The sequence below is a fragment of the Hemiscyllium ocellatum genome, chromosome 6, assembly GCF_020745735.1.
Source record: "Hemiscyllium ocellatum isolate sHemOce1 chromosome 6, sHemOce1.pat.X.cur, whole genome shotgun sequence".
In the NCBI taxonomy this organism is placed as follows: Eukaryota; Metazoa; Chordata; class Chondrichthyes; order Orectolobiformes; family Hemiscylliidae; genus Hemiscyllium; species Hemiscyllium ocellatum.
Window position 1 is genome coordinate 16,773,079 of NC_083406.1, and position 72,089 is coordinate 16,845,167.

Genomic DNA, 72,089 nt, shown 5'->3' on the forward strand with positions numbered 1-72,089 from the left:
CCCCTTAATTGATTTAAATAAACAGGTTTATCGGATATTTGTCAGACAGCTAAATCATTTTTTGAGATATGATTGCCATATGTTAACTGTGTTGAATCTTTTTCAGATGAAAGCTTCAGGGAACAAAATCATGTTGCTTCTGATTGATGAGACCTCAGACAAATACTTCAAAAGCAAAATGGTCAAAGTTGTGGCATCGATGGCAAGTGTGAAAGGTCTGCCTCTCAAACCACGGATAGCACAGCTAACCAAGGGATCTCAAGGCTATGGTTTCTCCTTGAGAGTCGAACAAGAACAAAAGGGTATTACAAACCAGAGCTTAATTTTCTGATTGTTTACTATGGATGCAAAGCCTCCCTCAGTGGCATCATGCATCAGGAAGTTTGCAAGTGGTGGCTCATAACCTTCATACATTGGCTCTCACAGGGAAAATTCTATTAACCAGGATCTCTGTTCTGACTATTTTTGTTCACAAGGCAATGTTGGCACTCAAGAGCAACTCCCATCTCCCACAACCCACCTGGGGAATATTTCAGAAAGATGATCACATGCCTTGCATTATAATCATGAAATAACAAATTGTAGTTCCTTCTAAACCTGACCATTCCCATGCTCTCGCGATGACATTTCATGTTTTATAATTTGTAAACTTCAGCTTATAAAAAAACTCTAGTGTGTGTGTCTGAACTTGGATCAGATCTCATTCATACATCATTCCCTTCACTCACTGACCAACGTTAGATCTTGGTTTAGCTGACTCAATTTTAGAGTCATCATGTTCAAAGCTGCACGCCCTGTCCCGATAATATTCTTCAACCCCCTCAATATTCAGAGATTTCGGCCTTCCTCTAAATCTTTCATCCCTGTTTCCTCTGTTCCACTCTCATGCGTTTAGCTGACTGAATGTGGAGTCCTGAAATTCTTTCCTAAAATCTCTTCACCTCTTTGCCATCCTTTAGAATGCTGCTTCAAATCCACCTATTTTACAATGATTTGGGTCACTTGCCCAGGGTTTTGATACCAAGAGTAATAAAGTTTTTTTATTCATTCGCAGGATATAGGTGTCACTGGTTAAGCTAGCATTTATAGTTCATCGCTAATTGCTCTGAAAAAGGTAGTGTTGAGCTGATTCAAATCTAACAGGAGTTTGAACAACACAAAGAATCAAAAGGGATACAGACACATGAAAGGGAAAGGCAATAAGATGGCATATCAATTACAATGTGTGAGATTATTCACATTGAAAGGAACAATATAAAATAAATATTGCTAAATGATGAGAAACAGAGATTTGTATGTTTTGTAAACGTAATATAGAAGCTTAGCTTACATATAAAACAAGTAATTATAAAATCATATAATATTTTGGCTTTTATTGTAAGGCTATTGAAGTCCAAGAGTAATTATGATACAATTGTACAAGGCTTTGGTGAGATCATAGCAGAATACTTTGCTTTGGTCAAGGAAGGAAATATTTGCATTGGAGGTAGTACAGCAAAGGTACATTAGATTGATTCCCCGGGATGAGAGGGTAGTCCTATGATAAGAGGTTGAGGACACTGGACCTTCAGCCTTTGAAATTCAGGATAATGATAGCTGATGTCATTGAAATAATGAAACATTGAAACACAACCTATTTCTATGTTCTTGCAATTGTGAATTTCTAACCAGCCGGGAGAGGGGTTGTTTTTCAAAATTAGTATACAGTTCAGCAACAATTATGACTGTTAAGCTTTGGATGAATCTTCAGTTAGTTCGTACGGAGACTGATGATGATTCTTTTAGCTTCAATGATCTGCAAACATAAAAGACTTGGTGCTTCATCTATGAGACATGAAGCAACATTTGAATCATCGCAATTCAGTCTCCAAAAGTACCGAAAGGGTGTAACGATTTAACAGAGAGCTGTTTGAACAGCAGTAAGATTGGCTATCGTGGAATGTGAAGAATATTCAGAGGTGCATTACAGAATCCACTAACTGGTGGATTCAAGTTCAGGAACATTTATCTCCATTAACATTGCCCCACTATTATTACTTGATGTAATCCCCAACTCTATCTTCAAGTCTAAAGACTACACAATGATATAAATGACCTTGAAGCTACTGGATTGTCTAAAAACCTGACTGGTTCCCTAATGTCATTTCTCTGCAAACATCTAGGTCATTTAATCAGGGAGATTGACCAAAACAGTCCAGCAGGAAAATCTGGACTACTTGATGGTGATCTTCTGATTGCTGTGAATGGGGATGTCGTTGAGCATCTGGATCATGAATCATTAGTTGATAAGATAAGGAAGTGTGGGAACCAGGTCACGTTCCTTGTTGTCGATAGTCCAACAAATGAGCTTTACAAACAGGTAAGAAAATGAGTAGAAAGTGAGGACTGCAGATGCTGGAGCTCAGAGCTGAAAAATGTGTTGCTGGAAAAGCGCAACAGGTCAGGCAGCATGCAAGGAGCAGGAGAATCGACATTTCGGACATAAGCCCTTCTTCAGGAAATCATGAAGAAGGGCTCATGCCCGAAACGTCGATTCTCCTGCTCCGTGGATGCTGCCTGACCTGCTGCTCTTTTCCAGCAACACATTTTTCAGGTAAGTAAATGAGTCATTTGAGGCCAAATGCAGATGGATAAATCTATTCACACTTACCTGAGATGCACTGAAACTGGCATCTGGAATTGTGTCCAGATGAAATCTTTCACTGTAATGGGAGAAACTGTAACTACTGAACTATGAGGATTTAAACTCATGTTTTGCTTTATTCTGACGACATAGTTTTCACAAAGAAATTAGTCTTTTCCTGAGAGACTGTAAACAGAGTTTATTCCGCAGGTCATGGGAATCACTTCCAGTTGAGACGATACAAATGCCTTCACAATTCCTTAGTCAGTGATGAATCACATCAGACAGGGTTCCAGCACCAGACTGCTAAGTTACTTGTGTCACAATGTAACTGCGTAGGTAACTCTTAGGAAGAAGACATTGGGTATGACCTTTATAAATGGGTACAGTCCATGCTTCAGATACACAAAACTCTGCTTAGACTACACCTGGGATAACTATGAGCAGTTCTGGGCATCATAATTTAAGGTGCTTTGAATGACTGAATGATTTTCTTGTCACGTGTATTTTACAGTGAGAAAAAAAACCCAGTAAATTACAGTGAAAAGCTTTTCCACTATTGTCACAATCTGGCGGCATTTTGAATAGTTTAAGAAAAAAAAGGAAGCTATAGCTTAAAGAGAGTCCATCGTCCTGAGCAAGCTCTTCGTCAATGATGCCTGCGTCATCATCACTCCTCTGCCGCATTGCCACCATCGACACTGGACCCAACCAACAGTGAAGTTGCTACTCTTCAGGCACCAGCTTTTTCCACTGGGCTGATTCTCCTCCGCCGGCGCCTGACCCACCAATATCGGTCACTCCGGGCCCCACCTTAATGTCATCATGATGCCCTTCTGCCATCACTTCACCACTACCAGCACCAGGCCTAACCAACAATGAAGTTGTCAATCCTCAGGTGACAGATTTTGCTGCTGCACCCATCTTGCTGATGCCACCTCCACCAATATAGCAGCCACCAATCCCAATGCCAGGTTCCATTCTTGCCCCGCAAAAGAATGGACTGCAGTGTAGATTGTTCATAATGCCACCTGGATTCTAAGGTTTAAATTATGAGGGATGGTTACATAAACTTGATTTGCATTCTCTGGAATAAAGCCAAAATACTATGGATGCAGAGAATGCCAGAGAAACTCAGTAGGTCTGGCAGCATCGGTGTTCAGATAAATAGAGTTAACTTATCCAAGAAGAATTATACCAGACCTAAAAGGTTATGTTTCTCTCTCCACTGATGCTACCAGATCTGCTGAGTTTCTCTAGCATTGTGTTGTATTCTCTAAACAGATTGCTCAACTATTTCACATGCAGGGGGCAGTGAGAGTTGCATATGAAATGTATTCTCACACAGGTGGCAATAAATCAATAACCGAAGAAAAATGAGCAATTAATAAAATAAACGACCACGAAAAAACAACGGAGCTAACTGATTGGAGGGGCAGCCCCTAGCACATTCATCCCCCCTATATTTATTTGCATATAGAACCCTGGTTGCAGACCAGATCGGACCCTTTCACCTGTTGATCAAGTCTACTCTACAATCTATAAAATTGGAGCATGATTTGAATAAAATTTTGGGATATTAAGAGCAGCAAAGGATAGCTAGAGAAAAATAATTTCTGCCAACAGGGGAATGTAGAATGAGGAGGTAGTGCCTAAAAATCAAAACTGCATCTTTTTGGAATGACTTTAGGAAACATTTCTAAACTCAATGTCAGTAAAAGTTTGGAACCTGGCTTCCATAAACAGCAATAGTTTGCAAATAAATTGTCAGCTGTAAATCTGAAATCTAAAGATATGAAGAGGTCTGGGACAAAGGCTGGGTATATGAAGTTAGATTGCCAGTCAGCCATGCATGTTGGAATAGTTCCAGAGGCTGAATGGTCTTGTCTTGTTCCTATGAGCCTGGTTTTGGTGTTGGCCAAAGCTGTATAATAGCCTGATGGAACAAATGTTCCAAGAAGGCAAAACAAGTAAGTAGGTATGATGTGCAAGAATAGGCCATTGACAGTGCATTCAGTAAGGTTAAAAGGGAAACAAAAGTGTGCAATTACCCCAGTTCAGTAACAATTAAGTAACAGCGTACTACTATCCTCAGAATCAGTAACCACCCATTGTGCAATATAATTACCCTGGTTCAATGACACACTGTAAGGTACATTCATCTCCCCCCTACAATGAGCCAGTAAAAGACTGTACAATACAATTACAAACCACTATTTGCCAGTTTTATCCTGACAGCTAGTAACACAATATGCAGCTTATTTATCCCTGGGTCAGTAACACAGTTCAATTACTCCTAGAGTCAGTTACATACAGTACAATACCCTCAGTCAGTAACACAACATATAATACAATTACCTCCCCCAGGATCAGTAACACACTGCACTGCAGATTTACCTAAAGGATTTACTTTCAACATAAGTAACTCTTGTGAATAATTATTATTACCAGTGAGTTTTAATTGTCCACAGTGGGGGGTCTGTAGGATAGGAACAGAGAGCAGGGGTTCCCAGATAATTGTCCTTCCTCCTGCAGTGTTTACACATGCAAAGACTACTTATGAAGGATAAACCTGTAACCTCTCCAATGTGCATCATAAAATAGTTTCACCATGCTTATACAAGATGAAGGTTAAAGTGATGTGGAGTTTTCCATTACCTTCTTACTGTCCAACCACAGGCTGGCATTTCTCCAATCTGCTTCTGGAAAGAGGTTCATGAATCAGATCCACCAGTGGAAGTTCAGGAGTCACAGGAGAACCAGAGATCAACAGAAAGTCCTCAACATGGTCCCAGATTGTGTCACCTAACCAAAGGTCCAGAAGGATATGGCTTCATTCTCAATGCAATCAAGGGCGTGCAAGGACAGTTTATTAAACAGGTAAGAACTATTTGTGTGGGATCAAAGTAAGAACTTGACAACATAGGAAGCCAACTGGCCCATTGTCTCTGTGCCAGCTCTTTGTTGGGGTTCTGCAATTAGCCCTATTCAAATATTTATAGAATTTTCTTCTGAAAGTTCCTGCTCAAGGGACAGGAGGGAAAAAGAACCCCTAACGTGTAATAGCAGTTTTGTGGTGATTATATTGCTGGACAAGTAATATGGAAACCTGAGGTAAATTCCACCATGATGGCTGGTACAATTAAATACCAGTATCAGGAATGGTGAAACCTGAAACAACCAGGCTGTCATAAAAATCTACATGCTTTACTTTGTGTTTAGGGAAGGAAATCTATTGCCATACCCAGTTTGGCCTGTGGTTGAGTCCTAACTCATAACAATGTTGTTAACTTTTAACTGCCCTCTGAAATGTTAAGCAAGGTACTCAGTTGCCTTCAAGGAAGTGGCTCAGCAACAGGTTTTCAAGGACAATTGGAAATGATTAGTAAATATTGGCCTTGCCAGTAATGCTCACATTGCATGAATACCCTGCCCTGGTAGCCAGCTTGACAATACGAATGGTTTACTTAAGCTTCTGGTTAGGAATTACCCACCATGATATCGACAGCGGGGGCACTGGCAATAGCTGAATGTCATTAAATATTGATCGTGCAACACTGCTTTCACATCAGGAATCCCACAGTTTTTGACTGACAATCAATGATTGTTGCACTGCAAAAGCAAGATGAGTAAAGTTATTCTGCAGATGGAACTTGAAGAATGAAAATATGACTGGATCAATTACAGTTTCCATAGTTAGTTGAAGGTCATTCCTGTAACCCTTCAGACAATAATTAATCACAGATTTCTCAACCTAAGGAAGTATGTGTATAATATTGAGCGGGCACATTAAAGTTACAATGACAGCAGTCAAAAAAAAGTTGATAAACACAAAAGATCCTAACTAATATTTCATTCATTCATGGGGTATGGGCAGCACTGGCAAGGCCAACATTTGCTGATGATTGCTATTTGCTGTTTACATAGTGGTATTGTGCTGCCTTTTTGAATCGCTGCAGTCCCTATGATGTATGGACACCGACAATGCTGAGAGGAAGGAAGTTCTGGGATTTTGTCCCAGCATGAGTGAATGAATGCTGATATAGTTCCAAGTCAGGATGCTGTATGCTTGAAGATATCATGCAAGTGATTCTGTGCGTCTGCTGTCCTTCTAGATTGTGACATGTCATGAGTTTAAGAGGCTAACATCCAGAGGCCTTGAGCAAGATGATGTAGTGCAAAGTATGTGGGGATGAGTCAGTCTATTTGCATTTAACACTTGACATACAATCTTAGATTGGCCTACCTCAGGCTGGCCTAACAGCCTGTTGTGGCTTCACCAACTCTTTGAAATAGTTACTCAATTATTCCCACTCACCGACCTTTTTGCTCCTTTTCGAGTAGATATCCAACTCATATATATTGTATTCTTATTTAAGACTTACCATGAAAACTGCAGCCACCACCTTTTCAGGAAGTATACTCTACATCACAACAATATGCTCTGTAAAGAAATGCTTTGTTATTTTCCTCCATCTTAGGTTATTAAAGACAGCATAGCTGAAGAGGCAGGTCTGCAAGTGAATGACATATTGATTGAAGTGAACGGCATCAATGTGGAGACAGATACACATGAAGAATTGATAGAAAAAATCAAGACCAGTGATGATAAGCTGAGTATGCTGGTGATTAGAAAGGAAGAATATGATCATTACAAAGAAACAAACACCCCAACTTCAGCAAATGCAATCCGAGTGCCAACACCTGAGCCAGTTACTCCTCCTGAGAATACCGAGGAGGAAAGCACGCCTGAGAAACCAGAAACTCAGGAACCAGCAGCTGACAGTCCTACTCTGGAAAGGAAAGAGCAGGTAAATGACTCAATCGTGGCCAAAACTTACAGTTAAATAGCAGCTTTAACATAGCAAATCATCACAAGACATTCCACAATAGCATAACCAAATACATTTAGATGGACCCACTTAAAGTACATATTAAGGCATCTTTGCTAAAGGTGGTGGATTTTAAGGAGCAGCTAAAAGACAACAGAGGTTCAGGCAGGTAATTTCAGAGGTTAGGGCCTCAACAACTGAAGGCACACCCAGCAATGTGAAGTATCTGCATCAGGCTAGATTGGAGGAACAGTGGTGTTTCTGCCAGTAACAGTGGTGGACTCTCCCTCTTTATGGGCATTTAAACGGGCATTGGATAGGCATATGGAGGAAAGTGGGCTAGTGTAGATTAGGTGGGCTTGGATCGGCACAACATCGAGGGCCGAAGGGCCTGGACTGTACTGTATTTTTCTATGTTCTAAAGTTACAAATTACTACATTGTATTAAACAGTACTTACAGCACAGAAATTGGCTATTCAACCCAGCAGTATTTTTCCTTCAAACGAACCTCGTCCCACATCTCTTTATCTCAGTCATAGAGATGTACAGCATTGAAACAGACCCTTCAGTCCAATTCATCTATTCTGACCAGATATCTTAGATAAATCTAGTCCCATTTGCCAGCACTTGGCCAATATCCCTCTAAACCCTTCCTGTTCATATACCTATCCAGATGCCTTTTAAATGTTGTAACTATACCAGCCTCGACCACATCCTCTGGCAGCTCATTCCATACAAGTACCACCCTCTACTTGAAAAAGTTGCCCCTTATGTTCCTTTTAAATCTTTGCCCTCTCATCTTAAACCTATGACCTCTAGTTTTGGACTTCTCCATCCCAGAGAAAAGACCTTGTCTATTTACCCTATCCATGCTCCTCATGATTTTATAAACCTCTATAAGGTCACCCCTCAGCCGTTGGATGCTCCAGAGAAAATAGTCTCAGCTTATTCACCTTCACCCTATAGCTCAAACCCTCCAACCCTCAGCGTACACTTCCATTATCCTTTATCATTCTTGGATGGTTGTAGAGCTAATGAGGTTAGAGATACGGATGGGCAAGGCCATTTGCTTAAACCCAAGGATAACAATTTGTGTTACTTGACTGTATATTGATGTAGGACAAAGTGAGGACTGCAGATGCTGGAGATCAGAAAAGCACAGCAGGTCAGGCAGCATCCAAGGAGCAGGAGAATCGACCTTTCGGACATAAGCCCTTCATCAGGAATGGTGCTTATGCCTGAAACATCGATTCTCCTGCTCCTCGGATATTGATGTAGCTAAGCGTGAAACCAGAGTTGTAAGTAAATGGGACTTGGCACAAGTTGGTAAATTTAAAACTTATATTATTATCTTTGCAGACCAAGTCATCACCCTCATTATCGGCTGAAGAGGACACAGATGATGATACACAAATGTAACAAAATCTCAGAGGAGCAACATAATCAACATCTTAGTAGCTTTTATGAATTGGAATGATTAGTTCCAGTTTATGGCAATGGTTTATGGCTTGACTCAGATTTACCAATCAAACTTTGTTTCTCATTATAGTAAGTTTCCCAGAGGTGTTTCAAAACCAGGATTCCTAAATATTATCTTTAAAATTCAGTCAAAGAATCCTATAGGACTTATGGTGACCACTCCGCCATTGTGCTTGTGCTGGGTCATTGAATGCTATCCAAATTAATTCCACTTCCCTGCCCTTTCCTCTTAACCTATATCATTTTGCCCTCTTCATTTATCTGTCCAATTCTCGTTAGAAAGTTATTATTGGACCTACTTCCACTACCCTTTCAGGTAGATCATTTAAAATCTTAACTCACTCTTACTTCAAGTCACCTCTGATCCTTTTGCCAATCACCTGAGATCTGTCTTCACCTGCTACAACTGCCCTGTCAGTGGATTAAATCACCACTTAACTTTTTCGACTTTAAGGAGAACAAATATTTAGAATAAAACATTTATTATGAATCAAAGTCTGTAGCCGAGATATTTTCATAAGAAATGTTACTTAATGTGGATATCACTTTGTGTGAATTTCAATTCATGGAAATAAGCTTTATTGTAGATGAGTGTGCAGTGCACATAATCGGTAATGACAGGTTGATGGGCCTTTTCTGTTGTAACTATTCAATTATTCTATAACATGATTTCATTTATTATTTGCATTAGCACCTATTTTGCAGAACTCATCATAAATGGACCATTACCTAAAATATTAGGTTTAAAAGCCACTTACCCGATTTCTGGCGAGCTGAACAAAAGAACAGGCATCTTGGGTTAGGGTGAGAAGGAAGAGTTGGTATTGAAGATACCTTATTGAATAATGGAACAAAATCAGAAGGCTGACTTGTTCACTCCTGATGCTATTTTCCAAAGGAGGACCCCTGGAATTCATATGCATCTCCTGCTTTCAACCACCACTAAAACAAGCTGCGCTTATGTAACACCTTTAACAAAACAAAACATTCCAAGGAGTTTCACAAGGGAGTTAAAATTATTAAATTTCAAACCTTAGTGTCATTGCTTCCCAGTAACCAAACATCTCGGAGGTCCTTCATTTCATTCACAATTCTCATCATTCGATTTGTCAAGAGGAACAACCGTCCGAAAACAAAACAGGGTGGGATGCTTCCTCATTCCCAGCCAGGTTCAGCTATTGATTGTCAATGAATCAATTAGATTAAATAATAGCCTAATCAAATCACATTTGACACCAACCACAGGACGACATATTCAGACAGTTGACCAACAACTCGTCAAATAGTGAAAGAGGTGAAGACATTTATGGAAGAAATACCTGCTTTTCCAGCCTAGGTAGCTGAAGATATCTATCATTTACCCTTTTTAAAATTTGTTGGTGGGATGTGGGCATTGTTGGCTGGGCTAGCATTTGTTTACCATGCCTAATTCCCTGAGGGGGCAGTTAGGAGTCAACAGTTGAGAACGCAGTCAGTCTGGAGTCATATGTTGGCTACACCGGGTAAGGATTTTTAAAATATTTTAATAGTCTTCCCCTAAAGGACGTTAGTGAATCAATTTTTTTTAATGACAATTGGCAGTGGCTACATAGAGTCATAGAGATGTACAGCACAGAAACAGACCCTTCGGTCCAACTCGTCCATGCAGACCAAATATCCTAAACTAATCTAGTCCCATTTGCCAGCACTTGGCCCATATCCCTCTAAACCCTTCCTATTCATATACCCATCCAGATGCCTTTTATATGCAAGCACAACAACAGTAATGAGGGGAAACCTTGAAAAATTCCTAATATTTATATATGAAATATTCATTAAAATTAAAAAAATGCAAAATGCACAGCAGATCCAATGAAATCTATAAATACAAAATTAATGTTTCAAAGATCATTTAATCAGATGTAAAGGATATCAGCAATGAGTTCTGTGTCAGAGACATTTGGACGTGATGAGTATTTCCAATTTATAGCTTTTCAATTCAAAATTTCAGTATTTACTCTTTTTAATTATTTTATTTTCCACCTACATTAAGCAAGGTTGGTAATGAGGAAGCTCCTATGATTATAGACTTACAGTTGTGTAGCCACACATGTTAACAGCTTGGGAATCCAGCTAAAGTTATGAAATGTTTTTAGATTTTTTTGAATCAGGGTAGTGAGTTCATTCAGTTCCAAATGTATTTACTCAATGTCAAGGTTTAAAGCAAATTTTGTAAACTCATGGTTAATGTAATTTGGTTTGTAGCTGTATTATCTGTAGGTTGGTGTATACATATTAAATTGAAACAATCAAAATGATCAACTAATATGGATCACTGATGATGCTGTATTATATAAAAGGAGAATATTCGAACCAAATGTTTTCCTTTGGATGTCACTGACCAATGTACTAATCCAACAATAAACACAGTTAGAAGGTACACCCTGAAATGGCTGCCCTGTACATTCATTTGATAAATTAATATGCAGAATGGAAAATAATGCAATATTGCTGGATATGCATACACAATTTGTTGACATACTGCCTGTAAAGTAATAAATAATCCCAAACATTTAAAAAACATTTCAAGTGAAAATCCTATATTAACTAAAACCTGATGAAACAGGTGGGGTTTTAGAGCACCTTACAGGAGTAGAGAAAGAGATGGTGAGATTTAGGGGAAAACAAATCACAGTCAATGGTCAGGTTACCAATACCGAGTAATTAAAAATAGTATAGATCAGAATTAGTGAAATACAGAAATCTCAAAGGGTTGTGGGGTTGGAAGAAACTAGAGTTTAGATTAGATTCCCTATTATGTGGAAACAAGCCCTTCGGCCTAACAAGTCCACACCAACCCTAGCTGAAAATGTGTTGCTGGTTGAAGCGCAGCAGGCCAGGCAGCATCCAAGGAACAGGAAATTCGACGTTTCGGGCACAAGCCCTTCATCAGTTCTTCCTAGCCATATCAGAAATTAAAGACAGTAAGTACCGAAAACTTTCATGTACTTACCCCCACACTCATGGTTCCTCAACTGTTCCAGAATCTTCCATGGGCCTCTGCAATCTGTCGGACGCCATTACACAACGGCCGACGACGACTGTGACGTCACTTCCGCCTTTTTACACACCAACCCTATGAAGGGTAACCCACCCAGACTCATTTCCCTACATTTCCTCCTGACTAATGCACCTAATGCTATGGCCAATCCACCTAATCGGCACATCTTTTGGAATGTGAGGAAACCCATGCAGACTTACAGATATGAGGAGAATGAGCAAATTCCACACAGAGGTGGGAACTGAACCGGGGGGGCGGGGGGGGGGGGTCAGGCCATGTAGGGGATTAAAATCAAAGATGAAATTTTTAAAAGTGAGCTATTGTTTACCTTAGAGTCAATTCCGTTCAATGAATTAGGACACAGGCAACAGAATTCTAATGACGTCAAATTTACAAACAGACTTAGGTACGAAGTAAGGCACAAGGCAGAGAGTTGAAACAAAATCTAGGAGATTGGGCAGTTATCATAACGTGCATGGAAACTATTCAAGCTCATCACATAGGCACAGTAACAAACATGGGAAGAGTAAAGAAAATTAACCTAAAGTCTATTAAGAATATTAATATTTGATTTCCACACGTTTTGCATAAAGAATACTTAATTTATTGGACCCTTTAAGATCGTTAAGAAAATACAGAAGTGTCATCACAAAAGAACACTCAAATCAGAATAATAAAGAAATTGGGGATATCAGGCAGCAAAAAAAGACGCTTTTCGATCTTGCAAAGAATTCAGACATGCATGAGGTAGATTCAGGTGACATACAATATCGGTGCTTATAATGTTTCTGTGAAAACCATCTGAATGTCATAAATTACAAAGGACTTCATTCACTGCAAGAATGTGAGGCGTATCCTGGATGAAATACACTATGTATCAGATGCCTGACAGGCTACTTACAGAAGTGACAAATGTTGCTCAGACCACCATTCTAACCACTATGTAACATTGCAAGATCAGGGGTCGTCTCATTAAAATTCTTTTTTTTAACACCCAGGAAAAAAATCTTTCTGAATTTTTAAAAAGTAGAAATCACCTAAACTTCCATACAATTTCCTAAGGCTTTGAGGTTATCAGCTAATGGGAAATAAGGGTCATCTTTTGCAAATGGACATTCTTACATTGCAGCCTTGCTTACTGGGGCAGTAAGGTGTTATTCCATTAGCATTTGCTCTTTACAAAGCAAGAAAATTTTATGCCTTCAAAGTTCTTATTTACAGTCTTTGAAAAATTGTTCTAAAATCAACTGGAAACCTTCAAGAACTGATTTACATTCCTTCAGTTCAAAATTAACTGCAAACTTTACTAATTATTTTGTTTTTGATATTTATCCAAATGAAGCTTTCTGTAAGTTAAATTTTTCATATTCTTTCCATCAAACCAGCAACCAGCCAGGCTTTATACATCTGCATGTGAGCTTCTCTGTAGGTTTTCCCTCCTCAAGACTTTTCAATGTCCAAGTTGTGGATGGTGTTATGGTCCAGTGGTTTATAAAGACAATGTGAACACAGAAGGTGAGTGCTCAGATTGGCAGTGGCTTGACTAAAAGCTCATGTGTTTTTCTGGGGCTTGTTTGTGTGCCAAGTACAGGAAGACGATACTAGACAGTGCACTGACCAGGAAGATGACATCAAACCAGCGATGGTAGAAATTAAATTGCAGCTCCCCTAGGACCTCAGTTACAATGGTGCGATATTCCAGGGGCATGCTCATTCTCATCAGCAACACCGATGACACAAAATACATCCCCTATGGAAGAAACAGAACAAGAAAGTGAAACTGCAAGTTTTCGGCACAACAGAATAAATGTTAGTTCACCCACGTTAACATTCTAATGCTACTTTTCATTCTCTGTGGTATTGTATGAAATTGGAGTCAAGACCAAAGTTCAAAACCACGGGATATTTGCTCATTTGTAAATCGATTCCCATTTTAAAATCATTGTCTACCTTTATCTTTCCACTTCATTGCAAATTACTTTATTGAACATTTACAATGGTAACTGCCTCAACTTATTATTCTGCATTTGGTATTGCCTCCACTAGGAAGTGGAGTTAATTACAGTTTGCTAAGTTTACGCAGGCAACTCATCTATTATAAGATACATGAATTTACAAAGGGAGCAGTTTTCAGAATGCAAACACATAATTTGCTAACATAGTTTGATTTCTGTAACTGAACATTAGAATAGAACATAAATTTACTGAAGTCATATGACACAAAGTGGGAGTGTCACCACAGCATACCATTTGGCTAATCTCAGGTTAGCCACAACAATTTCTATTCTTTGGGTCAACACAAGACTTGCCTGATATTTAATTGTACTAAACATTCTTAATTTTACACTGAGTTGAGAGCAATTCTGTTCTAGGAACTAGGTGATGACTGCCCAAACTCATTTCACACATGATTCTTACAAACAGCAGATGGAAAAAAATCTTTGTCTGCATAGCTTGGGCTGTGTATGCCCATTCGCCTTCTATTACTTTAAGTTCTTACCATAATCTGTGCGAGGACGAGTACTATAACATTAGATGATTTATTGCTGGAGATTGCGTAAAAAAACTAGGAGAGAAACAAACAAATATTAAATTAAACCAGATCAAAGATACAGAAAGGCAGCTCACCACAATAGTACCAAGAATGAGAATATGAGAGGATGGAGAAACTAGAAGAAACGTGATTTTTCTCCTGTTTTTTCTATATTGTAACAATGACCATGCCTTTTGGTTGTTGCATATGAAATATTTTGTTATTCAATCTTCCCTAGTTTCCACCATATGAATTGCCTTCTCCTTTATTCTTCCTGCCTAGATGTCTCTGTCTTCAACCCTTCAATTTATTTTTCTATTCAGTTCTGATGAAAGTTCATAGGCCTGAAATGTAAACTGTCTCTCTCTCCACAGATGCTGCATTCCCTGCATATTTCCAACATCTTCTATTTTTATTGTTCTCCTTAGAACGGAGAAACTTAAGTGAGATTTTAAAAAGTTGTTCAGAATTATTATGATGGGTTGTTCAACAGGTCCATCACCATTTCTCAAGACTAACTAGGGAAGAGTAACAATGGCCTTAACGACATCCACATTAATATCAGTTCTATTAACAACGAACTAACCTATGGTTAACCACAGTTTTATGAGACCATGCATGTGTTTGTGTGTGTTAATAAGCATAAGCATGTAGATGGACATTTGCATCTGAAATTATGTGACTTAGACACTGACTGATTGAGATCATGAGTGCACAGATATGAGTGCGTGTTTGTGTAGCAGAGACAGTCTTTAACTGCATGTAAGTGATAGCACATTTCCTTACAAAGATATATGTGAGTGCATGAGACAGCATTTGTGTAAGAGACGGTATCCTCCCACACAGATTTCTTCTGCTTCTTTCTCCTCCTTTGTTCTACTGTTTGTTGGGTTTCTGTCTCTGTGCTGTTCTGATTCTGTATCTTGCTTATAATGTTGCCTCTCTCCAGTGGGTGATCAGTGTCTGGAATTCACTGACTGGGTTGATTGTGGGGCAGAAACCCTCATTAAGAAGGTCCTTGGACCTGCACCTGAAGTGCTGTAATCTGCAAGGCTATGGATCAAATGCTGGAAAGTGTAACTAGAATGGGCATCAAGTCATCTTCCACTTGATTTGCACGATGGGCTGAATAGTCTCTTTCTGCGTACTAACTTTTCTGTGGTCCCTCCTGCTTCTACTTGAAGTTATGGTCAAGTTGCTCATGATTCTCTCAACTTCTTCCTGTCCTTCTCTTCACGTTGAGAGCAGTGGAAGTGGACTATTGAAGATATTCAAAGCTGAGTTGGGTAGATTTTCAATCAGGTCAGCCATAATTGTATCAAATGGCAAAGCAGGCTTTTGTTCTTGTTCTGCTATTCCTTTTCACCTCCACTGTTCAAATGAGTTGGTTGGTAATGAAATCCATAGTATAAAATGGATTTAGGGATGACCAGAAGAGGGATCTGGCCAGAGCCAATGGATAGGGGAAGGGATCAGGTCCCAAGTCTAGCCCATGGTACTATGGTGAAGAGTGCTACCATACCTGTGAGACATAAGTTGAGAGCTGGGAGGACTGTAAGTTAAGGATATGATGAATATTATTGTTAGTGGCATTGCATTTCAAACCTGACAACCAGCTATGACAGATAACCATGACAATAACAGTGTGAACTGTGCTCTAGAAGCAAAGGAATTAATAGATGAATAATAGAAATCCTATAGTAAGTGCAGTTACACTTTAAGCTGCACAAAACACAGAGTAAAAGCTTTACTTAGTTTTTCTACATACCTTGGTGAGTGTTATCAATAAGCCCCTTATAGAGGTGACGATAATAATTCCCACAAGTATAAAGGAGATATGCTGAGACCAAAACTTCACCTGCGTTCAAAGGAAACCAACATGAATGTTCCTACCTAAAAACAAAATGTTTCCCCATTCTGTTCAGAAATCAGGAATCATTAGTAATTAGACAAAATACCAAAGCTAATACAACCTCACATCAGTGAGAAAAATGTCTTCCATAATACCACGACAGCCTGAAGCGCGTTACTGTCCATAAAGTGATTTTTGAACTTTAATTATCATTATAACGCTGGATAGACGGCAGCTAATTTGCACACAGAAAATTCTCACAAACAGCAATGTGGCAATGACTGGGCCACCTATTTTGTGATTCTGATTTAGGGATAAATATTGGTCAGGACACCAGGAAAAAACATCTCTCCTCTCCCCCAAAAATGTAGCCAGAAGATATTTTATATCTACATGACAGGGCAGATGATGTCTCAGTTTAATATCCCATCCAAAAAGTGGCACCTCCAACAGTGTAGCACTCCCTCAGCACAACATCTTTGACTTCCATCTCCAAGTCTTGGAATGGGACTTAGAATATAGTGCTCTGACTCAGAGGCAAATGCATTAATCGCTGACAATTAGGGAGATACAAGGACAAATATTAGTGTAAAAAATAAACATGACTGAAAGGTCCAAATGAGAAGGTTCGACATTGAGGAACCCAAATTACCTTGGTTTCTAACTCCTGATTCAGTTATGAAAAGGAGAAGAGCAACATAAGCTATTAAAAGGGTGTAGAGGTATTCACAATCGATTGCTCACCCACACTCAACATTCAAGGCGAACTGACAATCTGCTGTTAACAATTCTTTTGCAGGAATGTGGATTTAAGATTACAATCAGATCTTATTAAATATTAGAACAGTTTTGTAGGGCTGAATAGTCTACTTATGCTCCTAAGTCGTATGTTTATGATTAATTTGCTAAATAATACAGAGCTGATACATTCTAAAATTGCCTTTGTTTTCTTGTCAAGCAGAATATTTCAAATGCATTAGTGTCAAATGAAGAACTTTCCCGAAACTGCAACATGTAATTAATAATGGGAAGAGGTTAAGTGCAAAAGGAACTGAAAATATTACACAAATATCTACCTCAAATCTGAACATTGTTCTATTAAAAAAAATGCAAGAGATAAGGAAGTGAAATGGTTGACTTCTTTTATAAAATGTTAAGAATTACAGCAATAACGAATTCTCCTTTAGGCAGCTCAGATTGTGCTGTGCCTAGAGAATTTCATTGGGTTGTTGCCTCACTGGTGGGTGCAATTCTGGCAAAAGAGCCAGAGGGAAGATGAGAAATTTAACACAGTGCATTGTGATGTGGAATGCACTGCCCACAAGGGTGATTGAAGCAAATCCATTAGTAACTTAGATAACTGAAAACTAAAACACAGAAGATTATGGGAAAGGGCAAGGGAGTAGTACTAACTGGATAGCTCTGTCAAAGACCTGGAACAGGCAAGATGGACTGAATAGTTCCTTCCTATACTGTAAGATTCTTCAGGATCTCAACATCTGCCAGCATGAGTTACTTAAGATATGTGTAAACGCATGAGAACTTGATTAAATCTTTGGATGTGACCTCTATGATATGCCAGTAGTGAAACCCTCACACAAAAAAGCTTTGTATGTCGTGCATTGGAGTGCTGAACTTCGATGACTGAATCGCTTTTCCCTCACTGCTAAATTCTAGTTATGTTCTGAACTCTATTCTGAAGAAGTTGATGAAAGGTGGCAGCTACAAGCTAAACAGTTTTAGGTAATAACTCTTCAGTTTAAGAATCAGACAGTAGGGGACTTAACGTGCATTACTTATTATCATCACAAGATGACCACTCTTACATGGATAATTTCAAGATCCAAAAATCAGGTGCCACATTGGGCAATACTTACATCAAACTGGATGCCTAAATAGTTCACTGTGATCTCTATACCACGAGTGACCGGGTCTGTTTTACCAACTCGATCGAAGACAATATTTATAGTAGCCTGAAAGTTAAGTGAAACAGAAAGGAAAATGAAACATCCAATAAGATCAGGCTTAATTACAATTGCATAAATTTCAGTTACAACAGAGTTGTCTGTGTTTAAATAGATTTTTATGTATATATTTATTGAAAAAAAGTTTTCACTCTTTTACAAAAAAACCCAAAAAGTTATAGAAGTACTAAAGTACAGAAAAGTAGAAATACTATCATACTATTATATGACAGCAACATTGACAATAAATTGCCTCGTATTCTTCAAGATGCAGTTGTCTCATATTTACATAACTTAAACCAAATTAGCACAAACTCAAATTAAATGAAATAGCATTCAACTAAATTACAATCCACAAAAATTAAATTACACTACATTGTACTATATTACATTACTCCACTTGCCGCACAGTGATTATACCCGTATTTACAAGGCCTCCCTACCTGGGGTCTCCGGACCATCATATTGCTTGTTGCTATATAAAGGCCCTAAACAGTACCACTGATTGGTCCATGTTTATGTCCTTTAGAAAGGGCCGCCATGTTTTATAAAATTGCTCCGCTCCATGGTGTACCATACTTGTCAGGTAACCTTGAGGGATCTGCTCCATCACAAATCTGTGACACCCTGTAAGATCTGGAGGCTTTTCTGATAGCCAATTCATTAGGATGTTCTTCCTCACACAGTGCGTAAGAATGTTGAATAACCTCTTCCCTGTACTCACCCAAAGAGGAAAGATTTGGTAGTGCAAAAAAGGAGGTCCTCCCTAACTTCCACTCCTAGGATCTCTCCAGCTCATTCACTATGGCCTCTCAGTATCCGCAGATCTTGTAACAGGACCAAAAGCAATGCGTAAGGGCGCTAATAGATTTAGGTCATTTCGGGGAAGATCTTGAACTTTGCTAATATGGGCTCTGTGGAGGCTCTTCATTTGCATAGCTTGTGCCTTATTGCATATTGAAATCTTCTTTACATTCCCCATATATCCTCCCACACTTCCGATGAGATTTCTTCCCTCAATTCTTGATTCAAAATCTTATTGAGTCTCTCCATATCCCCAAGGCATTCCCACTCTGCAAATGATACATGGTGTTAACTGAGAGAGCACCCCCACACCAGAGCACTCTTCGCTCTATATCTGACTTGTAGGGTTGGGTCAAGAGCATGGTCTCCTTCTGTATGCAATCCCTAACCTGGAGATATCAGAAAAGGTCCCTATTAGAGATTCTATATTTCTGACCTAATTGGCTAAAAGACATCAAGACCTTTCCCTCTAATAAATCTCCCAGACAAAGAATTCCTTTACTCCCCATGCTCTGAAGCTGGAGTTCATTGACCCCAGTCTAAATCCTGGGGCTCGCACTAATGGGGTGAACACCAAAGTCTTAAGCAAATTGCCCTCACCCTGCCGTTTAATCCTCCATGCTTTTACCGTATTTATGGTAATTGGATTTTCACAGTGCTCAACTACCGATCTCATCTTATCCATGAACAGTAAGTTTATGAGGGGACATCTCGCCTGTGAGGCCTCTACATCAAGCCATATCGACTTAGAGGCATTGTGCACCCATTCACCTACATATGACAACAGGGTACCTAGTTGGTATGTCTTCAGATCTGGGAGGTCCACCCCCGCCATATCCTGCGGAAGTTGCAACTTGGTAAATTTAATTAAGGGGCACCTACGGCATCAAATAAATGATCCAAGCCATCCCACAAACCTCCACAGCACCTGTTTGGGTTATAATAACGGGAGCATTCTTATAGGGTATAACAACCGAGGAAGAACTTTCATTTTAATCAAGGCTACACGACCTCGCCATGATGTGGGGTAGTCCCTCCCATTGCTGCAACTCCTGCTTTATCGTCTTAAACAGCTGCACAAAGTTAGCTCCATACAGTTGCCAGAAGTGAGGGGTAATAAAAGTCCTAAGGTAGAGAAAACCTTTCCGTGACCATCTGAAAGGAAACGCCATTCTATCCTCCAGCTTCAGTACCTTCACCAATTCCCCCACGGGCATGATTTTCGATTTTGTAATATTTATCCTGTATCCCAAAAAGCTGCCGGATAATTTAACGTTTTGTATTAGCCGGAGTATGGACATTTCGGGGTTACTTAAAAACAGAAAGACATAGTCCTCTTAGAGAGTGATTTTGTGTTCCCCAACTCCCACCTTCGGTGCCATTAATTCAGGGTCTTTTCGGATAACCTTTGCCAGTAATTCAAGTACCAAGCTATAGAGTAACAGTGACAGGGGGCATCCCTGTTGGCTGCCCTCCCCTCACCAGAATTGTTTGATTCGTAATAACTGCCAACTGGGGGTCTTTATATAATAGTGCCACCCACCTGGCAAAGGCCCCTCCCAGACCAAAACGATCTAGAACAGCAAAGAGATGCGACCATGCCACCCGATCAAAAGCTTTTTCTGCATCCAGGGAGACCACCAAACCCGGAATCCTTCTCTGCTGACAAATTTGGACTGTGGGGTACTTTTCTTCCTAGCCAGGTATCTGGCTTGTCCCCCTATTCAAACAGCCTTTGCTTTGCAAAGGAGACCCCTCTCTTCGCCACTTGTGTGAGCGTTCAGTCCAGAGCAGCTCAGACAGCCGTGACCCGTTGCAATTTGACCACAGATGGTCTGGTATAATATGCCAACTCGACGGCCTTCAGCCGGGCCTCAAGCACACGCTGCTACTCTCCTCTCTGTCTCCTCCTTGTTGCAGAGTATGAAATAATCATACCCCTTAAGAACGCTTTAGTGGCCTCCCAGAGCACTGATGGATTACTGACCGTACCCCAACTGATGTCCCAAAAAACCCTGAACTCCCTTGTGATATACTGTACAAAGTTGCCATCCTTCAACAGAAATGGATCCATGCGCCAGTACCGCGTGCCTAGTCTACTACCTTTGGTCATAACATCTAAATATACTGGCGCATGGTCCAAAATAGTTATGCATCCAATCCTGCAGGCTAACACCAAATCCAAACAAACAGATGGAACAAAGAACATATCAATTCTTGTGTGGCACTTGTGCGGATTGGAGTAAAAGGTAATGTCTCCACCATTTGGATGGAGGCACCTCCAGACATCTACTAGCTCCAGCTCCTCACATAAGTCCACTGTTTAGACCGTCGAGGTGTACCTGACAGCCCACTTGGCATCCTGTCCACCTAGTGTTTAAACAAAACTATTAAATCACTTAAAATAGCACATAAAATGTCAAATGTACAAAAGCAGAATTTGATTCGAAGACAAATGAGTACAAACTTTGTAACATCTGATGTAATTTGGGCATTAAGAGCATGTAGCATCTGCCCATTTACTTCCTCCCTCCTCACTATCCAAGATCCCAGGCACACCTTCAGGTGAAGCAGTGAATTACCTGGACTTTACTCAATCTAGGCGAAAGTGAGTACTGCAGATGCTGGACTTGTCAGGGTCAAGTGTGGTGCTGGAAAAGCACCGCAGATCAGGCAGCATCAGAGAAGCGGGAAAAATGTTGATTTTCCTGTTTCTCTGTGGCTTTTCCAGCACCACACTCTTCACTCAATCTAGCCTATTTGCTGCTCACAATATGGTCTCTTCTACACTGGGGAGATGAAATGCAGTTGGGCCATACAGAACAGTTACGTTCTATCCACAAAAATGGTCCCAAGTTTCTGGTTGCCTGCCACTTCAACACACCACAGTGTTCCTTGGCTGACATCTCTGTCTTGGGAATGCTGCAGCACTCTAATGAAATTCAGCGCAAGCTGGAAGAACAGTATCTTGTTTTCTGCTTGGGAATCCTACAGCTTTCAGGACTCAATATCAAATTCAATATTTTAGGGCCTGAGCACCTTCTCCCATGTCCTCACCCATCAGGCCTTGTCATCACAGGAACTGCTACCACAAGTAACCCACTGTCAGCTAACAATGGTTCCAAACATTAGCAACGCATTCTTCCATGTTGACCATTACTCATTACCTTTGTCTGTCCAAGTGCTGCTCCCTCTCTCTCTACCTACTGTTTACTCCTCTCCCCTCCCTCCATTTTCAGCATATATATTAATCTTTTCCAAGCTATAATCAGTTCTGAAGTAGGATCACTGGGCTCCAAACATTAACTCAGCTTTCTCTCCACAGATGCCACACCTGCTGGGTTTCAGCAATTTCTGTTTTTGTAACTCACTGAGCCCTTCAAAGTAACTCAGTTGTATTGAGCAATAATAAAGCATAATATCAGGTCAAAGTTGTAAGATCATAATAAGGCCATGACAAATAAGAAAGGGAGGAGGCCATTCAGCCCCACAAGCCCACTCAGTTATTCAATTGTATCATGGCTGATCCAACATTCCTCACATCCACTTTCCTCCATTTTCCTGCAAACCTTCAACTTCCCTACTAAACAATAATCTATCCATCTCAGCTTTAAATAAACATAGCCACTCAAATCTATTCTACCATTCAACTAGAGCACTGCTGATCTACAACTTGCATCAACCTGCCTGGGTTTTGCAGTCATTAATAACCTTAAGCAACAAACATGCACCGATCACAGTTTTGACATTTTCAGTTGCCACTCAAACTGAACAGCTTTTTGCAGGACAGAAGTAGTTCCAGATGCCCATAGCCCTTTGGTTGAAGGATAACATAAATTTATGTTGTTCAGAAATCAAATACTAATTGAAACATTAAGATTCCTAAACGCTAATTCAATAACAAATTAGCTACAGCACGAGGCTTTGAAAGGTTGCCTTTGTGGGCGGCACGGTGGCACAGTGGCACAGTGGCTAGCACTGCTGCCTCACAGCGCCAGAGACCCGGGTTCAATCCCTGACTCAGGCGACTGTGTGGAGTTTGCACATTCTCCCCGTGTCTGCGTGGGTTTCCTCTGGGTGCTCTAGTTTCCTACCACAGTCCAAAGATGTGCAGGTCAGGTGAATTGGCCATGCTAAATTGCCCGTAGTGTTAGGTAAAGGGGTAAATGTAGGGGTATGGGTGGGTTGCGCTTTGGTGGGTCGGTGTGGACTTGTTGGGCCGAAGGGCCTGTTTCCACACTGTAAGTAATCTAATCTAATCTTAAAACAGCAATGAAGCAACGACAGCAGATCTTTCCACTAATGGGAACTTAATGTAAACACAAAATACTAGGACAGTCAACAATCAGAGTGAATGCACCATCGAATCTTAAATCTAGGATAAGATCTAGGATAAGACAGGACCTGTAAATACTTCCAGATATTTGCATTTTCGCCATCGATATAAGGCTGGGAAAATATGGACAGCAGTATTCAGTAACAAGACATTGATCAAGAAAAAACCATGGCTTTCAGTTTTCTAAGAGTCTTGAAGGAAAGGAAATCACATCATATTTTAATTTTTTGAAACACACAAAGCTATTGAAATGATAATGACAGGGAGAGTTTGTGGGATATAATACAGATCATGAACATGTCAAACAATGCAGTTGAATTGGATGCATTCTTGGCTTGGGTATAGATCGTATCTTATAAATGGGAAACTGCTAATCCATTAATATACAAATAGACTGCGCAATATCCTTACTGCTACTGATTGCCTGAATTCTCTAGGATTATATTTCCTATTTGGACTTATATTTTTTCTCCTCATATAGGAGAATAATGGCTGTAAGAAAGCAGAGAGATTAAAAAGATATGTCTAATTGTGAAGCACTGGCTAACACACTATGGAAGGCTGGCTTGAGGGAACAGCTACTGTTTTGCTGGCTGCCAATTTTGCACTAAATAACAGATGGTGCTAGAGAAACTCAGCAGGTCTGGCACAATCTATGGAGAGAAAAACAAGTTGATGTCTCAAGTCTGATGCAACTCTTCTTCAGAACTGAACGAGACTGAGAAATTGAGCTTTTGATGGTGCCAACAGAGGAAGAACAGGATGAGTGGAACACTTAGTGACGGTGACCAGAGCAAACGGCAAAGGCAATACTAACATTGAAAAGGAGAAAAAGAGATGTAAAATGTGTGCAAACGAAGTTTGAAAAGGCTTTTTAGTTTGGGAAATCCAGAACCTTACAATTAGAGCCAGGTCATTCAACGGTTACGTAAGGAACACATGGAAATCTGTAAGTCTCAGCTAAAGCTGAGGAGCAATTAAAATTTTTAAAAGTGAGACTGATCGATTTTCATCTGATAAGAGCATTGAGATATAGACCCAAGGTAGGCTGGTAGAGCTAACACAGACTAGCAATTATCTGTCTGAATAACTTAAAAGGACTAAATCACCTACATTTATCTCAATGTAACATAAAGGTTCCAGTGAAGAGTGAGAGCTATAAAGTCAGCCAGTGAGGTGACAACTGCTGGAGAGCATGAGTGAAAGGCAAGTTTAAAGTAACTTAGTATCAAATTCTGAAAACATGTGGACTGGAAATTCTGGAAACACTCATCAGGCAGCAACATTTAAATAGGACAAGATATATATAAACAGAGGCAAGTGCCCATGTGGGGTGCGTGGTCTGGCTAACACTGTTATTGCTTCCAAAACCCCACTCTTTCCCTTTACTGCAATGGACATCACATTTAGCAGAGTTATACTCACCATGAAGATTTTCCAGACACAGTATATTGAGAAAAAGTAACCCAAGAAATTGAAATATTTTCCTTGAAATGTTTTTGAGTATTCAATTCTTTCCTGTAAAAGATGAAAGTAGTATTAGGCTTTTACCACTATGTTTCTGCAGCTCCAGGATGATTCTGAATTTGTGAGGAAGTGCAGATGCCAATCCCATAACACTTCAGGAATATTGGGAATTTACTCAATCCATTTATTTTCCATTCACATACATGATATTTTTGTTGAGCATGACTGCATCAGTGCAATTCCATTTTCTCAGATCAAGCAGATCAAAGGTAATAAGCAACATGGAGGTATTTAAAATATTAATGTGGTTTGAATTAGTGCCAAAAGATGTTATGTGAATCCTTTTTAGAACAGTGGTTAGGGCTTAGCAAAAGCAGGTGTCAAGGCATTGTAGAGATGATTGAATACTGACTTTTAAAGGGATAAACATTGGAAAATGGTAGAGTGGGGAAGAGCAGGAGAATGGGACTAATTGAATAGGTCTTTCAAAAGACCCAGCACAGGCATGTGGGCTGACAGGCCACCTTCCATGCTGTAAGCTTCTATCCCACATCTTCCAGCAACTTGAGAGATCTGTAAATTAATGAAAATTTACTTAAAACTTTCTATACAGCTCCCACAACTTGCAACCATACCACTCAGAAATACAACAGCTCTCATCTGAAGTGAATCTATGATTTAATATAGGAAATAATTTATCATCCAAATCATGCATTGTCCTGGAGGGATTATCCTGATTGCTTTTCAATCATGCCAACATCCTATTCCTATTACGCCTTTATTTTCACCATCCAGTAAGGAAAACATGTTGAAGTAACTTAAAAATGTTGCTTCCCACCACACTGAAGCTAGAAAGAGGCTAACTTTGATAAGTCTTTATTCTAAGCATGTACATCAAATGTCCAGCTAACAGTATGAAGTACAATAAACAAAAGAATTTGGGATAAAATGAACAAGATCCTAAGGCTTGTTTTCAATATTTTTCTTGCGTCAAAATATTACAGGATCAGGCTGTATTTACAACACCAGCGAATCTCCCTTGACATTGCTCGGCTGATTTTCTTTTAGAAGGACTACATAATGATCTATTATGCAATGGAGAATATATAAGCACAACAGCATCACTTTAATGCTGTTGAAATCAACTAGTCAACAAAGATTCATTTATTAGGAATTCAATTAGTGGTTTGACGAATAAACTTTCCAAGTTGAAATGTAACTGTCAAATTAAGCCTGCAGACTTAACACACAACAATCTAAACTGTTATTCTTTGTGCAGTACTGAACGTATGTTGCACTGTCAGAGGTACAGTCTTTCAATGAGATTTAAATCAAGTGCCCCATTTGTCTTTTCTGTGGAAGGAGGGTCGGTTGAGCTCCGTTGGCTGGAGGGTTGGTTTGCAAACCAGTGTGATGCCAACAATGTAGATTCAATCCTCACACTGGCTGAGGTTAACATAAGGACTCTCCTTCTCAACCTCTCTCCTCGTCTGAGGTATGGTGATCCTCAGGTTAAAACACCACCAGTCATCTCTCGCTTTTGGTCTGGTAAGACTATGGTGACTTGAATGTGAAATATACCACTATTTTGAAGGAGGGCTAAGGGCTTCTCTTCAGTGTTCTGGCTAAAATTGATTGGTCAATTAACATAGCTGAGAAATAGATCATCTGAAAGTTATCATAGGCTGTCTGTAGGAACTTGCTGGATGCTATTTTGCAAGCTACATTTCAAAAGACTGAAAGTACTTCACTGGCTGTACACCTCTTCTGCTTGCCCTGAGGTTCAGAAAGGCACTACAGAATTGCAAATTCATCATTTCATGCATTCTGCAGTTCTTCAATCCATGCACAATGTACTACTCCTCCCCTTAATATATTGGTCAATCACTGAAGTGTTGAAAATGTGTTGCTGGTTAAAGCACAGCAGGTCAGGCAGCATCCAAGGAATAGGAAATTTGACGTTTCGGGCATAAGCCCTTCGTCAGGAATGAGGGACAAAGCCAGAGCTTTCAACTGAAGAAAGGCTGCAGGATGAGAAATGATTCAGTATAATATATTTTAAATTTATAACTGAACAGTTAAACCGTGGCAGAGGGAGAGTTGTTTGGACAATAGCAGCTAAATTTAGTAGACCTAAATCTGAAGCTGCAGCACCATCATTGGCAAGAAGGCATTATTACAGCAATCAGTTTTATGTGGAGAATTCGCATTAGAAAAGCTCATACAGGAACAGATAGCGAAGAAAAGATGACAGAAAACTGTGACTGGAACTAATCCAAAAGGGAGACAGAAGTAGATTTTATTATAGCGTGCAAAGGGTAAATTGGGTATGTATTTGAAAGGAGAATAAAATGCAGGGCTATGGACAAAACGCAGAAGGAAATGGGACTAATTGGATAGCTCTTTCATATAGCTGGTGCAGGCACAATTAACTGAATCGTTTCCTTTAGTCTTGTAACATTATACAAATAGAAGTCATTTTGATAAGTGAAAGTGTGGAGGAATTTTAATATAGCACAGAAAAGTAACTTATAATCATTTTTAGCAGAACAAATTCTAGTAAACGTTAAGTGGGCAGTTACATATCTGTTTTGTTTCTAATGATGGACTAAGGGTCCATTTAATCAATACCTTAGTGGCATGAAGATCAACTGTTTCAAGAAACAACTGTCGGCTCAGTTCTTCCAGTGCATCTACTTCTTGCTGAATAAGTGAGAGATCTGAAGAGAAATATTAAAGAAAACTCACAAGAAACAGAAACAATTTCAGTATGGCCCTCATAAGATGGGATTTTAACTACAGTAAAGATAGAGAGTGGTATGCAGGTATAACAAATGACGGAAGGAAACGCCTGTGATTCTGAAGCATTGACAAGAAATGATGCGTGCACTCTTCTAACATACTTGGAGTTACAGTGCTTAATTATGGCTTTCATCTGGTGCAAGATTATAACAGCAATCAAGGAAGTGCAATGATGTACCGGAATTGAGATGTTATACCTATCAGAGAAGGTAAGCTGATAGAGATCTTTCAGATTATGACAGAGTTTGATAGTGGCAGCGTAGAGAAACTGTCTCTACTTGTGCCATAAATAAGGAGATACCCACACACAAATGTTACAGGGAATTCAGAAAAATGTCTTTATTCAGAGAGTGGTGAGAATGTGGAACTTTCTGCCCCATGGAATGGTTGTGACACTTCACAAATACATTTCTGGAAAATAGATAAACATGACGGAGGAAAGGAATAGAACTGTAAATATATACATATTCTTTAACAGATATGAGCATTGCTGGCAAAGCAAGAATTTGCCACCCATTCCTAGTCATCATTGAGAAAGTGGAGATGGTCATTATGATTAAATGAAAGTGTGGATGAATTTTAATATACCTTAGAAAAGTGACTTTTAACCATTTTCTGCAGAAGTTTCAGTAAAAACTGAATAAGCACCTTCTTAAACCAATGTAGTCAATGTGGTATAGGTATACCCACTGTGCTGTCAGGGACGGAGTCCCAGAATTTTGATCAAGTGACAGTGAAGGGTTAGTGATATTATTCCAAGTAAGAAAATTATATGGTTTGGAGGGTGGTGCTGTTCCTGTGCAACTGCTGTCCTTCTAGGTATTGGGATGATGGGTTTGGAAGGTGCTGTCTCTATCAAGAGAGACCTTGGTGAACTGCTGTGATGAATCACATCGATGGCATACACACTGTTGCCATTATGCATTGGTGGTGGAGGAAGTGAATGTTCAACAAGCTGGGATTTCAAATCAGGTGGGCCTCTTTGTATTAGGTTCTGCCAAGCTTCTTGAGTGTTGTTAGCACTGCACCCATCCAGGTAAGTGGAGAGTATTCCATCACGCTCCTGACTAGTGTCTTGTATAAGGTGGACGAGCACTTAGGATTCAGTGTGTGAGTTAAGTGCTATGAAATTTCCAACATGTAACTTGCTCTTGTAGCAATAGTATGTGTGTAGAATTACTGAATCCCTACAGAGTGGGAAAAGGTCATTCGGACCATCAAGTCTGCATTGACTGTCCAAAGAGGATCCCAGTCCCCCACCCTATCCCGTAACCCTGCGTTTTTCCCAGAGCTAATCCACCTAGCCTGCACTTCCCTGGACACTATTGGACAATTAAGCATGGGCAATCCACCTAATCTGTATATCTTTGGACTGTAGGAGGAAATCGGAGCACCAAATGGAAACCCACACTGACACAGGGAAAACGTGCAAATTCCACACAGTCATCCATGGATCGAATTGAATCCTTGGTGATGTGAGATAGCAGTACTAACCACTGAGCTGTCCAATTCAGTATGCCCAGTCCAATTAAATTTTTGGTCCATGGTAATCTGCATGACGTTGATAGTTGAGGATTCAGCAATAGTAATGCCACTGAATACCAAATGATGGCTAGATTCTCTCTTATTGGAAGATGGTCATTGTCGAGCAGTTCTGTGTCATAAATGTTTCTGCCATTTATCAACCCAAGCCTATATACTGTCCAGGTATTACCTCAAAAGGGCCCAAATAGCTTCAACATCTGAGGAATTGCAAATGGTACTAAATATTGTGCAATTATCAATGAGTTGGGAGAAGGTTCACGTAGAGTAAAACACTAGCATAAACAGCTGGGCCAAACAGTCTGTTTCTCCGCTGTAAATCTTTATGCTTTATGACAGAACAGCTCGAAATCTGTGCAAAATCACAAGGCATATCAACATTTCTAGTTCCAGAAGGCAGAATTACATTTAGTCACTGTAAAAGGATATTTTCACTGTTCGAAGATGATGATGTCACACTTTTAATCATTCCCCAAAATCCTGCAGGATTATTCATCACCTCTCCACGTTGATGCATCATTCTCCTGGTCATAGCGATTCTATCAGATAACCCAACAAGAATTAAATCAGAGTAGATCTCTTACAGGTGACAAGCACATTACCAAGCAAAGTACAAATGCACCAATCAGAGAAGTTGTCCAGATCTCAACAGACAGCAAGGGAAGCTACTGTTGACAAAAGCCCAGGCCATTACAAAATCTCATCAGAATTCTGAGTCAGGATATTCAATGACACTAAAATAAAAGTATTATGCCACAGGTCCTGGAAATCTAGAATAAAAACATGTTGGAGACACTCAGGAGATGCGGCAACATCTATGGAGACAGAAACAGAGATAACTTTTTGAGTTGAAAATGACTTCTTTCTTGCTTCAAGTTAACGACCAAGGGCACAATATAATGAGGAAAAGGCATTGAATGGGAAAAGTAGATATCTTCAGTGTTATACTATTATAAATATAGAAAACTTTTATTCTAACTACCGATGTTTCTCATTGACAGTTACAATACTGCTGCAACTGATGATCCCATTGCAATTCCGTCTTTACCAACCGACCAATGCTGCTCAACAATGCACAAGTCAATGATATCCTATACAGCTCTGCTAGATATCTTGAAAAGTTAAAGATTAATAGTTGAACTTCCTTGTAGTGTGAAATGACAGACTTTCCAGGATAAATGGCATTCTTTACCTTCTGCTGTTAGTGCTCAAGTATTGTATACAAGAAATCTTTACTATCATTTTATTTACTTGTGCAATATCATCACACTTTGGTGTTTGAAGTATAACATTGTGATTAGTGTAATAACGACAAGTACAGGAATCTATTAACTGTAATACAGAAAGATAATGGTTAATGCAGCCTATTCTTCTAAGGATTCAGAACAGTTAAGTCAGGAAGTAATGTTTCATGGGTGTTGCTTTGGAATAAGCAAGTACAACTGCTCACGCAAGTAGATTGCAGAAAAGTTAAGAATAGAAACGTTATGAGATTTTATCTATGACTGTTACAATCAGGTAAGCAAGGGTGAATCAGTTCCTCTCTTTTTAACCCTTTCAGCTGGCTGAATCAAAAATATTTAAATGCTTTAATACTGAAGCTAAATCACACTTAAACACAGTTCACCAGTACAAAAATTGAACATCGAGTTGAAAGTCTTTCTTTAGTAAAAGAAAGAAGAATATTATCACTTATTAACTCTGAGAAAAACTAACACAGCATAAGCACACAAAATTAAAGGTGTAAAATTTAAAATGGGGAGAATGTCTAACACAAATAGGAAGATCAAGAATATGCAGTTTAAAAAATCTTTACAGCTGCAATATTGGAAGGTTTAACCTGAAATGCCTATTGTTAATTGATATCCTCTATAGCAGCAACGTTTTTGGATGTTTCTATGCTTTGATTATTAGTAGGTTGAGAGAAAGAGGTAAAAAGAGAGAGAAAGAACTAAGCTTCTAATTCTGCTATTACAAATCCATCACTTTTGTATTCCTGTTTTTTTTACTTCTTTGGATGTGGTTGCCACTGAATGTGCCAGCATTTATTTCGCCCAGGGGGTATTTAGAGTCAACCACATTGCTATGGGTCTGGAATCACATGTAGGCCACATCAGTAAGGACAGCAATTTCCTTTCCTAAAGGACATTAATGAACCAGATGTATTTTTTCTGGTAATCGACAACAATTTCATGGTCATCATTAGACTCTTAATTCCAGATTTCTTCTATTGAATTCAAATTCCACCATCTGCCACGATGGGATTCCCAATGCAGATCCCCAGAACGTTTTCAGGATACTGGGTTTAAAAGCCTAGCAATAATACCACTAGGCCACTGCCTTCCATCATCTCATTTCATTGTTTATTTCATAAAATCGTAAAATCCTTACAGTGTGGTAACAGGCTATTTGGCCCAACAAGTCCACATCGACCATTCGAAGTGTATTTCACCCAGACCCATTTCCCTACCCTGCTATTCGACATTTCCCCTGTCTAATGCATCTAGCTTGCACATCCCTAAACACTACGGGCAATTTAGCACGGCCAATTCACCTCACCTGTACACCTTGGGACTGTGGAGGAAACCAAAGCACCCAGAGGAAACCCACGCAGACACGAGGAGAATGTGCAAACTCAGCACAGTCACCCACCCGCAGTTGTGATCAAACGTGGGTGCCTGCCACTGAGGCAGCAGTGCTAACTACACAGTCAACATGCTGCCTGGCATGGAAATCAGAAACAAAAACAGAAATTGCTGGAAAACCTCAGCAGGCCTGGCAGCATCGCTGCAGAGAAAGCAAAGCTAATCATTTAAATTCAAAACTGACGGTAGCTTGGAAAATGTTGGTATATGTGATGAAAATTGGGGGTGGGTGGGTGCAAAAATGATAGATGGAGATGGACCTCAGACAGACAGAACAATAGTTCAGCAGACAAAGGAATGGCTAAAGATCAGCCTGAGAGAATTAACAGTTGATAATGTGGATCACTGGCAGCTGACAAGGGGTTGGTTGTGGTTGCAGCCCATGTGACGACAAGGCCAGTTGTTTGGGGGATGGGATAAGTACATGGGACAAGATGTTTAGGTCCTAAAATTATTGACATCAATATGGAGTCCTGAAGATTGCAGGGTTCCCAAGTGGAAAATGAGGTGTTGCTACAGCACTGCAGCAAATCAGAAACAGAGATGTTGACAAGGGAACACAGCGGTGCTCAAGGTCAGTTTTGAGGACAGAATGTAGGTATTCCGCAAAGTGGTTGCCCCATTTGTGTTTCATCTCCCCAAAGTAGAGAGTGCATTGTGAGCAGCAAATACAGTAGACCTAATTGAATGATGTACAGGTAAATCACTGCTTCACCTGGAAACTGAATCTAAGGTCTTGGATAGTGAGGAAGAAAGAAGTTAATGGGCGGACGTTTCATCTTCTGCAATTACATGGGAAGCTGCCATGGGGATGTGGGAAGGAGTTAGAAGTGAAAGTGCAATGGACCAAGGTATCCAAGAAAGAATGGTCTCTGTGGAAGGCTGACAGGGAAGAGAATGGCGGATTACATTACACAGCATATTCTCTTTAATGTTTTATAACAAAGCAAGGACTCTCACACCATCCAGCCTGTGCTCACAAAACCCATAACATAGTGCTAAACATTAGATCTGATTCCACATTTGGTCAAGATTTGCTACATAATTCATGAATAGAGTGCATGGAGAATTACACTAACCAGCAATTTAAGATTGTCAGTCATACTTTCACTGTGGTGCGCCGGGGTGCCTGTAAACTATATCTATTAATACACAGAGCCTGGTCTCTGCACACAGAAAGAATACATACACATACTGCACCCCATGTTTCAATATAACAAATTAAGTGATGGCCAATCTCTGATTCATTGCTAACACCCTGATTAATCAGAGTCAATCCACCTTGTTTAAAATTTAAACAATTCTTGGAAGTTATCAATCACTCATTATTATCCTGGCTTTATAAGTGGAGGCACACTGTACACAAGCAAAGACATCCTATGAAGATTCATTAAACATGGTTCAGTCTCTGGTTATGTCCAACTCTAGGGACCCAAACTTCACCTCAGGGAGGATAGCAAGTTCTTGGAGAGGATTTGGTAGAATATAGGAAAGATGGTCTTCGGTAATGTGGAGAATCTCGAGAAACTGGGATTGTTGTCCTTAGAATAGAAAAGGGCAAAGGGAAATTTGATACACGTGTTCAAAAATTTGAAGGTTTTGATAGAATGAATTCCAGTAACTAGTTAACCAGGAACTAATCAATGCTCAGCTTTGGTGAGCTGAAAAACAACAAGACAACCTGTTTTTATTCCTCCGTTACTATCTGTAAAAGAGAACAGTTTAAAACTATCTGCTATAAAATTCTGTATTCTTGCAAACATTTAAGGATCCTTCTTCCATATCTATTAAATACTATGTAAGCTTATTGAAGATTATATTTTTCCACAACGTTTTCTTTTACAAATTAAAGAAATATTAGGAGAGACTGGAGAAGATGGCATTTGCAGAGGATCAGTAGCCCAGAGGCATGCATTTAAGAAGTCACCTTAAAAGAATCAAAGGTGAGATAAGAAATATTTCAATACAATGTGTTGCCTGAAAGGGCAGCAGAAACAGTTTCAGTAATAATGTGCACAAGGGAATCGGAGAAATACCTGAAAAGAAAAAAAAATGCTTGTAATTGGTAAAGAGCAGGGCAGTGGGATTAACTGGATAAATCTTCCAGAGTGCCAACACATACTTTAAATCAAAGGACTCACATTATGTTGCAACATTCTATGAAGCATGATAGAAGGGACTAAAATTGAAAAAATGCATCATGTCTACTTAAAACCTTCAATACCAATATATCACAGATTCTAATCCCATGAGTCTGCCCAGATATGCTGAATGCTTCCAGCATTTTCACTTGAAGAGCTAATACCGCCACACTCAATTCAGAAGCCAAACCTGTGTCACAATGGTATCATAAAGTTCATATTGAGATACACTTGAGATTGAGAGTTAGGGTATAAGGAATGTTGCACCAAGGCAAAAAACAAGTTACAGATTAGCTGTGATCTAAATGACTAATGTGAAACAGGCTTGAAACTGTACATTGTTGAAAATGTGTTGCTGGTTAAAGCACAGCAGGTCAGGCAGCATCCAAGGATTGGAAATTCGACGTTTCGGGCATAAGCCCTTCATCAGGAAGGCTTATGCCCGAAACGTCGAATTTCCTATTCCTTGGATGCTGCCTGACCTGCTGTGCTTTAACCAGCAACACATTTTCAACTGTGATCTCCAGCATCTGCAGACCTCATTTTTTACCCTTGAAACTGTACATTGGCTAGTTTTTGTTTTTAAAAGCAACCCACATGCTGAATTGCACCGTACAGATCACTCAGTGTGTACACATGTATAAAAGTATATTTGTTTCTATATCTGTGTGCGGTTGAGAGAACGAGTGAGTATGTAGGGAGGGAGATATGGGCAATTCTTGTGGCATATTATGAAAATATTTTTAAGGGATCCACATACTTTGGGATCTCCCGTGTCCATTACATTATCTGCTGGCCAACAATGCTTTGTGTAAGGCTTCGAGTTTAAAACTCCAACAGAATAGTCCTCTTAATTCAAATTATTCAGTTATCTTTTAAAACCATAAATTATATGTGATATTTAAAATAAATTGCATTTGTAGAACTTTTCACGATTTCAGGACATTCCAAATCATTCAACTATGTATAAAGTTTGAGAGAGTGTTCACTCTTATCACTGGAGAAACACAGACAGTCAACATGCATGCGATAATGACCAGGTCATCTGTTCTAATTTGAGAGATAAATATTGGTTGAGGGACAAATATTGCTCTGACACCAGCGATAATTCTTTTGCTCTTCTGAATTGTGGCTATGAGATTTTTTTTATGTCTGCCTGCAAGGGCAAATAGCACATACAGTTCACTATTTCTTCAGAAAAATAGCACCTCCAACAGAGCAGTATTCCCTCAGTACTGATTCTCCAAGTGCCTGGCTGGATTTTGTCCTCAATTCACTGCTATGCAAATCAGAAATATTCATGGAGGCATAGCTTAGTTGCTTAATTCAAATTATTGAGCAATTTTCATTTTAATTGAAATCATGGATTAGAAGACAGCAACTAATGTAGGAGCTTCTGGTGTCAGAACTTTCTGCTTTCAGATAAATTGGATTGTGATCAAAAGCCAGTATTCCAAACGGCTGCAAATCAGCAACCCCTTCAACATGCTCTTTTTTCTATTTTCTTTTTATCTGTGAAGTATTGGAACATTGACCTTTCTAATAACAACATCACTTATTCAAATCCATTATTCTCCTCCCTTTTGAAGCTGGAGAACTCCAGTAACTAGTTAGCCAGGAACTAGTTAATGTTCAGCTTTGGTGAGCTGGAAAAAAACAAACAACCTGCTTTTAATTCTCCATTACTACCTGTAAAACAGAACAGCATAAAGCTATCTCCTATCTTGGCAAAAATGTAAATATTCCTCTTCCAAATCTATTAAATATTATGTAAACTTATTGAAGATAATATTTTCCACAATCATTTCTTTTTTAGATTAAAGATTGAAGAAGATGGCATTGCTTTTCTTGTAATGATGGTTAAGGGAGTTTTAACGGAGTTGTTCAAAATCATGAAAAGCTATCAGGAAATAAATAAAGAAAAACTGTTTCCATTGCCAGCAGTATTGGTAACTAAAGGATACAGATTTAAAGTAACTTGCTAAGGAATTAGAGGGGAGCTGATTTTTTTAAATGCATCAAGTTAGGATAATATGGAGTGTGTTTACAAAAGCTTTTAAAAGGGAACGGAATAAATATCAAGAAAGAAAAAAAATATACTGTGGAGAAAGGGCATGGAAATTAGACTAATTGGATTGCCCTTTCAAATAAGCTAGTACAGGCATGATGGACTGACTGGTCTTCTGTGGTGCATCATTTTATGATCAATATTTTATTGATTTATTCTACCTAGTCAATTTGATTTATGTTACTCATGTGGTGAGAGGCATTATTTAAACAATCTATCTTTTTTGATATGAATATAAGTTTGTTCTCTTTTAATCAGTATGCAGTACCAAACTTTAAAATATATCTTAAAACTGAACATTTCCTCATGTTGCGAAAAACAAAATGTGAAATGTGTTGCAAATCACACCCTGGAAAAGATGTAACACTTCAGACAGTCCTCCCTTGAGGTATGAAACCGAAAATTTCAGCTGGTGACAACTATCACAAACTAAAACATTGCCATAGATTTTCTTCCCATTATTCGTTGTTCCTGTTCTCTATTTAAATTTGATCAGTGTTTTTCACTTTTTTTTATTTCAGGCATTGTTCAATTTTAATCTGATTGGAATAATGATTATGTTACAGTAATAAGTTCTTCATGCAACTAATCTATGTGAATCAGTAATGTAGGTCAACAGACTTACGTTGCAAGGTAAGCATCATAACCGCACTGATCCGAGAATGTGTACTTCCTGAGAACTTTAAATTGCACAGTAAAATAAAGAAAAATTTTCAGTTTTGTTGCAATGCAAATAAACCACATCCCGTCAAAATTTGTGTATTATCATATAACAATACTACAAACATTATTAAGAATATCAGAACAGAAATGAACGATCTAATATATGTTAAAGGAAATTGCTTCAACCAGTCTGAGACTCATGTGCTCAAGAAGTCCCAAGGAGAGAACAAACATTTATGAAACTTTCGAAAAAGGGCAAAACTGGCTAAGTGTCCTGGCTAATATTTGTCCTTCATTCAACGGATTACCTGATTATTATCACATTGCTGTGTGCAAATTGGCTGCCATGCTTCCTGCAGGACAACAGTAACTACAGCTATTTGGCTTCTTATTGAACTTGGAATGTCCTAAGGTTGCAAAAGACAGTGTAAATGCAAGTCATTCATTCTACTAATTAATTTTCTAAGCATGTCCCATACCACAGACTGGTATAAGCATCAGGTTGGGATTGAGTTTTGTTTTCTGGAACCTGTTACATATCAAGTCAGTAAAACTGGTTGTTGTTTACACTGTAAAAACTTGGTCCATCGGGGATGAGATTGGCTGAGAATAAAAGAAACACATCATTGGAAAACTTGAAGTTCAGCTTGTGCTCTCTCAAACTTTGAATGTTAAATGATGATCTAATTGAGGTATTTAAAATGATAAAAGAATGCATCAGGAGACAGAAATATTATTTCAACGGGTGTAAGAATTCATGAAAACCTTAAAATTCAGAATCTTAAAATCAGCAATCATATTTTTAACACAATGGTCTTGGAAATCTGAAACTCTCCTCCCCCAGGGTCCTTGGGATCAAATTAGATCAAGATAGAGATCAAGGTTTTTATTAGTAGAAGTATTAAAGGATGTTAAAGGTGTGTGAATGGGGTTAGTAATCATCTATGTTCTACTTTAATCAGTGAAGCAGCTCTTGTGAGCCAAATGGCAGACTCCTATGCCTATATCCACAGCTTCCCAAAATGTGGGGGTTTTTGAGTCAGGTGCCAAAATTCTGGCATCTCAAGCTCCTATGCAGCAAAGACTGCCAAGAAATCCTGACTAGTTGGTAAGGAATGTGTTGCGCCTTTAAATCATCAGAGCATTTTTCTCAAATAGGTGTGGAATAACTGGTTGAACCTTGAGATCTCAATGCTGCAAGGAAAAGCCCTGTGGAGAAGAACATGCTATTTTAACTTCAAAGCTGAAAAATGTGTTGCTGGAAAAGCGCAGCAGGTCAGGCAGCATCCAAGGAACAGGAGATTTGACGTTTCGGGCATAAGCCCTTCTTCAGGAATGGTCCTATTTTAACTTCAAACTCTATAAGTGAAGCAGCTTGCCTCTGCCATCCTGTTCCCACAGGTCTGGTTCTTGTCAATGACCATGACCCTAAAAGGTGGTGACAATGGGAAAAATTCTGGGAAACACTGCTATAAACTGAATCTTGATTCGATGTTTCTAACAGCTTGGTAGCGCCACCAACTGGAGATTAATAGTATGACAGTCATTTGTACAGTCACCATAATACAAAAATTCAGCTGCATTCAACCAATATCTACAAAGTGAGTCAGAGTCAGATGCAATGCTGGTGCTTTAAAGATCAATTACTCAAAGCACTTTGGTCAATACAGATACACAGCAAAATACCATTATATGCTTGCATATTTCTGCCAGGTGTGTTTATATCCAATCATAACAAGGGATTTATTGTATAATATCTCAGAAGTAAAATATTGCAAACTTATTTTAAATCAAATGGATTTGCTCATGGGAAATTTCAGGATACCAATTTCTCAAGGGATATTTGTCTGACAGAAATCACTGACAAGCCATACCCATAGCTATAACATCACAACTTAAACCACAAAATTAGTTTTACTTGAAAATGCTTGAAACACAACCTGGATGAATATGTTTCACACATCTACATTTGCTTAACAAATCTCTCTCACTGTTCAGTAACCAAGCATTCACAATAATCAGAAAATCATACACTCAGATTTTCGTCTTACTATCTTACCAACAATGTATAAAAAGATTAAAGTTTTCAAGCAGAAGCTGTGCAAACACAGACGCTGAGATTGTAGGCCCAGTTATGCACGATCCAGTTCGGTATTGGAAAACGAATTAGCAAAATTAGCAATAGAATTAGAGAGAATTCCAAATGGCAAGCTGTGCAAGTGATCAGTAACTTAGCATCACTACTTTAAGGAGATATTGTGGGTGAGCTGGGGGATAAAATATGTTATTTGCTATACACAATTATTAAATATTATTCCTTACGCAGTTTAAATTTTGCTACACAATGTTAAAATTAACAGATAATTGACAGCTTCAAAACAAAAGTGGACTATGTAGAAATATATTAGAAATTCCTCATACTTAACAAGAACTGGAATAACTATGTGATCACACTGCATACCAGCATTTCCAGTTTCATGATTTTCTTAGCACCTTTAACCCAGTATCAGGAATTCTGGAAGATTCATGGAATTCATACTAACTAATTTTTTAATTCATTCATATGATGTAAGTACTGCTGACAAGGCTAGCGTTTATTGCCTACCCCTAATTACCCTTAAGCAAGTGATTTTAAGTCCATTTTAAACTGCTGTGGTTAGAACATCTGGTGTACATGCATAAAAGAAGGGAGTTCCAGAATTTTGTCGAGAGTATGGTGCTGGAAAAGCACAGCAGGTCAGGCAGCATCCAAGCAGCAGGAAAATCAATGTTTTGGGGCAAAAGCCCTTCATCATTGTCATTCTTGATGAAGGGCTTTTGCCCAAAATGTCAATTTTCCTGCTTCTCGGATGCTGCCTGACCTGCAGTGCTTTTCCAGCACCACGCTCTCGACTCTAATCTCCAGCATCTGCAGTCCTCACTTTCCCCTAGTTCCAGAATTTTGACCATGGAGAACTACAGTATAATTTCAAGATACAATGGTGTGGAAATTGGATGGGAACTTGACCTGATTAACATGGAAATAGGATGGATTGTTAGTCCAATTTCCAATTTTACTAGCGACTTAAGAGCTATTTATAATACTGATTCGATATTGCCTACTCCTTTTGAGTTGAAGCTAATAGGTACTTGTAAATTTGGGTTCAACTCTATGGAGGTTGGACGACAGGAGGTTAAATCATCAGGAAAGCAAACAATACCTGAGCCCTGACTTTTAAAATCCCTCCCCAAAGCTCTCTGCTTTGCTCCCTCTCTCCCAATCTTTAAGAGACTTCTGAAAACATTTGCACATCTAATCCAATACCTTCTTCTGCTTCAGATAACACTTCTGAGAAGCACGTTGCGAATTGTTGTGCATGGTTAAAGGTGCTATAAAAATGCAAGTTGCTCTCCTGTTCAAATGCATGCATTTTTAAAAAATAATACATCCTTCCTTTGAGGGTTTGCTGTACAGAAAAGCTGCTGCCACCTCCTTATTGACAGTTCCTACCTCTTCTTCTTGCTGACAATCATGTCCATCGTCTGCAGCAATCGTCTCTCCAGTGCAAGAATATCACTATCGGTCACATTTCTTGGGATGGATTAAAAGTGAAAGGCATGTTACAAAATAAAGTAAATGTCAAAGTGGGATCTAACTAGCTATCAACATGTCTCAGCATTCACATTGGAACAACCCACTGTTGTAGGAGCCAACACAAGGTCATGGGTTAAAGCTGAATGTTTTCACGTTACACTGCTCTGTATGATCATCAGTCTGGTTCATAAAGCAGTCTTTTAAAATATACTTGCAAGCAGGAAATCTTGCAGCATAACATGAGGCATATCATGTATGCCTTTGAAAATTCTATTGAAGTAATTCCATTACTGCTCTTTTCTAAGAACTCTACAAAATGCAACTCCCATTTGAAAATTACTACTGAATCTGCCTCCACTACCCTCAGACAGTGATTCCAGACCACAAAAACTCAAGACCAACTCTAACACCCCTGCCTGCTTTTGGCTCTTAAAATATAAAGACGGCATTTCAAAAAAATGTTAATCTGTTGCACTGCTGAGGAAGTGATAACCTCTCTATGGTGTAAACCTCAATACTCAACTATGAACCATTTTTTCTTCAATTCCTTTCCACATAGACTTCTCTTGTTTTTGTTCATCTCAAACTCTTTCCCCGTCAGTCATTGTTTCTCCATGTTGTCTCTCTTCCATACATGCCTTGCATCCCATGCTTCAATGATTTACAAATGTGTCACTTTAACTTGCTCAAACTCAGAGCCAACTGGTCCATGCCGACCATAATTCCAAATGAAACTTGTCCCACCTACCTGCGCTTGGCCCATATCCCTCCAAATATTTCTTATTTGTGTACTTAACTAAATGTTTTTTAAACGTTTTAACTTCATTCATCACTTCCTCTGGAAGTTCATTCAACACAGGAACCACACTGTGTGTAAAAATATTGCCCACATGTCCTTCTTAAATCTTTCTCCTCTCACCTTAAAAATATGCCCCCTCGTCTTGAACTCCCCCACCTGGAGGGAAAATGCACCTGCAATTCACCTTATCTACATCCGTCATTATTTTATAAACTTTTATAAGTTCACCTTTCAACCTCCTAAGCTCCAGTGAAAAGAGTCCCAACCTATCCAGCTTCTCTTTATAACTCAAACCCTCCATTCTTGGCAATATCCTGGTAAATCTCTTTTGAACCCTCTCCAACCCTTCCTTTAATAGGGTGACCAGAACTGGACACAGTACTCCAGAAGTGGCTTCACCAACATCTACATGACATCCCTACTCCTATACTCAAAGGACCAAGCAATGAAGGCAAGGCTGCTAAATGCCTTATTAATCACCTCATCTATATGTGATGCAAATTTCAAAGATTTTTGTATATGAACCCCAGATCTCTCTATTCTATAAGACTGCCCAAGGCCCTACTTTTATTTATATAATTCTTGTCCTTGTTTGTTTTTCCAAAATGCATTTATCCAAATTAAACTCCATCTGCCACTCTTCAGTCCATTGATCCAATTGATCAAGGTCTCTTTGTAACCTTAGATAACCTGTCTCACTGTACACTATACCACCAATCTTAGTACTGACTAACCATACTTTCCATATTCTCATCTGAATCATTTATATAAATGCTAAACAAAAGTGGACCTAGCACTAATCCCTGTGGAACACTGTTGGTCACAAGCTTCCTGTTCACAAAACAACCCTCCACCATCACTCTCCATCTCCCGTTGTTAAGCCAATTTTGTATCCAATTGGCAAGCTCACCCTGAATCCCACGGGATCTAACTTAGTCTACCATGTGGAACCTTGTCAAAGGCTTTACTGAAGTCCAAGTAAACCGTTCGGTCCTCGTCAATCTTCTTGCTTACTTCCTCAAAAAACTTTGTGAGACATTATTTCCCTCACACAAAACTGTGCTGACTATTGCTAATGAATCCTTGCCTCCCCAAATGCATATATATCCTATCTTTCAGAATTAAAAACTTACCCACCATCGAAGTCAGACTCACAGGTCTATAGTTCCCAGGTTTCCCCTTACATCCCTTCTTAAACAAAGGCACAATAGCCACTCTCCAGTCATTCAGTACCTCATCCATAATTATAGATGATATATATATTCCTCCCTAACCTCCCACAAAGTCCTGGGTCACATTGGATTAAGTCCCGGAAATTCACCCACCATTATATTTTCTAAGATTCAAGCATTTCCTGTCTGTAATTTGAGATGTTTTCAAAACATTAATATTTATTTTCCTGAGTTCTTTAGTTTCCATTTCTTCCCCCACAATAAAAACTGATGCAAAATATTCATTTAATACCTCTTTCATCTCTTGAGGTTCAACACAATGAGGATCTTTCTTTTAAGTAAATACTTTTATTGAAAACCTTTTTAAATATTTTACAAATCACCTATATACAAAAAAAATCAAAACAGAAAAAAAAGCACTTCAACAAAGCCATAACACAGTACTATTGCTAATGAACGACCTACTATTCTACAAAACAAACATATCTACTTAAACTAAACTACGAACATATTAAATAAATACTAATTTAAACTAAATTCAAATAACTTAAATAATATCTCACTATTTTATTCTATCTCACTCATCACACCTCCACTGAGGCCCCCATCCCTGAGAGAACATCTCCAGTAATGATGACCTCTTTTATCTTTAAGGGGCTCTCTTGATGTGCATCCCCAACTACCTTTGAATAGTGAGGTTTGCTAGGCCATTTTAGACAACAGTTGAGAGTTAAATTTAGCACACCCAACAAATTATATCATATGTGACTTCGCAGATGCTGAAGCAGTTTGTATCCCTGTGTAGCAACATCTGGACAACATCCAGCTTGTGCTGATAAGTGGAAAGTAACATTTATGCCAAACAAGTGCCACGCAATGATCATCTATAACAAGAACAAATCTAACCATCACACCCTGATGTTCAATCAAACTATCAATGCTGAATTCCGATCAATATCCTTGGGGTTACTACTGACCAGAAACTGAATGGCCCAGCCATATAAATACTGTTTCTACAACAGCAAGTCAGTGACTAGGACTTCTGTAATGAATGACTGACTTTCCAAAGCCTGTCCACTAATTACATGACACAGGTCAACAGTGTGGTGGCATAATCTCCACTTCTTTAGATGAGTGCAGCTCCAGCAATACTCAAGAAGCTTAACACCAACCAGAACATAGCAGCCTGCAATACTGGTGCCCCAACCACCTTCAGTATTCAGTCTCTTCACCACTAGATGTATAGTGTCAGCAGTATGTGCCATCTACAAGATACACTACAGTAACTTACCAATACTCCCCAACAGCACCTTCCAAATCCATGACCTCTATCACCAGGAAGGATAAGGGCAGCAAATATGTGGGAACAGCACTACCTGCAAATTCCCATCCAAGCAACACACTGTGAAGACCTGGAACTCTAACACTGTTCCATCACTGCTGCAGGGTCAAACTTCTGTAAATCTCTTCCCAATATCACTGTGGGTGCTCCTATACACCAATGACTGCAGCTCACCACCCGCTTCGCCGGGGAAATTAGGGATGGGGAAATAAATGTTGGCCCAGCTGGTGACATCTACACTTGAATGAATACAGAAAAGGGAATACAGGGATGGAATAGGGATTTCCAAGAACAATCAGCACTCTCACCTCAGAAAGTATGACATGTACGTGTATGGACAATTTACTGCACCAAAGCCAGACAACAGTGCCATTAGCGTAACACCAATGACCCCCACTCTGCTGATCAATTGTTCGATTGATAGAATACCTGATGGAGGAAAGGAAAATAAATTCAACATAAAAAGATTTGCACTTTAATGACACAAGATTTTAAAAACAGTATGATATTTGTTACAAGTGAAGTTGGAGGGATGCACCTATTCCTTCTTAGTTGTACTCCTTCACTGATCACAACACACTTTTAAATTTTAGCAGGGTGATGATGTGGCCAATTATCCATATCTCAGACTGTATTTTGTTTATTATCAGAAACAAGTCAGCTAGGTTTTCTTTAAAAGATAGACAATCAGGAGGCTGCAAGAAAAAAGCAAGCCAAACAGCATCAGGGTGTGGAGAAGTCAACGTTTCAGGGATAACTCTTCTTCAGGACTGAAAATGATATGGAGCTCCTTAGAATCCCTACGGGATGGGAACAGGCTCGATGAGTCCAGACTGACACATCCCCTACTCTATCCCTGTAACCCTGCATTTCCTATGGCTAACGCACCTGATCTACACATCCCTGAACACTATGGGTAATTTAGCATGGCCAATCCGCCTAATTTGCCTATCTATGGGAGGAAACCCACGCAGACACAGGGAGAATGTACAAACCTCACACAGATAGTCGCTTGAGGGTGGAATCAAACCCGGATCCCTGAAGTGGTGAGGCAGCAGTGCTAACCACTGAGCCACCGTGCTGCCCTCAAATAAAACTTGGTTCATCTAACTTGCAAAGATGACTGACAAAAAAAGATTTAGACTTTGCCAAGACAGACACAATTAACACTGCAATATCCCAAACTGAACACAGACAAACTATGGTCAACGTCCCAAAGAAAACATCAAACAGCAAAAACAATCAAACCAGAGCCAACAGATTTCTCAGCAAAGCACCCACCTGCCCACCCGCCCCACTATGCCAAGACATTACTGGCACTGTGGATCACCAAATCTCATTTAAAAAAATTTTAAAATCCAATTGTTTACTTGTGATGATCTGGCTGTGAAACTTCCTTAAGATCCACTCTGCCATGGATTGAATCAATGACAGTTCACATTCTAGTGACCCAACTGTTTTCCTGGCACTACACTCCCTGGACTTGGGAAACTGCATGCCAGCAGTTATTTAAATACACAACTCCAGCTTTTCAAAAGCAGCATGACCTTGGTTTGTTTCCTGATCTCTAATCTGGCTCATTATTTGTTGATGTACTTCACCCTAATTCACAGCTGCATCCAGCTATTGATGGCACACAGCTTCCCTGAGCTCCCACTGATCCAAGGATCTCTCATGAGGTGTAACTCCAATACCTAGCTGCCCACTAACATTTAGAATGTTCTCCTGAAATCTGACTGCAGGACTATCCAACTGCTCGTCTTTTCACTGAGCCTCAACGATATTAGTAATAACATGCCTTTTGAATCTTAAAATGACCCCCTTGAGTTCTGACTGCACAGAGCCAGTAGTCCAAAATCATCTTCCTAACACTGCAGTTTAGTAGTTCTTGTCTGCATGAAACTTGTTTCTGTGTATCAGTTTTATGACTCCAACTAACTGTGACCTGCAACCTATTCTTCAGTGACCCTTGAATTGTTTGGAGTGACCTATTGAAAGATTTGCAACTAGCCCTTGTACCTTGGCAATACTGAATATAAATAATAATTTGGAACAATCAAACATAACAACACCCCAGAACTCTATGTTCCATGAATGTTACAATGCTTATAAGATGCAAGTTCCTACAGCACAAACTGCATAAAACAAAAAGAGTTCATCACACTTTGACTAAAACCGCAAATCAATCAGCTATGTACATTTTCCTGATGAAGGGCTTTTGACCAACACGACGATTTCCCTGCTCCTGGGATACTGCTTGACCTGCTGTGCTTTTCCAGCACCACTCTAATCTTGACTCTAATCTCCAGCATCTGCAGTGCTCACTTTGCCTCTATACATTTTATAACAACTCCAGATAAACCAAGCAAACCCAAATAAAGTTCTGATTTAAGTTAAACTCCTGATACAATATAAACCCATTAGAAAATAACAGAATAATTTTACAAATATGGAGGAACCTTGATTATCCAGCATTCAATTATCCGAATTTCGGATTATCTGGCAAGATCGCAAGGTCCCAGTGGTTGGCTAAACTATGTTATCTGGCATTCGATTAACCGAACAAAATGCTCTCTGTCTATGTCCTTTGGATAATTGAGGTTCCTCTATATATGCTCAAGAAAGTTCTGATGTAGAAGTAAAATGCCACAGTACTTTAATATTATTGACAGTACATGATAGCGTATTGAGAGAAGACATATATTTAGAATCAGGATCATACACACAACTTTTCTTCTCAAATTACTATGTCACTGTTGAGAAGTAATGGTAGATTGGACACAGGAGAAGGTCACAGGCCTGCTCTCAGCTGTGTGCAAGTTAAGGAGGGAGTAAATCAGAGTTTTTGCTTTGGCACTGTGGAATCCATAGCACAAGTAATGTTTGCCCATTACATACCAGCTTCGAGGAGATGCAATTCAGTTAATAAATTGAGTGTGAGGATATGTTTTCCTGCTGGCTGTATCAGATAAATACTATGTCTCACTTATTTTAGTGTGATAATGTGATTCATTGGAATGTACACATCTCTTTAAAAAAGTCTAAAGACAGCTCAAAGTTAGACCAATGGCCCTTCAAGCTGTCTCTCCACTACAAATCTCAAGACTTTCCCTTGATGTTGACAGCTCTCAACAAAAATATGCACACAGTTGTAAACATATTGTCATAACAATACCTTCTAACTAAAGCACTCAGCTTTTTTTTCCATTTATCACACAAGTCATTCTGTGAGTTGAGCAAAAATTGACAGTTTGTGGTTAGTTAAAAACCATGGGTGGCACTGAGCCAGAGAGTGTTCTCCCATTACAGTCTGGGCTGCATTTGGACATAAACCCATCCAATACTCGTAACAGGAAAATCATCATAAACTATGCCATCTAAGATCTGGAGAGATTTTTGATATATTTTTCGATGTATTCATAAGTAAATGCAGACTTGAGTTAGTAGTGCAGGAGGTTCAAATCTCTAGCTGTGAAAATTGAATGTGATAAATCTAACAAATCAAAGACTTGTTAGTATCAGAGAAATGACTGTTAAAGTTGCTCCACTGCAGTCAAAATACAACAATTAGGATCCTACTATCTTATAGCGCAATGGGAGGCCTTTCTGTCTGTTCTTGCTCTTAGAAAGAGTTGTTCAAAGTAGTCCTGTGCCCTAGCTTTTTCTACATAATACTGTAAATTAGTTATCTTCAGAAAAACATCCACTTTCCTTTGGGAGTTCTTACGGAATCATAGGAATTGTATTCCTATGGATTCACTACCTTTTAAAGGAGTCTTCGAGATTGTAACCATGTGAAAAACAATGCGAAAAAGAAATTATCTCCTGTCTAGAATTTCTGGTTGGCAACCTACTCACCAGGGCAATTTTTTTTCTCTATCTGCTTGATCAAAACCTATCAAGACTGATGGCTTTACATACATCCTGAAAACAAATAAGCAAATTAAAATGACCGGGTTGCTATTAAATCACACATTTCCGTACAATTATTTTGAGTTATGAATGAGAATATAGTTTTAGTTATAAGAAAACCGAATGCAATAGTTTTCTAAATTGGGGCTGTCTCAAATAGGTTTGGAATGTAACTCATGGACTAACAAATGTCACATGTATAAATGTACATCATCTTTTATAAGTGAAAAGATACTATATAAATGTCTCTGAAGTTATGAATATAAGAAATGGGAGCAGGTACACTAACAAATATACAAGCACGTGGAATGATTAATACAAAAGACTGGACTTTGAGTTGAGAATCAATGGTGAGATTTCAATAGATTTGCTCCATAAGCCCCTTCACTTTTCAAAGTCCAGGTCAATCTGTCAGATCCTTCCATTAAAAACTGGCAGCTTTTAATATTAAGAAAAAAACCCTTTAATTAATACATTATGTGTGAAATTATACAAAGAAAATCATTCTCCTACAAAGTTAGAATGGACTCACCATGTTTTGGGCTTAGGATAGGAAAAGGATCTCCAAGTTTCCAGAAAAAGTACATGAAAGCCAACCAAACAACACATGCGAACAGGAATCTCTTTCTCTGCACTAAAGGAAATATACAGGTTATTTCTAGAGTAATACAGCACAAAAGACTATTCAGCTTGCCTTTGAAATTATCCAAATAATTGCACTCTCTTGCTCTTTCTATACAGCCCTGCATATCTTCCTTTGCAAGGTAATGTCTGAATCCGTTTTCATTGTGCAGTATGTTCCAAACCATCATAAAACATTTTCTTCCCTTCTTACCTCAGGTTCTTTTGACAATTGCCTTAACTTTATGTCTCTGGTTACTGACCCTGCTGCTAATGAAAAGAGATTACTCTTATTTGAATCTTGCGAAAATATACACATTTTGTTGAAACCTTTTAGCTTGCCTCATCAAGACAATTCACAAATACCAAAGCAAAGGGAAAACAGTATGAAACTCTACAAAAGAAGAGTGCTGATTGGTTGGCATGTGCACTCTGATTAGTAGAGGTATTGCCATGGGGAATGGACTTTTTGATAACTGACTGTTAACACCAAGCTTTGTTTAAGTTCTCAAATATTGTTTGCCCTTCACCTTCTTAATTCTTGGTAACTGTTTGATGAGTGCAAGACAATATGCTTCAACAAAATGTGTATTTTTTTTCCCACAGTACTCATTCTGTTTTAACTAACAACTATCTATTTTTTATTTGATAAAAATACTTCATGGTTTTTGAACACATTTATCAAATCTTCCCCGTCACTTTTTCTGTTCCAAGAAAAATATCACCTTCTTCACAAATGGTCCATGAATATGGTTACCAACATTAATTGTGATTTGCTAATGCTGATTTGTTAAGCAAGTTTAGTGCCCTTTACCGTTTTTGTGCATGATTGCAAACAAACGATAACTTAAATATTGGCTCTATGGGAAATTTTGATTGGATGTGCTGCTTGAAGAGAACTCTGAATATGAAACTCAATTGTAAACTTCAACACAATGGCTTCTAAACCTTAACTCCAAGCAGTTACATGCAAGTGCTGCAATAACAGCTCAAAACCACAGCCAGGTAATTTAACTGAAGAATAAATACCATTTCTTGATAGGAGCTGGCTCTAATTTGAATTTTATTAACAATTTAACTAACTGATTCCACTACAAACCTATCAACGAAAGGACAAGCAATACATAGCATTTATTATCACACAAAGCATAGGACTATCAAATGTTGACTAATATATAAGATTGAATAGAAAAACAATCAAATATATGGCAAACTACCATCCTAAATAAATATCCTGGTCTCAATCATAGATCTGGTAATTAGAATAATTTTTAATGTGTATTTGACTCATCAGGACAGGACCACTTTTGCACCTGAAATTACACTAGCACTTTCCAATGTAAAATTATAACACACCTCATTCAAAAATGCAAATTAAATATTTTTTAATGTATGATTGTAGAATTATCTTTGGTACATGTTATGATTGCATCTACTTACAAAGTCGAATGTTGCTGACCACAAAATAGCCAATGTAGAAAGGAACGATAAATATAAGCGCCACAAGGGTGACATATAGATTTAACTTCCAATGAAAATATCTTGAACTGGAAGACAAAAAAGTTACATGCAAATAAAATTCCTGTATGCCAAAATGCTGTTGTAGCAAACTTTATTTGATCATTATGGCCCAAATATTGCATATATCTCTCCTAAATGACCCAGATTCTGTCCTAATCTGATTAACATGATCTATATTTATCTGCTCAATATTTAGGGCAGTACAGCGAAACTGGGGAACCCTTGCCAATATATTCTGTTCACTGGTTCACGTATGATTGCATCCTATTGAGTAGATGGGTAACACATGATCAAATTGAAGCTTAGATTAGTAAGTGTTCAAATCCTTTAACTTCAGACCAGACCACCAAGGTGAGTTGCTTCAATTTGTTGTTTGTAAGGGTTGATTAGATTAGATTACTTAGATTAGATTACTTACAGTGTGGAAACAGGCCCTTCGGCCCAACAAGTCCACACCGACCCTCCGAAGAGCAGCCCACCCAGACCCATTCCCCTACATTTACTCCTTCACCTAACACTACCGGCATTTTAGCATGGTCTCTGGCGCTGTGAGGCGGCAGTGCTAACCACTGTGCCACCGTGTATTTTTTCTGCAATCCCAATCCCAGTTCAAAATTGCTCCAGTTTCATTTAAATGATTCATAAGACTGAAATTCTGTATATGCAACATCCATCATATTCCATTTACCTATAGAGTCTACATTTTCACAATATAATGGTTATTTTTGAAAAGCCCTTATAAATCAGTTCTAATTTTGATTATGAATGAGCTCTTTTGTGGTGCAGTGGTAGCGCCCCTGCCCCTGGACTGGTTCAAGTCCCACCTGCCCCAGAGATATGTCATAACATTCTTGAACAGACTGATTAGAAAAATAGATTAAGTTAAAAAAAACTGATTATCTGATGTTTCTCAAATAACTCTTTTAAGCTAATTCCAATAGAATAAGATCAACTGGCTTTGTTTTGTAGTTCACCTTTTCTCTTTTTCTGAATAATGAACCATTTACAACCTTCATGTCCTAATAATTTTAAAACTAGAGCAACACCATTCAGGAGTGAAACCAGACTCACTCCTCCAACAAGGACAGAATGTTGGGATAATTAAAATATTAATGACTATGATAGATGGATCTTTGTTTTGTCAGAGTCCCAAGGCGATTTGGGTTCAAAATGGGTGAAGTTAAACTGAGATACACATCAACCACAATTTAAATCAATGATGCAGCAGGAAAGGTATAATGGTCTTTTTTGTATTCATAGTTCCTGACTAATGGCTCTGCTAGTCCATCTGACAAATTTCTTCAGCATTTCATGATGAAGACCATCTGGGATTAATTTTCTACCTTCTAGTTTCTTTTATTTAAGTGACAATAGATTTTTACTCTCATTCTCAAAAGTATTTTAATACAAGCATTAAGGATTTTTTTAATATTTTAAAAAGAGCACTCCAATGTTGTAGAACATAGAACATAGAAAAATACAGCGCAGTACAGGCCTTTCGGCCCTCGATGTTGCGCCGATCCAAACCCACCTAACCTATACTAGCCCACTTTCCTCCATATGCCTATCCAATGCCCGTTTAAATGCCCATAAAGAGGGAGAGTCCACCACTGTTACTGGCAGGGCATTCCATGAACTTACTACTCGCTGAGTAAAGAATCTACCCCTAACATCTGTCCTATACCTACCACCCCTTAATTTAAAGCTATGCCCCCTTGTGTCTTAGAGCTACAATCTAAATCAAAAGGAAGAGCAATGAAATCCAAAATGATAAATAAGAGAACCAGTGACAATTTGCAGAATAAAATCTGGGTCCAGGACACTGTGAAAACTAATACTCTTCAACAATTAAATCCGTAAAATATATAAGTGACAGATTTAAGGTTGTGCTGTTATGTAATGAAAAGGACAAGCACAGCAATACCATTTACTTTTAAGATTATACAAACCAAAATTAAAATTGAGTCACTTTAATCTTGCAGCTGATTCTCAAATTGCTTCACAGAAACCATACAAAAAGATAGCAACAAAAACCAGTACATCTTTTGTGATGTTTAAAATCGTATTCTTCCTATTAAAAGTGGATTCAATCTCTCACCCTATTTGAACATAGATTATAATCAAGAGTGATTTACTCATGTAGATAACGCAATCCACAGGATCAGCACGCAATCCACTTCACCACATAGTTGTAATGTAACATCGACAAAGATTTATTACAACAAACCTGCGAGGCTCCTTCAACAGTATCTTCCAAACCTGCCATCTGTACAATGCCAAGAGCAGATAGGAACACCACTTGCAAGTTCCCCTCCAACTCATAAACCATACTGACCTGGAACCATATTATTGTTCTTTCACTGTCACTGGGTCAATGTCGTGAAACCTCCTTCCCAATAACATTATACGTGTACCTCCACATGAACTATAGAAGGTCAAGGTGGCACATCATTGCCACCCTCTCAAGAGGAAATAGAAATGAGCAACAAACGCTGGCCTTGCTAGTGGTGTCCATGCATCATGAACAACTGAAAAAAATGCTAAGGTACATGTAAAAGATCAGATAGTACTACTTAGAAGAGGAGCAGAAAAATTCTTCCCAGCATCCTAACCAATATTGAATAAAAGTAAACTTGTCTGAGTCTCAGATGACCATAAGCCTGCTCTCTCAGAGAAGCCAGGGGTGTGGTTATAGAGACAGTGACAGGGAGACATCTGATGGTGAGTTTAATCCAGAGGTCACCATGCCTCAGACAAAGGGCAATGCTGAGACAATGAAACCTTCATGGTGACCTCAGCTAGTCCAGGAATTGAACTCACTCTGTTGGTGTCACTTTGCATTGCAAACCAGCTGTCCAGCCAGCTTAGCTAACCAGTCCTCATTTACCATTCAACTAATGTCATTAAAAACACGACTGAGTCATTATCACACTGTTTATAGGATATAGTTATGCATAAACTAATAAATTTTCTATAAATAATTGAGTTCAGCAAGAAACTTACTTTGGCTATTCATACTGTAAAGACATAATAAAACTAATTCCAATTAGTTCAACCTGACAACGTTTATATATAACTGAAAAGGTACAGAATGGATATCCTTGGACTGACCGATAGGTAGTATATATCTGTATGATCCTAAATTGTTGATAAGGAATACACACTCACCTGCTGTTTAAAAGACCAAGAATCTCAAAGATAATAAGTTCAAACATAGTACAGGAGAAAGCAAACATCACAGAGAAAACCATTTGGACAACATACTGTCGGACCTGCAAAGAAAACAGACAATGCTTAGCCCTGTGTAGGAGAATGGACTGCAGCTTTCAGGGGTGGAAGAAATGGGGGGAAAAGCTGCTATCCTTGGTAAGACAGTATTAAAACAAGTTGACTGACGCTACTCAGTGTAATTATTTCTGGTAACAGAATGCAAAAGTAACATAGCCCAAGTTTTCCCTAAGTTCATTATATAGAATTTACAACACAGAAACAGGCCATCCAGTCCAACATGTTTATGACAACATTTATGCTCCAAATGAGTCTCTTCCAACCTTTCTTTACCCCATCACCAAATTATTGATTCTTGGGAGTTACTGGCAAGACTGCTCTTATTGCATATACCTACATGCCTTTAATTGAGTGGCTTTATACATAAATCAAATGGCAGTTTTAGACCAAATGCATTAGTGTGGGACTGAAAAATGTGTTTCCTTTCTTAAAGGACTTTGATGAAAATTTGTCGACGTTGTTTCCCTAATTTGGCCTCGGGATATGGGCATCTCCAACATTTATTGCTAAAACTTGTTTATTTTGGAGAAGATGGCAGTGAGCTCCCTGCATGAAGTGCTGCAGTCTGTGGTGGGAGGTGCATCAACAGTGTTGTTAGGAATGAAGTTCCAGGGTTTTGACCCAGCAACACTGAAGGAGTGGTAATGCATTTCCGTGACAGGATTCTGTGTGCCATTGAGGAGGACTTACAAGTGATGGTGTTCTTATGCATTTTCTGCCCTTGTCCTTCTATGTGAAGGTTTGGAAGGTGCTGTTGAAGGAGGTTTGGTGAGTTGCTGCAGCGCAACTTTTAAATAGTACACACTATTGTCACTATAAGTGGAGGGAGTGAATTTTGAAGGTGATAGATCAGATGTCAGTCAAGCAGGTTGCTTTGTCCAGGATTATGTCAAGTATCTTGAGTGATTTTAGAACTGAACTCATCCATATGAGTGGACAGCATTCAACCCTACTCCTGATTTTTGCCTTGCGAATAATGGACAGATTTATGGGAATTCTGGATTAGTGGTGCTGGAAGAGCACAGCAGTTCAGGCAGCATCCAAGGTGCAGCGAAATCAACGTTTCGGGCAAAAGCCCTTCATCAGGAATAAAGGCAGTGAGCCTGAAGCGTAGAGAGATAAGCTAGAGGAGGGTGGGGGTGGGGAGAAAGTAGCATAGAGTACAATGGGTGAGTGGGGGAGGGGATGAAGGTGATAGGTCAGGGAGGAGAGGGTGGAGTGGATAGGTGGAAAAGGAGATAGGCAGGTAGGACAAGTCATGGGGACAGTGCTGAGCTGGAAGTTTGGAACTAGGGTGAGGTGGGGGAAGGGGAAATGAGGAAACGGTTGAAGTCCACATGGATGCCCTGGGGTTGAAGTGTTCCGAGGCGGAAGATGAGGCGTTCTTCCTCCAGGCGTCTGGTGTTGAGGGAGCGGCGGTGAAGGAGGCCCAGGACCTCCATGCCCTCGGCAGAGTGGGAGGGAGAGTTGAAATGTAGGGCCACGGGGCGGTGTGGTTGATTGGTGCGGGTGTCCCGGAGATGTTCCCTAAAGCGCTCTGCTAGGAGGTGCCCAGTCTCCCCAATGTAGAGGAGACCGCATCGGGAGCAACGGAGTCAACAAATGGATGATTAATCTCATAATTCCTAGCGTCTGACTGTTCTTGTTATGAGATTAATTATATTACTGTTCCGGTTCAGTTTCAGGTCAGGATAATGCCCAGGAGGTTAACAGTCAGGGAATTCAGCAATGGAAATCCATTGACTATCAAGAGGAGACAATCAGATTCTCTCATATAGGAGATGATTATTACTTGACGCTTCTGTGCGTGAATCTTACTGTTTATTAGGCCAAGCCTCAATATTATCCAAGTCTTGCTGAAATGGGCAAGGACTGCTTCAGTATCTGAGGAGTTGCAAATGCAGCTGAACATTGCACAATCAGCAGCAAACATTCCCCACTTCTGCCTTTTTATGGATTATAAATGAAACAGATGAAGATGGCTGGACCTAAGCACAACTCTAATGAAATCCTATAGCAATGCCCTGGGACAGAAATTAATGACAGTCACAACCAGAACAATCTTCATTGGGGGCAGCATGGTGGCTCAGTGGTTAATACTGCTGCCTCACTGCGCCAGGGACCCGGGTTTGATTCCTGCCTCAGACGACTGTCTGTGTGGAGTTTGCACATTCTCCCTGTGTCTGTGTGAGTTTCCTCTGGGTGCTCCGGTTTCCTCCCACAGTCCAAAGAGTGCAGGTTAGGTGGATTGGCCATGCTAAATTGCCCACAGTGTTCAGGGATGTATAGGTTAAGTGCATTAGTCAGGGGAAATGTACGGTATTGGTTCTGGGTGGGATACTCTTCGGAGGGGTGGTGTGAACTTCTTGGTCTGAATGGCCTGTTTCCACACTGTAGCAATTCTAGTTTGTGTTATGTATGACTTCAACCAGAAGACAGTTTCCCCCTTATTCTCATTAACTCAGAAACTTTCAGCTTTGATGACAAATATTTCTCTCCCACAATATGATCTGCATGAATAATCGGATTTTAAAAAACCCTTTTTATAAAATGGAGGAGAAAAATAGCTTTATGACTTATTAAGGACCAATTCTCTCCCTGCAAAGTCAGCTTGTTCAATCCAGCATGAAAATTCTTAATTCTACTGTCATCCCCAATATATTTACTCCAGCACTTCTTTATTCTTTCCAGATTACAGAGATCAGAAATGTGCATAAGTGTGATTTAACAAAGTTTACACAGAATGGAACAATTCAGTGCTTCAAGTGGAGTTTATTCAATCTATATAGATAATAACACTGTGTACAGTGTTCCAAGTGTGATCTAGATAAAGTTCATAGTTAACAACAATTCACACAATATCTTTTATATAAGAAAACTTCCCAAGTTGCTAGTTCTGTCCAACATAATTTTCTTGTTTGGGAAATGTATCCTGCTAATCTATAAAACAGAACAGAAAAAGCTATACAAAAATTGAAAGAAACTCAAAGTTGGTAGTAAACAGAGTTAAGGAAAAACATAGTTTAAGGTGTATATTTTATCCAGTTACAACCCAAACCATAGTGATCCTCATTATTAACAACAGGAATCCCACTGGCTTTGCAAAACTTGGAAATTTACCTCATAATCTTTGAATAACTGGCGCATAAAGAAAAGCCATCCAAATCCAAAAAACAAGACCTGCAAAAAAGATGCACAAAAACCATTGATATCCCAAACCCACATACAGAACTGACTGAAATAGTCCAATTACTCCAATGGCCAGAAAATGACAATAGCTTTCATTTATATGACACGTCTCACATAATAAATTTCCTTTGAAGCGCCTTGGAATGTATTATCAAACAAAATTTGAATCTGAGAGCTTCTTTAAAGATCGGTGTGCCAAACTACCAAACAAACTTGAATCTGAGACAGATGTCCAAAAAAAGAGTCAGAGGTACGTTTAGATTAGATTAGATTCGATTACTTACAGTGTGGAAACAGGCTCTTCGGCCCAACAAGTCCACACCGACCCGCCGAAGCGCAACCCACCCATACCCTTACCTAGCACTACGGGCAATTTAGCATGGTCAATTCACCTGACCCGCACATCTTTGGACTGTGGGAGGAAACCGGAGCACCCGGAGGAAACCCACGCAGACACGGGGAGAACGTGCAAACTCCACACAGTCAGTCGCCTGAGTCGGGAATTGAACCCGGGTCTACAGGCGCTGCAAGGCAGCAGTGCTAACCACTGTGCCACCGTGCCGCCCACTAATAGAGCTTCATAAAGGGAAGCAAAGGTGGGGGGGGAGGTTAAGGATAAACTTGAGAGCACGATACAGTGATGAATAGGATATGGATATATGGGTTTTGGATGTGCACAAGTTTGCTGAAGGTGCAATAGAGATAGCTGGCCAAGGTAGAACACCGAGATCAAAGGATAATTTCATCAATGTGACACAGCAGTAGTTACACATTTCATAGAAAGATTCTAAACCACACAAAAAAAACTTGAATTTACATAGCATCATTAATATAATAAAATGTCCCAATGTGCTTCACATGATGGCAATCAGCCAAAGGCTGACACCAAGCCAGAGGAGGAGATATTAGGACAAGCCATTAAATAGTTGAGCAAAGTAGCAAGGTTCAAAGGGCATTAAAAAGAAAAAAGGCAGGAATGTAAAAAGGTCATGCAGAGAATGCCAGAGCTTTAGAGCCCAGGCAATTAAAATCACAACCACCAATGGTAAACCGAAGGATGCTCAACAAGCTAGAATGGAAATAGTGCAGACAGCTTTCAAGGGTTTTGGACAGAAAGAGATTACAGAGCTAGATAAGGTATGCATGCATAGACGAATTGAAATACAAGGATTAAACTAAGGTGTTGATTGATCAGGAGCTAAGTAAGTCAGCAAATCACAGTTGGTGATGTTAGATGCAACTTGACATTCAAAACTTCATTCCTGATGAAGGGCTTATGCTCGAAACGTCGAATTCCCTATTCCTGAGATGCTGCCTGGCCTGCTGTGCTTTAACCAGCAACACATTTTCAGCTGTGATCTCCAGCATCTGCAGACCTCATTTTTTATTCAAAACTTAATTGAACAGGGCAATTGGAATTACAACATCTAAAACAACAAATATGATATTTGCGTTTTTATACATGTTTTTGTATACACACCTGGACCTCACATCAAAGACAGTCAAGACTTTAACTCCACCTTCACAAAGTATTGTTGTAACCAGTGAGCCAACAATCTATTTGACTACCACCAGCATTTCACTGTGGAATTTCAAAATTTCAATTGCTGGAATAGGCGGGAAAAGAAATATGTAACTCCTTCCACAACCTCACATTAGAATCATTGGAGTACTTTCTGAAGAGTAAAAAATGAGGTCTGCAGATGCTGGAGATCACAGCTGCAAATGTGTTGCTGGTCAAAGCACAGCAGGTTAGGCAGCATCTCAGGAATAGAGACTTTCTGAAGTCCAATCACAGTTGGAGAGAAGGAAACAGTAGTAAATTTGCGCGCAACAAGCTGCCAAAAACAACAACGTGATAACGACCAGAGCATAGATCTTTATACAGCGACGATATGTTGTACGTCCTTTCACAGATCCTCAGGCAGCATCGACAGGGAGTTAAGGTTGCAGCCTGTCATGTTGAATGGGTCATCGATCCGCAACGTCCAGAACTGGTTTGTGTTTGCAACGTTTTCTGCAATGTTAGACCCCCCTCCCCACCTTTGCGATGGGGGTACAAGGGGTGGGTGTGTGAGAGTGAAATGGGGGGGGGGGGGGGGGCTGGGGAGGATCACCAGGGTGCACGAGGTGGCAGCACACAACGGGGGTCAGTGTGTGGGGGGGGGGGGTGAGGTGGGCTGGGGGAGGGAGAACATCAGGGCGTGGAGTGAGGCACAAGGGGAAATGACAGAGGTTAATGAGGCACGCAAACCGAGGTGGAGACTAACAGAAGGGATGGGGATGGTGATTTGTGAGCATCAATGCCTCCCTTTCCCCGGGGCCGCACTGACCTGCGACGAGAACATGATGACCGAGTCCACAACAAACGACATGGCGCCGACATCCGCCCCAACGTCATCAACACGCGACTAACACGTCAACGATGCGACGGCGCGGAGTGAAACCATAGCAACGGAGGCGGACGGCGACTAACTGCCAGTGGGCCGGCATGGAGAGCTCGATGTAAGTTTCGCTGCAGGGTAGGTGGGAGAATCACACCCCTTTACAATCGCACTCTGGTTACCCGACATTTTTCCCGTGAGGATCCTGAGTGCGACACTGTCAGAGGGTCAGTACTGAGGGAGAGCTGCACTGTCAGAGGGTCAGGACTGAGTGAGTGCTGCACTGTCAGAGGGTCAGTACTGAGGGAGAGCTGCACTGTCAGAGGGTCAGGACTGAGTGAGTGCTGTACTGTCGGGGTGTCAGTACTGAGGGGGTGCTGCACTGTCGGGGCGGTCAGGACTGGGGGAGTGCTGCACTGTCAGAGGGTCAGGACTGAGTGAGTGCTGTACTGTCGGGGTGTCAGTACTGAGGGGGTGCTGCACTGTCGGGGCGGTCAGGACTGGGGGAGTGCTGCACTGTCGGGGTGTCAGTACTGAGGGGGTGCTACACTGTCAGGGGGTCAGTACTGAGGGAGTGCTGTACTGTCGGGGTGTCAGTACTGAGGGGGTGCTGCACGGTCAGGGGGTCAGGACTGGGGGAGTACCGCACTGTCAGGGGGTCAGTACTGTGGGAGTACCGCACTGTCAGGGGGTCAGGACTGGGGGAGTGCTGCACTATGAGGGGGTCAGTACTGAGTGAGTGCTGCACTGTCGGGGCGGTCAGTACTGAGGGGGTGCTGCACTGTTGGGGCGATCAGTACTGAGGGAGTGCTGCACTGTCGGGGCGGTCAGTACTGAGGGGATGCTGCACTGTCGGGGCGGTCAGTACTGAGGGGGTGCTGCACTGTCAGGGGGTCAGTACTGAGGGAGTGCTGTACTGTCGGGGTGTCAGTATGAGGGCGTGCTGCACTGTCAGAGGGTCAGGACTGGGGGAGTGCTGCACTGTCAGGGTCAGGACTGGGGGAGTGCTGCACTGTCAGGGGGTCAGTACTGAGTGAGTGCTGCACTGTCGGGGTGTCAGTACTGAGGGGGTGCTGCACTGTCGGGGCGGTCAGGACTGGGGGAGTGCTGCACTGTCAGAGGGTCAGGACTGGGGGAGTGCTGCACTGTCCGGGGGGGTCAGTACTGAGGGAGTGCTGCACTGTCAGGGGGTCAGTACTGAGGGAGTGCTGCACTGTCATGGGGGGTCAGTACTGAGGGCGTGCTGCACTGTCGGGGGGTCAGTACTGAGGGCGTGCTGCACTGTCAGGGGGTCAGTACTGAGGGAGTGCTGCACTGTCGGGGAGGGGTCAGTACTGAGGGAGAGCTGCACTGTCAGGGGGTCAGTACTGAGGGAGTGCTGCACTGTCAGAGGGTCAGGACTGGGGGAGTGCTGCACTGTCAGAGGGTCAGGACTGAGTGAGTGCTGCACTGTCAGGGGGTCAGTACTGAGGGAGTGCTGTACTGTCGGGGTGTCAGTACTGAGGGGGTGCTGCACTGTCGGGGCGGTCAGGACTGGGGGAGTGCTGCACTGTCAGAGGGTCAGGACTGGGGGAGTGCTGCACTGTCCGGGGGCGTCAGTACTGAGGGAGTGCTGCACTGTCAGGGGGTCAGTACTGAGGGAGTGCTGCACTGTCAGGGGGTCAGTACTGAGGGAGTGCTGCACTGTCAGAGTCTCAGTACTGAGGGCGTGCTGCACTGTCAGAGGGTCAGTACTGAGGGCGTGCTGCACTGTCAGAGGGTCAGTGCTGAGTGAGTGCTGCACTGTCAGGGGGTCAGTACTGAGGGAGTGCTGCACTGTCGGGCAGGGGTCTGTACTGAGGGAGAGCTGCACTGTCAGAGGGTCAGGACTGGGGGAGTGCTGCACTCTCAGAGGGTCAGGACTGGTGGAGTGCTGCACTGTCAGGGGGTCAGTACTGAGTGAGTGCTGCACTGTCGGGGCGGTCAGTACTGAGGGGGTGCTGCACTGTCAGGGGGTCAGTACTGAGGGAGTGCTGCACTGTCAGAGGGTCAGTACTGAGGGAGTGCTGCACTGTCAGAGGGTCAGTACTGAGTGAGTGCTGCACTGTCGGGGCAGTCAGTACTGAGGGAGTGCTGCACTGTCAGAGGGTCAGGACTGGGGGAGTGCTGCACTGTCAGAGGGTCAGGACTGAGTGAGTGCTGCACTGTCAGAGGGTCAGGACTGGGGGAGTGCTGCACTGTCAGAGGGTCAGGACTGAGTGAGTGCTGCACTGTCAGTGGGTCAGTACTGAGGGAATGCTGCACTGTCAGAGTCTCAGTACTGAAGGAGTGCTGCACTGTCAGGGGGTCAGTACTGAGGGAGTGCTGCACTGTCAGGGGGTCAGTACTGAGGGAGTGCTGCACTGTCGGGGCGGTCAGTACTGAGGGGGTGCTGCACTGTCAGGGGGTCAGTACTGAGGGAGTGCTGTACTGTCGGGGTGTCAGTACTGAGGGGGTGCTGCACTGTCGGGGCGGTCAGGACTGGGGGAGTGCTGCACTATCAGAGGGTCAGGACTGGGGGAGTGCTGCACTGTCCGGAGCGGTCAGTACTGAGGGAGTGCTGCACTGTCAGAAGGACAGTACTGAGGGAGTGCCGCACTGTCAGAGGGTCAGTGCTGAGGGAGTGCCGCGCTGTCAGAGGGTCAGTGCTGAGGGAGTGGTGCACTGTTAGTGATACAGTACTCAGTGAGTGCTGCACTGTTGAAGGGCTAGTACTGTGAGAGTGCTGCACTGTCGGACTGAGGGAGGGCTGGACAGTCGAAGGGTCAGTGCTGAAGGATAGCTGCATTGTCTGATGGTCATTGCTGTGCGAGGGCTGCACTCTCGGAAGTTTAGTGCTGAGAGATTGCTGTGTTCTCAGTGGATCAGTGCTGAGGGAAGGCTGCACTGCCACTCCTTTGAGAGCTGAACTGCTTTCATTGGAAAAAGAATTCCACAGACTCATCACACCCTAGATGAACATATGCTTCAAAATGATTTTTTGTCATTGTGAAATAAACATGTTTCGAGCTGAGTATCACTGTCTTTATTCAGTTTATTCCTGGGAGTAATTCTGCCTTCTGCAGAATGATTGCCTCACCTTCAATTTCACAACAAAGGTAAGGGTCATACAACGAGACAAATCAATCTTCAGTCATGTCTGCCCAACTGCTATCTATAATTATGTGAGATAGGTTACATTGCAAAATAATCACAAGCTTCTTATCTTTACTACTGCACCAAACTCCACCCAAGGCTACCCTCTGACTTGTGTATGCAACAGCTTCCCTGACTTGCTCTTATCCACCTCAACCTCTCTCTTCTAATCCTGCATAGTCAGCTCACTGCCTAACTCACCACTTTGTCACTACTATTAGCTGTGCCATCCACTTTCGTCTCCCTTAATACTACTTTTACTCTCATTCCAGAAGGAATCAACCCATAATATGGCAGGAATAGCCAACAGAAGTGGTGGGTTGTCTGACTTTCAGCTCCTCAGCCCCTACAAGGAGACTGCCTCAAGTGACTGACTGGCCGATTGTGTCCTGGACTAATATTGGAGACTGTTCTTGACCTATTTTGCTGGGACACCTTGACACCCTTGATTTATCTGAGGACTGCTGACATCTTTGAAACGCTCCCTGACTTTGAGTCTGCACTAAGCAGCAATGCAACACAACAGAGTATGTAGCTCTGGCTGAGAGACCTTCTGCAGAAAGGCAGGGCAAGGCCAGCTAAGGCAGAAATGTTGTGAGCATCCATGTAAGAACACAGTAAACGAGAGCTAAGAGAGCAAGCAATCAACCTTTCAATGCAGTATGGTCCAGTCCTTGAGCTGGGCACATGTCCCTGGGTACAAAGTGTCCTTGCAGCAGTCTTGCATGATAGTTACCAGTCTGCCCAACATTGCAGCATTGAAGTGCAGGAAAGTGTGGTAGGTTGATTATTTATGAACCATGGTGACACGGTGAGGCTGACACATGTCAGATGCCAGTGCCAGTGAATGTGGGGTGTGTACCCTTAGACAGGTATTTAAAGTGGATATCTGGAGATGCAAGCAGCAAGCTGAGGTTGCCAAGTTCTTGGTCAAATTTTCATATCTGGAATTCTTGACATCCAATTTCCTCATGGTAGATGTAGAATAGGAAGCTGCATATTAATGAGGGTGATAACAAGCAATTATTCCTGTTACTAATTACCATTCTCTAGTGAGAATCTTGTCTAGATGTCTGGATCTCTTGGAAAATACATCTCATTGGTTTTAATGTTGAGAAAGACCTCATTCAGTTTATCATGTGGTTCACCCTTTTCTACTTTATTCAGTGCCCTATGAGATTCTGCCCACTGATACCCTTTCTAAAGTGTAGGTTTCTAAAATTGAAGTCAATGTACATTCTGTTTGATACAGGTTTAACGTAATTTCCTTTCTTTATACTCTAAATAAACTATGTGCCTCATTTAATTCCTGATCATAGATTTTTAAACTGTTCTAACTTTGCATAAAAGAGTTTAGTTTGCTTCTTCAAACTGCGGAATCTTTCGGCTTTATTCTCTTGGAAAATGCCCAGGATTTCAAGTTTTGTCAATTTTAATCAAAAAAGGCTATTGGTCCCTCACTAGACCATGACGTAAGGTTGGCAAACTCATTACAGATTGTAGCAACATTCTTCTAATGTATATTGTAATCTCCTTATTGTAGATGACTGAGTTTCTATATGGCTTTGCATTATTGTTGCACTATTGATCTATGACCACCAGAGAGTAGCAGCAAACTGCACAATGATTACACATTCCATTGTTTGGCTTTATCTGGTGGAAGAAATTAATCCTACTCAAGAAATTCTTTTGCAAATGCAAGTTTTAATATGGATCATCATTTTGACTTAGTTAAGAACAGAGAATTTTGTGTGTAACTGCTGTAAGTGCCTTTGGACTTGTCATCAGAGGTTGGGTTTAGAGCAAAAACAGCTCTTTTAGACAGACAGGACTCCTCTGGTTTTCCTGCACTACACAAGTCTTTTCCAACTCAAAGAACCTTTCGCATATCTCCATGTCATTCACATGGAGATGACATGGAGATATGCGAAAGGTTCTTTGAGTTGGAAAAGACTTGTGTAGTGCAGGAACACCAGAGGAGTCCTGTCTGTCTAAATGAGCTGTTTTTGCTCTAAATTTTATATAATTTATTAGTATAAAATAAGATGGATCAATTACATTACTTCACACCCCAGGACATCCTAGAGCATTTCATAACCAAGGAATTACTTGCTTATGCAGGAAAATTTGCCAACTTACAAAAAACAGAGCCCTCAAACAGCAATGAAATAGGTATCTTTCCCATCATCTTTTTCAGGATTGAATGAGCTCCCTGTTCTTTGTCAGAATAGTACCATAATTTCCTTCCACCAGGGAGGCAGTGGAATTGTGGTAATGTCACTATATTAGTAAACCAGGGACGCAGACTAATACTCTAGGAACATGGGTTCAAATCCCATCACTGCGGTTGAAAAAATTGGAATTCAATAAAAAAACCGGAACTAAAATCTAGTCTAATGGTGCAAATGTGATCATTGTTGATTGTTTTAAATGTCCATCTGGTTCACTAATGTCTTGTCAAGAAGGAAATCTGCCACCCTTACTTGGTCTGGCTTACAATGGACTCCAAACACACAACAATGTGTTTGATTCATAATTGCCCTCTGAATGGCCAGCAAGCCACTCAGTTGAAAGGCTATAAAGGGTATTCAATAATTGTTAGCCCAGATCCCACAAGCTAATTAAAATTGGATTAATGTCTGTCCGTTGATGCTGCACTAAATTGTCAGCCTAGTAGATTATGAGATCAAGCAATAAACAAAATTAGGCCTCGTAAATTTGGGGATAAAATTTTAAAATGGTTGGGTATTAATTAATGGACAGAAACCAAAGTGGAATGGGGCATAGCAAGTATAATGACGGGGCTTTAGCTGTATACAATCTCTATCAATCATTAGATGAGAGGATCAACTATAATGTATTCATGTTTGTTGATGATAAAAATTTATTTGGGAAAGCAAGTTGTGAGGCTGCTAAAGGATACAGTTTAACTGAGTGGGAGAGAATGTTCCATGATATGAGGGGGTAATTCTGGATCAATCACAGATCTACATACTGTGCATATGTAGTCACCTTTAAGATAGATCAATTAAGGACGGCAGATTTCCTTCCCTAATGAACATTAGTCAACCAGGTCGGTTTTTACAACAATCAAACAATGCTTTCATGGTTGAAAGGTGTAGTCAGACACCATCCAAGGAGCAGGAGAGTCGACGTTTCGAGCGTGAGCTCCTCATCAGGTTTTCATGGTCATTATTAACCTTCTATGCTCAGATTTGTTTTTGTCTTCATATTTTACCACCTGCCATGGAAGGATTCAGGCTTATGTTCCTGAAACGTTATCCTGGAGTTTTCGATCACCAGTTAGTGACACTACCACTGCTGTAGATGCTTTGCTGGTTGAGTGAGATAATGACCTAAGGTTGGAATGCAAAGCATAAGTATCAGCATGGACCAGTTAAGCTTAAAGGCCCTTTTCTGTGCTGCACATTCAATGTAATGTAATGTAATTTATTGAGATTTGGGTTGTTCGGAACAAAGGGGACTGAAGCAACATTTAATTGAAGTATATAAAATTTATAAGGAGGCTTGATGGACTGGCAATGAATGAGCTGTTTCTGTTATCAGAGAGGTCAATAACTGAGGGGCACAGATTTAATGTAATTTCAGAAGAATTGGAGTGGTTATTAAGAATTTTTTTCAACCAGATGATTTTTGGGCTCTGGAACTCACTGTCTACAAAGGGTTGTAAACACATTGAAAGTATAGTTGGATCAACACATGAGATGCTGCAATCTCCACCTGGTCACAACCACCTGATGAAGGAGCAGCGCTCTGAAAGCTGGTGCTTCCAATTAAATCTGTTGGACTATAACCTGGTGTTGTGTGATTTTTAATTTTGTACACCCCAGTCCAACACCGACATCTCCAAATCATGAAATCTCAAGGGTTTTTTTCTAAGAGCTGGAAAGTGAGATTAGGTTACATAGCTGCTTTTGTCTGTCACAGACACATAGATCAAATAGTTCCTTTCACTGTTTTGAATCTTTGTGTTCAGATGTGGCTGTATTATTTACTTCTGCTCTTATTTCTTATTTTCTTTTGTATGTAAAGTACTGCTTCTCCTTAATAAAATAGTATCGCCTGTTGTGTGTCTTTGGATCCTTTATTTATTCGCTGTAACCTTTTGGCACTTGACTGAAGCAGTCTGAATTTCTCAAGATTATTGACTTAAGGTTTGCCAGTGTAAACTGCCCTATAATTTTCTTATGTTGAGAATGCAGTTAGTCAAGTCCCAATGATTTAAACTAGAGTATATTTGGGGTCTCCTTTGAATTGATGTTTGTTGCTTGTTTGGTTGTCTTGTGACGTCATTTCATTTTTAATCACTGCTCCGTGTGGAATAAACATACATTCGCTCTGTCCCTTGTGAGCAAGGCTACACAGATTGCTCTCACAATAACAAACTGTCGAATCTCAAAAGCCATGTTAACAAGATTATCCAGAATGTTTGGACAAGGTAGTGAATTGCCCTCAAAATCATTGTAAAAATTCATTTTAAGTCATAAATCTCACAACATCAATTCAATACTTTTTGGTTATTTTTGAATTGAATTACATATGCAAACATTTGTTGCCAATGTTATTCATGTCACCCCTAGTTTGTTTCTTTTAGTACATAGGCTCAGTTGGAGTAGCAACCACTGTTTGCATTTCCATGGGAATTGAATGGTAATATTATGAGGTGCACCCAATGGAGGGATTGAGATTATACCACTACTCATTTGAAATTCTTGTTTTCAGGTGCAAAACTGCAATTTATAAAATAAGTGACTGGAATTGTACAACTTTCAGTTCTATTTACAAATGTGAATGGCTTTTATAAACAGAAAATGCCGATAATACCCAGCAGTTTAAGCAGCATCCAGGGAGAAAGGAAGACCGAGTCAGAGGGCAGAACTTTATATAGATGTTTGAAGGCCTGCTAACAGGGCTAGAAGTGGGAAGTGAACCTACTTTCATTACTGGTGAGACCCATGAAGATATATTCCCAATTACAGATGAAGGCCATGCAGTGCCCAAATAGAAAAGATGGAAATGAAATTTCTCTGCTCAATGTGGCCAAAACACCCGCAGAGAAAGAAAATGAACCTTTATCTCCCGGTAGACGGCCAATCATCCAGTTTTCCTGCCTTTGGCAAAACGGCTGGTGATGGGAAGACACTGGGCGCCGCTGGCGAAGGTTTGAAATGTATAAGGATTTTAGCTAATATAGAGGCAGGGGGAACAGAAGTTATGGAGAGAACAACTAACAGCCCATAAATACGATGGACAGCAGGAGACATTAAGAGGCAAATGGATGACGGTAAAGAAAAAATATCCTGGAAAACAGCAGCAAGTCAGGCAGGATCTGTGGAGAGAAGCAGAGTTATTGGGCTGTATTCCACAGCTCCACACTAAAATATGTTAGTTTGTAATCTCACCATGTTCTTGCCCACATTATGGTCCCCATAATCAGGGAGTTGGTCAGGTATTCACCAGCCTGATCAACCTTACATCTGCTGAGGTCTTTAAGTGACTTTAAATGATGATCATCCACTGAAAGACCACAATCAGCCTCCATTGCCAAAATACCCTGGGTATTGGCAGCTGGATAAGAGTGGCAAGGCAATTTTTAATCACTTCTTTAATCATCAATATCTTATACAACCGTAGCAAAACAACCCTAATTTTCTATTCCACTCCCAATAAGTCATCAAACTTATTTTCTTTCCAGAAATTCATGTTGACTCTGCCTGATTGAGGTGAGGATGAGGAAGCCATGGCTGACAAGAGGAGTCAGGGCAGGAGGAAAGCAAAAGAAAAAGCATATAATGTAGTGAAGGTGAGTGAGAAGTCAGAAGATCGGAAAGCCTTTAAACCATCAGAAGACAACTAAAAAAGCAATAAGGGGGAAGAAGATGAAATATGAGAATAAGCTAACTTGTAAAAAAGAGAGTTTTTTTAGAAACTTGAAAGGTAAGAGTAGGCAAGAATGGACATTGGACACTGGAAAATGAGGTTGGAGAAGTCATAATGGGGAACAAAGAAATGATGGAAAATCTGAATAGGTACTTTGCATCAATTTTCACAGTGGAAGATGCCAGCAGCATACCAAAGTGTGAAGACAGTTAATGTGCAGAGGTGAGTGTAGTGGCCATCACTATTTACTAGGAAGCTGAAAGGTCTGAAGGTGGATAAATCAGCCAGACCAGATGGACTATAGTCCAGAGTTCTGAAGAGATAGCTGAGGAGATTGTAGAGGCATTGGAATCTCTGGGATCAGGGAAAGTCCCAAAGAACTGGATTTCCAGAAGCCCTTTGACAAAGTGCCACACAAGAGACTGCTAAATAAGATCAGTGTCCTTGGTGTTAGGGGCAAGATACTGGCATGGATAGATGATTGACAGATTTGGAGAAGGCATAGAGTAGGGATAAAGGGGTCTTTTTCAGGATCACAGCCAGTGATTGGTGGAGTTCCACAGGGGTTCGTGTTGGGACCACAACTATTCTTATAATACATATTAATTATCTGGATAAAGATATTGTGAGGGCATTGTGAGCTACTTGCAGCAGGATTCCTGACCTCTGACCTGCCTTTGTAACCATAGTATTTATATGGCTAGTGCACTCCAGCCTCTAGTTAATGGTAACCTCTCGGACATAGATAGTGGTGATTCAGCAATGGTAATGCCGTTGAATGTGCTGAAAGAGTAAATAGACATTATAGACAACAGGAGGGACTGAAAGGGAAAATAGACAGTGTAGGTATACTGGTAGTCACAATGTACACAGTGAAACTAAGAGATGCGAACATGTAATAACATGGTAGATAATATAATCATATATCAGTTCAAATACGATTGGATAATATATTTGTCTGCTAACTTGATTTGTGAACTATGGAACACAATTGGATGGAAGTAGCAGTGAGTAAAGTGTAATACTTTGATGGTATACTATTATTTTAGGGAGGGTTGTTGTCTGTAAGAATAGTAGAAAACCTTGGATTTGGCAATAAAAATTTGGGCATACAACATTTTTGGATATGTGTATCTCTCATGCATGCAAGAATAAGCATTTTAACAAAAGAAGCTTGAATCTTGTGGTCTAGGAGGAAATAAAGGGTTAAGCTCACTCTTTCAGGACACTGGTTACATTACTGATAGCAGACAATGTTCATTGCTTGGCACTTGATTGCTACATGCCACTTTTCAACCCAAACTTAGATATTGTCCAGGTGTTGGTGCATTTGAACATGGACTGCTCAGTATCTGAGAAGATACAAATTGTGCAATTATTGGTGAACATCCCCATTTCTCATCTTATGACTGAGGGAAGTCATTGATGAAGCAGCTGAAGATGGTTTTGCCGAGCACATTACCACCCGCAAAGGTGTTCCTGGAATGAGATGACTGACCTTCCTTTGTGCCAGTTAAGACTTCAATCTGGAAAGCATTTTTCCCTTGATTCCAATGGACTTCAGTTTTGTTAGGGCTGTATGATGCCACAGTTGGTTAAATGAGGCCTTGAAGTCAAGGGCGGCCACTCTCACATCTCTTTGTTTTGACTTCTCTGTGCAGCTTATACTCCTGGGAAGGAAAAGCTCCACTTCACAGGGGAAAAAAAGGACAATTTGCCTTGGACAAGTAAAGAGATAAGGGACAGCATAAAATTAAAAGAAAGGGTTACAAAAAAACAGCACAGATCCTGCTGATTGGGAAAATACAAGTAAAGAGCCACAAAGCGGTTTATAACAATTACTGATAGGCATTAGGAAAGGAAACTTGCCAGGGGCATTAAAAATCAATAAGAAGAAATTTTATCATTGCATATTGGAGCAATGTTAGCCCACTAAAGATTGATAGTGGAGATATTGTCAATGACTGGGGAAATGGCAAGCATGTTCATAACTACTTTGCCTCAATATTTACTGTAGGAAAGAAGGATAACTTTCCTGAAGTCCTGAAAAAATTAATAGTGGACCAGGAAAAGGGACTGAATAAAATTAACTGAAGTAAACATTGGTCATGAGGAAATATATGCAATTAAAGAGGGACAAATCCCCGGTTTCCATCCAAGCATTTTCAAGAAAGTAGGGGAATATGTTGTACTTGTCCTATAATCTTTCCAAGCTCACTAGATACAGGAGTCATTCCTTGAGTTTGGAAAATTGAATATCACTCTGCTTTTTAAGAATGGTGAAAGATAAAAACCAGGGAATTACATACCAGTTCGCCTAAAATCTACAGTGGTGAAATTGTTGGAATCTATAATTAAGGTGGTGGGTAACTGAGCAACGTGAAGTTTTTCAGTTTATCAGGGAGAGCCAGCATGGACTCATGACAGATAGGTCAAGCCTGACAAACCTAAATTAAATTTTTGAAGAAGTGACTGAGATAGTGGGCAGGGGAATATCTATGAATGTTGTTTATATGGACTTCTAGAATACATTTGATAATGTTCCTCGTAAGACACTTTTCAGTAAAATATAGCCCACAGAATTGAGGGCAAATTATTGACATAGCTGAGGAATTGGTTGAATGGCACATAACAAAAATGGTGATAATGGGTAGGTACTCAGACTAACAGGATGTGACCAGGGGTTTCCAAAAGAGATCTGTAATAGATGCTCAATTATTCTCATTATTTATTAATGACTTGGATAATGGCACACAAAGTCATATATCCAAAGTTGCTGATGATACAGAGTTTGGTGGCATTGTACATGGTGTAGATGATAGCATAAAGTTATGAAGGTATATTCAAAGACTGTATGAATGGGCAAAACTGTGGCAGGTGGAGTTCAATGTAAGCAAGTATGAAGTTATTCATTTTGGACTGAAGTAGGATAGATCAGGGAACTTTGTAGATGTTATGAAGTTAAATTCAGTAGATGTTCAAAGACTTGTCAGGCATAAGTCTTAAAAAAAAATCATAGTCATACAGAAAAAAAATGAAGAAAGCTGAAGGAATGCTCAGCTGCATGTCTTCAGGACTGGAGTCCAAGGATGCCCAAGTTATGCTGCAGTTATAGAAATCCTGGTTAGACCCCATTTGGAGTACAATGAGCAGATTTGTATACCACAACTTAGGAAGGATTGATTGGTATTGGAGGGGGTACAATGTAGATTACAAGACTGTAAAGGTTTAATCCCTGGGGATACATTATGAGGAGAGATTGTACAAATTAGGCCTGTTTGGTTTAGAATTTTAAAGGATGCCGTGATTGAAGTCTTTATATTAAGAGGAAAAGACAAGATGGATACTTATCAGCTATTTCCATTGTTAGGGATTGTAGAACAGGGGGACATATTCTGAGAATTTGGGCCAGACAATATAGAAGAAATTTTAGGATGTACTTCTATATTGAAAATATGGTACGTGTTTGGAACTCGCTTCCACAACAGCTCTAGATGCTGATTCATTTGTTAATTTTACATCTGATAGATTCTGTTAAGCAAAGGTGTTAAGGAGTATGGGTCAAAGGCAGGTATATAGACCACAAATCAACAAAAAAGGGCTGAATGCCTGACTCTTGTTCCTATGTTCTAGTTCATTGCATCTTCCCAAACCTGAACCCTCACCCTCCCCCATTACTTAGTTGAAAGCTCTATCACCCTATTTATCTGGTCTCAGCATGATTCAGTTAAAATCAACTAGGAGAAAGTGAGGACTGCAGATGCTGGACATATTCTGAGAATTAGGTCCAGACAATATAGCAGAAACCTCGTCCCCAGCACCACCCCCCTCCCATTTATCTCTCCACCCCCTCGACTCACAGCTTCATTCCTGATGAACGGCTTTTGCCCGAAATGTTGATTCTCCTGCTCCTCGGATGCTGCCTGACCTGCTGTGCTTTTCCAACACCATACTCTTGACATGATTCAGTTAAAGACTGTCTCAATGGTAACAGGGTCAGAAATGAGAGCTGGAGATCAGCTCAGAAGAGTGAGTGAACTCAGGGATGAATAAAAGGCTGGTGGGGCAGCTCCAGAGACCAGTGAAGGCAAGGTGGAAGGCAGTGGAGCAAATGTCAGAGGACAGCGAGACCAGAGACCGTGTGGAGGAGCAGGCGTGAGATGACATTGATGGGGTGGAGTGGGGGGGTGGAGGTGGGGGACAGTGAGGGAGATCCACAGTTGAGCAAGGGATTGGGTAGGAGAGCAGAAGGCCAGCAAAGGAGTCGGAAAAAGTACAGAAGCCTGCTATGGAATACGTGAGAGAGCAGAGGATACCCAAGTGAGTGTCTGGAAAAGCCTTGTGGCACTGACATTGGGGATTATTGATGGGAGTTACTGCAAGTAAGTTACATCCTTGACCTCCTAGAAGCTGGGACAAATCAGCCTCTGGCTAATGACAG

The 72,089-nt window shown here is 40.3% G+C and overlaps 2 protein-coding genes across 2 annotated transcripts in view; one reads left to right on the forward strand and one right to left on the reverse strand.

Moving 5' to 3' along the window:
• The window catches only part of pdzk1 (PDZ domain containing 1), a gene marked incomplete at its 3' end in the record, with an annotated part of 18,786 nt that extends 11,463 nt beyond the window's left edge, over nucleotides 1-7,323 (forward strand). The window contains exons 4-7 of the mRNA XM_060826430.1: nucleotides 107-302; nucleotides 2,163-2,359; nucleotides 5,303-5,503; nucleotides 7,105-7,323. Coding sequence (XP_060682413.1) covers nucleotides 107-302; nucleotides 2,163-2,359; nucleotides 5,303-5,503; nucleotides 7,105-7,323 — 813 coding nt within the window. The remainder of the gene's footprint in view (nucleotides 1-106; nucleotides 303-2,162; nucleotides 2,360-5,302; nucleotides 5,504-7,104) is intronic.
• Nucleotides 7,324-12,589: 5,266 nt separating this feature from the next.
• si:ch73-390b10.2 (Golgi pH regulator) lies at nucleotides 12,590-58,597 on the reverse strand. The gene is made up of 14 exons (XM_060826492.1): nucleotides 58,544-58,597; nucleotides 56,142-56,201; nucleotides 52,902-53,005; nucleotides 49,653-49,759; nucleotides 48,124-48,225; nucleotides 43,988-44,108; nucleotides 40,283-40,363; nucleotides 29,703-29,814; nucleotides 27,563-27,649; nucleotides 24,890-24,982; nucleotides 18,238-18,333; nucleotides 16,277-16,366; nucleotides 14,476-14,541; nucleotides 12,590-13,725 (listed from the first exon to the last, which is right to left on the reverse strand). Exons 1-14 carry the CDS (start codon nucleotides 58,583-58,585, stop codon nucleotides 13,519-13,521), a joined length of 1,368 nt encoding a protein of 455 aa, XP_060682475.1. The 5' UTR covers nucleotides 58,586-58,597; the 3' UTR covers nucleotides 12,590-13,518.
• Between the last annotated feature and the right edge of the window lie 13,492 nt (nucleotides 58,598-72,089).

Bases quoted from the DNA above. Each gene is read 5' to 3' on its own strand.
- si:ch73-390b10.2 (XM_060826492.1), bottom strand. From the start codon at position 58,585: ATGTCGTTTGTTGTGGACTCGGTCATCATGTTCTCGTCGCAG. The intron at 24,983-27,562 runs GTATTGATTAAA...CATCTTTTACAG, and splicing joins TTGATCTTCATGCCACTAAG to GAAAGAATTGAATACTCAAA. The intron at 14,542-16,276 runs GTATGTAGAAAA...TTTCTCTCCTAG, and splicing joins TATTGATAACACTCACCAAG to TTTTTTTACGCAATCTCCAG.